The sequence below is a fragment of the Neltuma alba genome, unplaced genomic scaffold (genome assembly GCF_004799145.2).
Source record: "Neltuma alba isolate B1F8T4 unplaced genomic scaffold, ASM479914v2 tig00004747_pilon, whole genome shotgun sequence".
NCBI lineage: Eukaryota > Viridiplantae > Streptophyta > Magnoliopsida > Fabales > Fabaceae > Neltuma > Neltuma alba.
The window spans coordinates 65,581-137,669 of NW_021633845.1; the positions used below are offsets into that span (position 1 = coordinate 65,581).

The 72,089-nt window shown below is 32.2% G+C and overlaps 6 protein-coding genes and 1 long non-coding RNA gene across 7 annotated transcripts; 2 read left to right on the forward strand and 5 right to left on the reverse strand.

Annotated features, from left to right (window-relative positions):
- Window positions 1-6,567: 6,567 nt before the first annotated feature.
- Window positions 6,568-9,421, reverse strand: LOC114745669 (protein DETOXIFICATION 43-like). The gene is made up of 11 exons (XM_028933833.1): window positions 9,339-9,421; window positions 9,044-9,228; window positions 8,751-8,886; window positions 8,560-8,656; window positions 8,369-8,469; window positions 8,116-8,279; window positions 7,632-7,703; window positions 7,394-7,510; window positions 7,017-7,112; window positions 6,770-6,891; window positions 6,568-6,650 (listed from the first exon to the last, which is right to left on the reverse strand). The coding sequence occupies exons 2-11, from the start codon at window positions 9,194-9,196 to the stop codon at window positions 6,608-6,610; spliced, it is 1,101 nt and encodes a 366-aa protein (XP_028789666.1). The 5' UTR covers window positions 9,197-9,228; window positions 9,339-9,421; the 3' UTR covers window positions 6,568-6,607.
- Window positions 9,422-30,754: 21,333 nt separating this feature from the next.
- LOC114745648 (potassium transporter 5-like) lies at window positions 30,755-34,484 on the forward strand. Its single transcript, XM_028933809.1, has 9 exons — window positions 30,755-30,892; window positions 31,006-31,228; window positions 31,373-31,621; window positions 32,004-32,045; window positions 32,157-32,417; window positions 32,513-32,565; window positions 32,868-32,982; window positions 33,085-33,339; window positions 33,438-34,484. The coding sequence occupies exons 1-9, from the start codon at window positions 30,767-30,769 to the stop codon at window positions 34,460-34,462; spliced, it is 2,349 nt and encodes a 782-aa protein (XP_028789642.1). The 5' UTR covers window positions 30,755-30,766; the 3' UTR covers window positions 34,463-34,484.
- Window positions 34,485-35,789: 1,305 nt separating this feature from the next.
- Window positions 35,790-38,421, forward strand: LOC114745668 (transmembrane protein 41B-like). The gene is made up of 2 exons (XM_028933832.1): window positions 35,790-36,186; window positions 37,683-38,421. The coding sequence occupies exons 1-2, from the start codon at window positions 35,873-35,875 to the stop codon at window positions 38,071-38,073; spliced, it is 705 nt and encodes a 234-aa protein (XP_028789665.1). The 5' UTR covers window positions 35,790-35,872; the 3' UTR covers window positions 38,074-38,421.
- Window positions 38,422-40,857: 2,436 nt separating this feature from the next.
- LOC114745667 (uncharacterized) lies at window positions 40,858-41,552 on the reverse strand. The gene is made up of 2 exons (XR_003740222.1): window positions 41,521-41,552; window positions 40,858-41,168 (listed from the first exon to the last, which is right to left on the reverse strand). It is a non-coding gene; the product is annotated as an uncharacterized LOC114745667 (long non-coding RNA).
- Window positions 41,553-46,316: 4,764 nt separating this feature from the next.
- Window positions 46,317-48,207, reverse strand: LOC114745665 (transcription factor MYB83-like). The gene is made up of 2 exons (XM_028933829.1): window positions 47,895-48,207; window positions 46,317-47,154 (listed from the first exon to the last, which is right to left on the reverse strand). Exons 1-2 carry the CDS (start codon window positions 48,173-48,175, stop codon window positions 46,392-46,394), a joined length of 1,044 nt encoding a protein of 347 aa, XP_028789662.1. The 5' UTR covers window positions 48,176-48,207; the 3' UTR covers window positions 46,317-46,391.
- Window positions 48,208-53,120: 4,913 nt separating this feature from the next.
- On the reverse strand, window positions 53,121-58,486 carry LOC114745666 (ATP synthase subunit O, mitochondrial-like). The gene is made up of 6 exons (XM_028933830.1): window positions 58,243-58,486; window positions 57,619-57,669; window positions 57,096-57,339; window positions 54,217-54,329; window positions 53,525-53,611; window positions 53,121-53,414 (listed from the first exon to the last, which is right to left on the reverse strand). Exons 1-6 carry the CDS (start codon window positions 58,369-58,371, stop codon window positions 53,286-53,288), a joined length of 753 nt encoding a protein of 250 aa, XP_028789663.1. The 5' UTR covers window positions 58,372-58,486; the 3' UTR covers window positions 53,121-53,285.
- A 4,424-nt stretch (window positions 58,487-62,910) lies between these two features.
- On the reverse strand, window positions 62,911-64,788 carry LOC114745647 (polyol transporter 5-like). Its single transcript, XM_028933808.1, has 3 exons — window positions 64,650-64,788; window positions 64,214-64,560; window positions 62,911-64,108 (listed from the first exon to the last, which is right to left on the reverse strand). Exons 1-3 carry the CDS (start codon window positions 64,786-64,788, stop codon window positions 63,074-63,076), a joined length of 1,521 nt encoding a protein of 506 aa, XP_028789641.1. The 3' UTR covers window positions 62,911-63,073.
- Between the last annotated feature and the right edge of the window lie 7,301 nt (window positions 64,789-72,089).

The following is a 72,089-nucleotide window of genomic DNA, read 5'->3' on the forward strand; positions in this document are numbered from 1 at the left end:
CTCCTTGACTTGTCAATGACAGTTGCGTGATTCTTGATGCAGGTTTAAATTACTGATGGCGAATACATTTGGAAAGCATCTATTTTGCTTTGTTCACATAGGGAGAAAGTTTATAAATGATAGAGAAGATGATATGAGATATGTGGGAGGTAGTGTAAGAACAACAATATAAAAGAGGGCACAAGTTATGAAGAATTGAAAGAAATTATATCATCAATTGCTGGAAAAGAAAATAACTCATTTCTTTTGAAATTCTCAGTTGTGTATAGCTCAACAGCACCCAACGTAGAAATTAACAACCTGAGTTATCCAAAATAACAAGTAATATAACAGGAGTTAATGACAAGTGATATAACAATGTCATAACAAATGAATGTGTGGATATTAACAATTACTATTCAAAATTTTTACAATTGAAGGTGTCATTTATTTATAATGTTAAGTGATATTTGCATTAAAATATAATTATTAAGAAGAAGGTGTTGCTCAAATTTATGTTCAATTGATAAGAGACAGTGTCTTTATTAACAAGTTATAGTGCTCTATTGGCAAGTCACAGTGCTACCATTAACAACTGATAATCCGCCGTGGCGTTTGACCATATCTGCCGCGGCGCCCCCATCTATCCCTAGGAGCTACCATTCTGTGTAAGGCGTTGCGGCGCCTGATCATATCTGCCGCAACGCCCAACCCTTTCAAGAAATTATTTAGCGAACAACAAGTCACAGTACTACTATTGACAAGTTAGTGTGCCACCATTGACAAGTCACAGTGCTTCAATTAACAAGTCACAGTGCCACCAGTGACAAGTCATAGTGTTACCATTGACACTTCATTAATAATGATTATATATGATAATATAACCAAAATATAATATAACAGAGTAATTAAAAATATCATATGATACTAAAATAGGTTATGTAACTTGAATTCATCTTGTTAACAACTTACATCAGCAAATTAATTGACAAGTCACAGTGCTCCATTGACAAGTTATAACAGGTCTAATAACAATGCAGCGTGCGAGTAATGACAACTGAAATGACAGCAGAATCTAACATGCCAAGTTACACTGAAACCATTAACAAGTGAATATGTTATTCATGACAAGTGATTTTATGACTTCATATCAGTGATTATTGACTTTTAATAACTATTCTATATCACATTATAAAAAAATGAATTAGTTTTGAGGAATTAGTGATATTGTATGACGTTGTATAATATTATGTAACGAAAATCATATTTTTTTTAAAATTTATATCAGCACATTAATTGACAACTGATGGTGCAGTGAGTGACAAGTGATGAAGCATATATTGACAATGAAGAGTGTGAATAATGACAACTAATTACGCATCAGAATGTGATACATAACTAACTTTCATTTACAACTTCATATATATGTAATTACACCAGGGGTAGAGGCGTCTTTTTACAATTCATCAAATTGCACTCAAGTCCCTTTGGGACTTTAGAATCATTACCAGATTTCCTGGGACTTTTTTATAGTATTTTGTGTTGCATGGGACCTTAGTGTTATTTTCCCTTTTTTTTTTGGGTGAATAAAAGTAGGTAGGTGTATATGAGATATATATATATATATATATATATATAAATGAGTTTATACACGGTCACATATATACATTTTTATATATTTCTTTTTTCTTTTTTCCTAAAATATTGAATGCATGAATATTAAAGATGATTCAATTTATATATTTGTGTTTTAGGCGAACTTTCTTATGTTATGTGATTATTATTGTTGTTTTTTTAGAACCTGAGACGTTACTTGGTTTTGACTTTATCTTTTTGGCCCCTTGGCCTTGATTTGAGCTCATACTTGCATATGCATAGAGGCAAAGTTGGCATATTTTCCAGCGTATAAAAAAGAGAGAGAGAGAGGTAAAGTTGGTATTTTTTTTTTTAACACGAAGCAAAAAGGATACATTATAATTTGATTAATTTTTTTTTATTTATGTACATTTGAAAATAAAATTTCGTTCGTGATGTGTGTGTATATTTATATATCTAAGTTATTGGATGCATATTAGGTAGAAAAATTAAAAATAAATGAAAATGTTTATTTTCTTACAATAAAAATTTTGTAAGTATTCAGCTTCAGCAATCAAGAGGAAACTGTTTGGAAAACGCCACCACCAGGTTACTTCAGACTAGACAAGGACGCATCTGTAAACAATGCGCAGGAAGCAACAGGTGGAGGTATAATTCGAGATTCTTATGAACAGTAGACAATTGGATACCAATACAAACCGGGATATGCACACAGCACCACTGTAAAACTTCTTGCATTAATACAAGGTCTTCAATGCTGCCAGCAGTATGGACTAGAGAGAGTAATAGCATGTATAGACTCTATGAAGGTCTTTAATCTAATCATGAGGGATGGAGATCAGAGTCACCCACTAAGGGAAGAAATCAACGTGGCCCGTAGCATGATCTTCTCGGAGTGGGAGTTGCAGCTCAAATATGCACCCAGAGACACAATTAGATGTGCAAACCGACTGGCAAAAACCGCACATGATAGGACGGGCAACCTCGCGATTTGGACGACTCCCCACCCAGAATGTGTGGCCCTTCTGGAGGAGGAGGGGCCTCCGATTAGCTCGTAGAAGTTTTCCTTTTCCAAGCCTGTGCTTGGCCCTTTTGTCAAAAAAATATATATATGGTAAGTATTCAGGAAAAAAAAAAAAAAAAAAAGAGAAATGCATATGATGTATTGTGTATCAAATACTATTACAAATATTCCTTTATTTCTTGAGCCTACAGTGAGTTATCAACAGAATTCGAAAATTTCAAATCTTTGACGGTTTTATGTACATGATTGAGCTGCAAAAACTTCTAGATAAGTATCTTTTATGTGAACTAAATTTTTTCTGATTAAAGAATATTTTTTACTTGCAAGAAATAATTAGGAGATTCTCTAGAAAAATTATGGGATTTCGTTTTTGATCACTGACTTCAAGCAAAAAAGCATAGTGGTAGTGACTTTTGCTAGAGAGATATATACACAAACTTTTTGACTATTAGATAGTAAGTGAGCGTGCGATTTAATTAATTATTTATTGCTCCAACATATTCTTCTGGGAGTAATTTCAGGCATAGCTTTTTATGCACCGCACAGTAATTAACCATTTTTGCACTTGTAAATGTTTAATTTAATGAATTGTCAAATAAAACAACCCTCTAAAATAAATTGATAAACTTATTTTTTTTAGATTAACTTTTAAAAATATCTTTTTATATTCAAATCATGCTGGCAATAGACTCAAATCTATCATAGTCATTTAAACTAACTCACTCTATAATAATACTCTTCTGGTTCTAAATATAAGACCCATTTTGTAGTGTGAATTACACTATAAAATGGGTCTTATATTTAGGATTAGAGGAGTATTATCCATGATAAAAAGAGTGGGATCTAATTATACATACTATCAATAAAAAAAACTTTTCTTAACTCATTCACATTCTAACCATGTTTGAAAGGATCAATCTCATATAACATAGTTATAAGACAACATATTGCAAAGCTCATAAACTAAAATAGTGAGAATTAAATCTCGTCCATATTTTATAATAAATTCATAATAAACAAATCAAATGTAATCCTAAATCTCTGGCTAACTACCAGCATGTATATCATAACAAAACAAATAAAAGAACACAAAAATACTACCTCCGGTATAATGCGTGAATTGATTAAACACAATTTGTTATAAGGTAGCAATTAATATACAGGAAATAACATAACTCATAAATTGAGGAGGCGCTATAGGTCGCTAATGTAGCTTTACTCCTCCTGAGTCTTTCCTGATGTCCTTCCTTTAAAACTTTCATCTGAAAAATATTAAACAACCACGATGAGACAATGTCTCAATAAGTAAATCCCTACCTATTACACAAACTAGCATGGGCTAGTGTGGTATCAAGTGGGATACACAAAATTAATAACAATCAATAAATATTTATTTAACAGTTAAACTCACAATGACTATACAAGTTAGATATTTTTGCTAGCCTCATGCAATTGATAATATCATAAGAGATAATGTATTTTCCATTAATTTGAAGTACACATAAATATCAATAAAGGTTCTATGTCATATGCAATACCTAAACCCAAATCCACTCTTATATCCTCCTTATTTCTATTGACTAGATATATGGGCTAAGTTGTTTTCACTTGACTGGCTACTCTCACAAGCTCACCATACAAGTGATATGGACCAACCAAAGACCACATAGCACTTAGTAGATCATGGGTCCCTCCTCGAAGAACCAGTGGGTGTTGTAGTCTCTTGAAGAACTAGTAGGACAATAACAGTGGCCAACCATAGAGCTCCGTATAAAGACTAATATCACATGGTAAATATATAGATCTTAGTAACTCCAATAATCTCATCCACCACCCATCTCAAATGCACATGATTCAAAACATTTAAGTGGATATACACATATACAGGAACATCAAAACTTTGACTCACGCATCACATTCTTTATATCAATTATTTTCAAACTCACTTTATTCAGTTCCCTTTAAAACAGTATCCCACAAGACAGCTTATGCAAATAAAAACTTCATATAAAAGAATTTGGTTATAAAAACCACTCTCCAACACATACTAGAGCATGCAACAGATAGAAATTCAATTAATTGGTCTCCTAGTTAGCAGTCAAATACAAATGAGACTCAAACTCGAAAATGCCACAATAAAATTTATATCTATGAATGAAATTAAAACATTATCTCTAAGTAGTAAAGGAAACTACTCACAAAGTTCTAACCTCTAGCTCTCCCTCTAAGATTTTTTAACTATTACTCATAATTCTAACTCCAAAGGATTTTTCTAAGATTTGGAATAGGAATATATATATAAAGATTTAGATTGAATTTCTAGGTTTTATTAACTTATATTATCCTTTAATTATTAAATTATATCATTAGAATCACCAAATTCACAACCTAGATTAAAAAAAAAACTCTCAAATTTATAACTTATGTTCTATTCTTGAAAAACTCAGATTTAACATGAGTTAAGTTGTTCATACTAAAGGAGTATAATTATTGATCTCACCATTCAATTTAACATTTTAGATGTCATTAATCAATTCTTCAAATTGTATCTTGATCTAGCAGTAAACAAATTTGAAAATGATAATTTACTATTCAGAGTTTTATTGACAAAATCTAAAAAAACAAATTTAAAGCATACTTAATAACTCGTCCCTCAGATATCAGATTGATGATCCAACCATTAAAATTGATAAGTTTGAAATCACAAATTTGAAATCACAAATATCCTGACTAAATTTTAACCTAATCCATCGATTGACAAACTCGTAAATAACACTTGATTGTCTCAATTTTTTATGAAATTTTTTTGACTTATTCTTAACTCTCTTCTACTACCACAGTACCACCTATATATAGGCTTTTAGAGCTCAATCTCTCCATTTTCAGTTGATATGAGACTTCTTAACATTGTTATTTTATTTATTTATTCATATATACACTTATACATATATATGATCATAATTATTTTAATAGCTTATATATATTTTTAACCTTTGTAAGCTCAATCTTAATAAATATTTGCTTAAATTTTGAGGATAAGAACCAAACAAATAGTTCTGCTTTTTCCTTCCTTTATTTTTCAATTGAAGGTGAGATAAATGCTGGATAAAGATTTATGCATGTTCAATGTATATACATGCATTCCATTAGTTCGCTATTTCCTAATCAGTATAAAATATATCGGACGTAGATCTGCTTGGTATTTAAAAGCTTTCAATTAATTTTTCTTATTTTTTATTTTTTATTTTTCTTTTATTAAAATTTTAAGACTAGCTTCTGTAGATGATAAGAAAATAGTGCAGACGCAGATTAATTAAGGTTTCACATCCTTTAGTGTATATCATATCAAATATATATACATATGCATATTCTAAAAATCTATATAGACCTACCTTGAAATTCAATAATTCTGCAAAGAAAAAATAGCAAGTCACTTTAATTCATAAGAGAGAAAAACGGTAAGGTCTCTAAAGATTGAATCAATCATATAATTAGGTTCTTGACAAAAAAATTTTAAAAATGAGTTGTAAATATTGTTTCAGATATAGTTGTAAATTGGAGAGCCTCAACTGGAGATAAGATATTTTAATTTCAAATGTAATTCTTAGTTTATAACTAGAATTTCGGTTTGCAACTGTTTGAATCGATATTTACAACTCACTTTTTTTTATTAAAAAAAAAGCCCTAATTGTCAATAATTCAATATTTTAAGATTTAAATACTGTTTCCCAATTCATAAAGATGACAACTTTTATTTTCCACAACTCATATACGAGCATCTAAAACATAGATACATAACATACGAAAGGAATGGGAACCCTCTAAAAGCCACAGGATTATTACAAAAATGAAAATGTTTAAATGGTGCCAAAAAAAAAAGCCAATAATCACTAGCTGTAATAATGATAGATTATGTCTTGATATATAGTGATACAACAAAGTTTGTGGATTGGTAATTAGGCTATAATTAACTATAACTATATCCCAAGTTCAAATGCATTATGGCTCTTATTCTTTAAGAAAATGCCATGGTCCTGTTCCTGTTCCCATCCTGCAATAAGGACATTAATTAATTAAATATTTTTGTAAATGGATCTATCATATTTCCCAAAAACAACGTTGTCTGATGATAATGAAGGTATCATAAGTGGGAAAAGAATACATATATACCTCCAAAAACCAGCAAGCATGCGAAGAGCCATATATATTGTCAAAGCAATCCAGATGCCAAGGAACCCTTTCATCTTACACATCACAAATTCTATTCCAATGCTTACAATTGAAACTATTACCTGATGTGCATATATCAACACAACGACAAACAAAATCGTACTTTCATTAATCTTAATACATTGCTTATAGATACATTATAAGTTTGATTTGGTATGACTAAGGTTAAGGGTAAGTAAAAACTTGCCAAAGAAGTTGCAGCATACGTAAAGTCAGATGCTCCATAGTTGACTCCATCAAACACAAAAGCTATTGCATTGATTGGTTGCGTTGCTGCTACAAACTGTTCCATTCAGTTCAACATAACATTTAGTTGCTGACATTTGTACCATGATGGGTCCGCATTCCCTAGTTATCAATTGGATGAGCAGGGAAAGCGGATTCGTCCCCAGTATACTCATACACACACTATCCTGTGTATAAAAATATATATATACACGTAGAAGATATAACATGGGCACGGAGATCATTGAGTAATTATGGTGGAGAGATAAATTGAAAGAGACCAGTGAGATTGGGTTAGAAAATTGCGTTTCATGAGGATTAAGAATAAAAGAAGCATACGGGGAGGCCAATTTTGATAAGGTGGAGAACACTGAGGGTTTGGGAGAAGACGCCTGCTCCAAAGTGCAATCCTATTCCAACGACAAGAGATAGTCCTACTCCCATCACAAAAGACATCTGCACAATATCATATCAAACAACACGATCATTGGATATACCATATATTGAATCAAATTAATTAACTTAAGTGATAAATTAATTCATCAGTTTCTGAGATTCAAAGTTTCATCATTATTACTTGGAGAACCCTCACTGCTGCTGCTTTGGCCTTCTCATAGTCTTTCTCAGCAAAAGAACATGCTAGAATTGCCTGTCGTCCAGCAAAATCAAAGTCATTATCATGCTCCGAATAACTCATTACTACTCTTTCCGGTCTTGAATATAAAAGCTGATGACAAAATTTATTTTGATTCGAAATCTAAAACCTCAATTGACTTTGTTTTCTTTTCTTTTTGGCCAAAAAATTTACTTTGTTTTTGAAATTTATATTTTTTTCCCCAAACTATACATACTGATCACACATGTGAAGATGGTTTGCATCAAAAGGTAGTTCCAAAGCGAATGACTAAAGATGGTATTTTTAGAGAAACCAATACATATTTTAAACAAATAATGACTAATTTAACTAATTTTTTTTAACCTCTGCATTATCTAATTCTTATGTTAGGAACCAAAGCGAGTGTGTATGTATTTACAAGTTGGAAATAATATAACTCATTTACCTGAATTGCAACAGCTAAACCGTCAGAAAGAAGAGAAGAAGTCATCCAAACTTGTTGACAAGTTTGGAAAGCAGCCATTGTAATTGTACCCAATCTTGCTGCTAATGAAGCAGCAAATGTCACACAGAATGTTACTGCTATTACTCTTGCCAACAACAGCCCTCCTGCACGCACAATAATTGTAAATGTCATCAGTTGTTATACTAAAGTCATTCCTTGTATGGTTTCACTTTTAGTGATTTAAGGTTCTCACCGTTTTTAAGGAAGCGAAAGATTTGCAAATCCTTAATACTAGGAGGTAAGAGATCTACTTTTTTCATCAATATCAGCAAGAGAGCCAGTGCCATCAAGTACCTGAAGAAGTAGTGTGATATTAATATTATTCTTACAATTAAAATGGTCAAGATTATTTATTAGGGTAAAAGGATGATTATTAGGACTTACTGTGAGATGACATGTGCCATAGCTGCACCTTTGAGGCCAAACTTGCAGTAAAATATAAGTATTGGATCCAAACCCACGTTTAGAGCATATCCGAGCACTAAACATATATCAAATCAGACAATATAGAAATTATAGTACGTTCGCTTTACTAGTTAATTTAAGCCCAATATTATAAAAGAAATTGAACCTACCAATAACATATAAGGGAGTTTTGGTGTCCTTGAAACCTCGGAAGATTGCCTGCATAGCCAAAGCCAGAAGAACAGCTGGAGCCCCTAATGCCCTTAACTTCAAGTACTTTTCCGCGAGAATCAGCATAGCAGAGCCCTAATTAATTAACCAAATTCAAATCATTCTATTAACCTTACAGAACACATCTTTTGTGTGTTCTAGTCAATATAACAATAAACTTCATGAAAATTCACATTATCCACAAGTTAGAAGTTAAACAACATGATTTATTTCGTTAGATAAAGATACCTACTTGTTTCGCACCCATTGCAAGTAATAGAGGTTTTGCAGCAAATATAAGGATTGACGCTTGAAGGAGGCCAAGGATTGTCCCAAATATTAATGCTGTTGATGCTGTAGCTATTTGCTTCTTCTTTGTCTTCTTATTCTTACTACTTGTAGCCATGGAAGAAGGCTTGGGCGTGTTCGTTTTGATATCTGATAATTCAGCAAATTTAAGTTTTAAGAGTTTAAATTTACAAATAAAGTTAAAGTTATTTTTATGCAAACTTCACTGAATAGATGACACGGTACTAACTAACTCTTACTCTTATCACTATTCTTGTCAACAGTGTCGCTCTCATCATCACCATTATTGTTATTATTATCATTATTCTCTTTGATCGGTAAACCTTTTTCAATGTCTGTAATTTTCTGAAGAGTATCTTCCTCTGCCACAAACGATGTAGTGACACTGACCAGAGGGAAAATGGTGATCCTTGAAGCTTGATTGAACAGGGTTATGGAAATTCCAGCAGCAGCAAGCTCCACAGGTCCTATTTAAGAATCATCAACAAATGAGAAACAATTTTTTGGACAACACTTTTGATTTTAGTTTGATATGTATATATATACTTATCCAGAAGCATATGATTTTGAAGCTTACGTACGTACCTAGGTGACCTATGAAAGCAGTGTCAATGAGAGAAGCAATAGGATCAGCGGCCACAGCCAAAGCAGCTGGAAACGCAATTCCCAGTAATTCTTTACCAATTGAGTCCAGCTTCAACACTTTTCTGCACCCACAAACACATGGTAATAATCATAAGTTGGGAATAAGAACACAGTTTGAGATTAAATTGATCAGTGGACGATGATACAATCTATGACAGGTATGTGCAGATGGTATATACCTTGCATCTTTGAGGAAAACAAGGAGAGGCATCTTCCACTTGTTATTATTATCGGATACATGCACAGTACTGCCATGATTATTGTCTGCCATAAGATTCTAAAAAATAAAAAAAGAGCTAAATTAATGTCCCAAAACACCCAGAATCAATATGTTTGCATTTAATTTTATCAATTCAACCCATAAAGCGGGTTGGTGGGGACTAGCTAGGTAGCTTCATGCCCTTTTATTGCAGGCCAGCACAGTGATTAATTTAATCAGAAACTTTATCCTAAAACTATGGATGAGGTAGGAAGAAACAACTTTAACTAAAGCTATTACCCTGAAACTATGGATGAGGGAGGAGGAAACAACTTTAACTAAAACTATTGGATGCAGTATGAGGAAACGATATATTACAAATACATCAAAAAGTTCGAAGAGCTAGCTGAGAAGTAATGCCATTTTCATGCATGCAAACATGTTGATCATCAATATGAAGAATTAAGAGGGATGAATGTGTATAATAAAGCCTAATAAACAAACTCACACACACACAAATAGAATATACAATTTAAACGAGAAATAATGAAACTTAATTGTCAGCTTTATGCATGCTCATTATGCACATATATAGATGGAACTAGCTAGCTTGCATACCTCTGATCTGTCCGCCTGTGTGTGTCTTTTGATAAATACAATGCTCTCAGAGAGTTTGAAGCTTGAACCCTCTGCTTTGAACCTAAGCTCCCCTGCTTTGCTTTCTAACCTTCCACAAACACACCACACACCACACACCACACACCACAAACAGTATTTATAGAGACGCGTGCACACATAGATAGACCCCTCAAATTCTCTTCCAGATACCACATTCAAATTTAAATATATTAAAGCTTGTACGTTATAAAGAGAGGGGGGAAGGTTCATCTCCCATGCGAGCTAAGTTCAAGATGAGAAGTATATAATTGCAAGTTGATGGAGGACTATAGTATTTATTATGTCTGATATACCTTCACAGATTTAATAATCTAAAGCTTTCTCTGATGATCTGTTATATCGATGTTGGCTTGTAAGCATATAATATATTGTTCTACTTTAGGCTACAAAATAATAGTGCTTAATTTTCTTAGCAGTTAAAATTAAAGTCTGTGGTCTTCTTGTGGGCTTCGTGAGAATTCCAATATAAGCCATCACACCCAGAACTTGGAAACTCATCGGAATCAGTCTGACCTAATTTTTTGTGGTTTTCGAGATATATAAACCTCACTATTCTTTTCTTTTTTGTGTAATAATTTACATTAATCTCACTATTAATGGGCATTATCCTCCTTCCTACACTAGCTAGCACTTGCTCCTTATCTTTCTCCTCTACGCATGGACTTGAGTTTATTTTAGATTCACTTTGTGTATGCGTGCTTTTGTGTCTCTCTTTTTATTAAGATTAAAGGAGTGAAGATACGTGGTCATTATCATCTGACATGTCTTTTATTATAAATAGAAATCACTTTGGAGGACATAATGTCCCATACTGAACGCCTGCTTTTATATATATATATATATATATAGAGAGAGAGAGAGAGAGAGAGAGAGAGAGAGAGACGCACGCACACACTTTCGTGTGGCTGCCACGATCTTGCTTGGTTTTGCCATTTAAATAATCCAAATGTGTTTGTAATCGCTTTGCCTAATACCTAATTTAAAGGAAACACACAAATCTAATTTTTATACAATTGTTTAGGTGGATTTATTTAAAACAATCAAATAAGATGTGATGCTATAGCATCATTATGTTAATAGATAATAAGAATTTATATATAAAAAGGAAGCCTATTAATTAGTTTTTAGATTTTACAAAAGAAAAATTGTGTATGAATGGGAACACTAAAACATCAATAGATGTGTGAATTATGACAAGAAAATATAGGGGAAAAAAACCTTAGAGTGGAAGAAACATGGAAAAATAATCAATCACTTTTTTTAATGAATTTTTTTATATCTTTTTAAGACATATTTTTAATAAGAGCCGTGTTGCCATTGTCATCCGACATTTTTATTCGCATAAAAAGCCAAAGTAGGCTGAATCATTGTGCCAAATTGAGCCATATAATAGAATTTTGTGTGTGTTTGTGTGTGTATTATATTGAAACTTTCGTGTGGATGCCACAAGCCAGCAATATTTAATTATAGAAAAGTAATTAGGTAAAGTTTTTTATATTCATTATATCAAGTTCCTCGATTACAAATGATTATATGTCCTATTTTTAAAATTTTATCAGTTAATTAGAAAGGCACATTAAAAATAGGATACAAATATTTGTGATTAGAGAAGTTAATATAATAAATATGAGAAATAATTTTCTTAATTATAATATATATTGAAAACAAAAATAGGGAAAGGATCTTTTTTGAGAGAGTAAAGGTGAGGTCAGAGGTGACAAATTAAAACAAGCACACACATCAATATTGTCCACATATCCTAAGTACCTCTTTTTTATTTGGGCGCACAGTCAAGAAAAAATAATGTGGGATGATTATGATGCATTTTTTGACAATTAATAATGTGAATGCTGTTTCAGATTAAAAATTATTGGATGCTTATTATCTATATACTACATCTGATTCCTAACATAAGAGCTAAATAATAATGAAAGGATGTTAAAAAAATTAATTAAGTTATTTATTTGTAATAAATATGTGTCAGTTTTCATAAACTATACTTTTTAATCATATCCACCAGTGTTACTCTTTGGTTAAAACCCTTACAATCAATAGAAATAATTAGAAAAAGAATTATTAATTTGGGAGACAAAATAAATTATGGTCTTATATTTATTATCAAATTCTACCATTAATTAGCTTTTATACTAACGATCAATGGTTTTATATTTATTCTCAAATTCTACTATCAACTAGCTCTTGTATTAAATATTAGAGTATAATATAAAACATTAGAAGCCTCATTCATCATAAATATTGACTAAATACTGTTAAAATATCATATATTCACTCTGTTATGATCAAATTAGATCAATTATTTTGGCCAGCCATCTAAGCATGTCATAAAATGGGCCGGTGAATATAGGAATGATGGCTGTGAACACCTTTTGGTGTTTAAAAAGTTCTCTTTAAAAATTTATATAGTTTAGTGCCTTTTTTTCTTGGGGGAAAAAAAAGCCTATTATTGTAACCATTCAGTGAAAAGTTGTTAACAATGGCCTGTGATTGGGGGAAAAAAATTCTTGGTGACAAATATTTTATTTTTCATTTTTAAAAAACAAGATCTTAATAATATATATTATATGTTCTTCGTTACGATGCAAATGTCATTTTCCAAATAGTGCGCCCACAAGCAAAACCTTAACCATGGTGTCACTTCTTTTTCTGTTGGCAATGAAATGGCAATTTATTGTCAAACAATTTCAACTTGGCAAATACATATTAATTATTATGTTAATTAATCTAATATGGTGATAATATGGGTTAAAATATTTCACTAGCTAACATGAAATATAATACTGTTTTGATACTAAATATAAGAAATACACTAAAATAATTTGAATAAATTAAAGCAGATTAAATGTTGGAAAAAAAAAAGAAGTTAAACAAATTACTTAATTGTAATAAATGTAACATCATCTTTCTAAAATAATCTTATATAATATTAGATTATATATCAACTCTGGCCTCGCCCGTTCTATCAATTGCCAGGTCATCCACTCCAGGTTATCTTTTTGCTGCAGATAGGTAACATGCTTAGAGAGGTCAATATACTTGGCAATAAACTCATCTTCATGCATGTTCTCCTGTCGAAGAGCATAAAAGGTTGTTTATTTTTCCTGTCTCATGGCTGGAGGAAAATAGTGATCAAAGAACATCTGTTTGAATTTTATCCAAGTAACCCCCAAGTCATCTATACCGCTTGTCACATCCCAAAAATTTTCATCTGGCGATAAAGGATCAAAAATTGGGATGAGGGTCAATGTAGGAACTATAAGGGAAGATGAAACAACTTTTTATATGAAATCCCGAAAAGGTCTAGACGGGCATTTTCGTAATCATCGGTCTAGGAAGGGCAAAACGGGAAAATTTGAGAAAAATTCCAGAAAATCCCCAAAAAATGGGAAAATTGTAGAGTAAAGGTTTTGAAAACTTGGTTGAGGCCCAAAAGGTAGAATTTCGGTGAAAATGAATTATTACATAATTTCCCGTAAATGGAGGTTTTTCGGGAAATTATTGGAAAAATAAAGGAAAATAATTATTTTAATGAGTTATAGGCCTCAATAAAGTTGGGAGATTGATGGATAATTAATCCAAATATTTATTTGAATTTATAAAATTTATTTTAGGCCTTAGAAGCTCCCCAAGAATTAATTTTAGGGAATTTATTTTCCCTCAGATTTACTAATAAAGGCCTAATCAGAGAAAATTCAAAATAAATACCTAGGGGTGACGAAAAATTCTGAAAATTTTCAGATCATATTTTCATATTAAAAGGAAAATTATCATGGAGAGAAATGAATTTTTGGAGGTCTGAAAAAATTATGAAATGTTACTGTGAATAGTAACCGATTAAGTTTCTAATTGGTTTGAGATAGTAATTTGGTTTGTGAGCCATCTTTTTGGGACAGACCAAACCTTTTGTGAGGCCCACATTGAGCCTAATAAAGATCCAATTTCGTGCACCTTTCAGGTTCCTCCATTTTTATTAAATAAAATGTGAAATTAAGAGATATTTTTGTGGAAAAATCTAGAGAAATGCCACATGATGAGATCTGAAGGTTTGAGACACTTGATGGCTGCCACATACAACCTATTAGGTGTCTAATTTCGTTCAAATTATGGGGCAAGAGGATAGATGGAATTTTTCTATAAATACCCCTTGAAAATACATGAAAAATGCTAGAAAACTGGGGAAAATAAGGGGAAACTCTGTCACTGTTCATCCAGCCATCTTGCACAAAATTCTTGAGGAGTTTTAGGCAAGAAATCATCCAATTTACTTCAAGAAAACACTAAGGTATATCCAAGCATCAATATCTCTAAGTTTTACATTGATTAAACAAGGATTTTTGCTTGGGAAAATGCTGGAAAATTCTGAGAAATTTAGTTGAGATGTGTGATATTTAGGGAAGGATAGAAACCTAAATAACCAAGTGGAATAAGGAAGATTAAGTGGTGTATGTATTGATTTTTGGATGAAATCAAGGTTAGGGTTCGAAGGAAAATTTTTCATCCAGCATTGTTCATGCAGAAGCAATTTGATTTTGTTTGATTTGATGATTTCAATGGCTTTAAAACATGTTTTTGTGTAGGGATATGTTGTTGGAAAATGTTTAAAATCATTAGAATCAAAAATGAAATTTTTGGAAGTTAAGAACCCCCTATTCGGCCAAGTGAACTTTATGGGGAAGGAGTATGAATTTTTAAAATCTGATTTCACCATTGGATTTCTCATGAAAAATTGTGTAAGATTGAGCCATGAGATGATTGATTCTAAAGGAGGAATCATATTGTTAAAAATCAAAGAAAAGGGGGAGAAATTATTGAGTTAATATTAAAGTGTTGTAATCAAGTTGTTTAGCAGTTAATGTGGCCTATGTTTATGCTTGGTTTAATAGGCATTGAGAGGAGGAATTAAGGAGAAGCATTGCTTTTTGGAGGAATTAATTGGACAAACTTTACAAAGGTAGCTTTGAATTATAATTTGATTGTTTATCTTGCTTGTTTAATGTGATTATGTTTGTTGCATGAATTAAGGAACTTGTATTGTGATCCTTGTGGATTGGATGACATTGGTTTATGCTTTGGCCAAATGCATTGAATTGTGTTAATGTGGAAGTATTGATATTCCTCTCTTAGCATGATATTGGATATGAATTTATGTGGCTTGAGGATGTCTTGAAGTTATACAACATGTCATATTTTAACTTGCTTGATTTACATGATCATTATAATTCATATGCTACTAGGATTTGTTTAAGTCTCATTCCCCCTATGTTAAATTATATCTCAAATAGGGAATGATTCATCCGATAGCAAGGGCAAGGAAATGATTTTGGAATAGAGGAGCATTATGGAAGTGATGCTATTATGTTATGTTGTGTAATGTATTAATGAACTTTATGTTGAAAATGTAATGGATTATGAATGATATGTGATGTAAATTATGTTTGTATGACATGCATTTATGCTAAAATTGTGGATGGTGCAATGTTAAAGGAATGTAGGAAAGAGGAAATTGGGAGATAAATTAAAGAAAGTGACATTGGGAGATAGAAATTTCCTAAAAAGTGCTAAACTTGTGGCACATAAAATAATGGGCAATTGTTGAAGTTTTAGCATGAAATTTTACAGGAAAATGGATCTCATTTTTTGCTTTAAAACAAGTGGTAATTCATTAAATTTAGAGTTGTGTGCTAAGAGTTATGTCCTTCCAAAGTTGGATAAAAATACTGGAAATTCAAAAATTTACCAAATGAATAGTACACTTAGACGAATTTCTTGGAATTATTCTGGATGGAATTGGACCTAATGAATATTTTTTTCTCCATAGAACTCTTAACCAGCTTTGAATGAAAATTGGAATCACATTATTTTGATTTTTCTAGATTTAGTTATGAATTTTTAAAATTGACCCATTTTCAGATGAACAGTATATGGACAGGATGAACAGTAAAATCCTAAATTTTAAATTTTTCATTCGAAAATGTTATGAAACAACTTATATTGGTTCTAGTTAATGTATATTGGGATATAAAGAGAGGTGTGATACCGTTTACGCTCCTCCACCACCTCTTAGCTCGGTCCCTCAATAAGACCACCACTGCTTGTATCTTTTGATAAGTATTACAGCCACAAGCTTTGAATATAATTGTTTCCATGTCATCGATCCAAGCCTCAACTTTATTAGGATCCATACTCGCATCAAAAGTTTTCGGGTGGTGCCGCTCTATGTCTTTCCATACACTCTTAAGGTTCATAGTCTCCTCTTTTTCTTGTCGCCCTCGTGAGCTACGCTCTTTTCTGGTTCCCTTAACGGAACCCCCACAGGTTCCAGAATTGCCCACAGACGGCTCAAGAAGCCCACTCTCTTCGAACTCTTCCACAGCTTTCTTACTTCTCAAGTCTTCCTCTAGCTTCCTTACCCTCTCATCTACCTCCGTAGCCACCAATTCCCTTAGCTGTTGCAGTAAGGTTTCTTGGTTAAACTGCAGCAGATTCGGCGGATGATTAGGCGGGTTTGTAAATTCAACCCCACCCTATTGATTTGTCAGGATCGAGTCCGTACCATCCTCCTCACCTAAGGATGGAACCCACCAAAAAAGAACAAAAAATAAGGTCAATGAACTAACAGGGAAGGTTATGTGAGATTATTATATATTGCCATTGAATGCAATGTAATGCAATCCAATTCACAAAAATCTTTAGCTCTAATACCAAAATGTGACGATCGTTCTTTTAAAACCTATTTAGATTAAATCAAATAATTTATTCCAAAGATTAACCATGATAGAAAAGAAGAAGTCTTAAAATTATAAAATCACTATCATGGTTAAAAGAAATAAACTTATATCACGAGCAACATTAATCATTAACTTGGGCCTTAGACTTTTAAAGTCTAGAAATACATTTAACCATTAGCCCAAACCAAACTCATACTTTCAAACATACAAACTGATAAATCATTTTAATTTAAGCTATGGAGTCAATTATTCAAAAGTCAACACTTTAAAAGAGTGTCACATGCAAATTCTTAGAGGTCTCTGTCCTTCTAATGACCCTCTCATATCAAATAGTAGTAATTAAAAGTATTAGTTTACAACATTAGAGTAGATGAGCCCTATGTGACCATATATAATAAATCAGCACATAGAAAAAAAAAAAGCAGAGAGGTTATACAAGTTATAATAGCACATTATGCCTCTAGAGCCTTCCCTGATCGACCACCACTTGAACTATCACCTAAAGATAGTAGAAATCAGGGGGTGAGACAAACGCCTCAGTAACCAGCTTTCCAACTCATCATACATGCTAACATGTACTCGTGAGGTGTCAAGTGGGACAATTGTTAAATCTCAAGAAATATAAATATATCAATGAAAATATAAAATATGTATTTTCAGATAATCTCAATCATTCAAACTCTCATTACGAGGGCTAACACACAAGTCACATAAGTCTATCCCTTACTATTCGGGATCAATCAAACATATAAGCTCATCTCACACTCTAAGGATCGAATAAGAAGTCTCAAAGGTCTATCCCTCACTCTAGGGATAAAAGAAGCCAACCAATATGTATCCATGGCGGCTTTATCATGTGGTAGAATAGAGCTCAATCCAAAATCCAAATAACAACCAATCATTCACAATATAACGAAAAATATCTCAATCTTTTCTCGGTATAATTCATAAAATATAAATAATATATCTTTCCAAACTTCTCAATCACAATTCCAAAAATCTTACAAGATAATTTTCATAGCTCAAAAGGTATAACATATCTACTCAAGTTTCAAATAACACATCATTATTTTAAAATAGCAAAATACTTACAAATAAAATATTAGCACATATAACAAGTGGAAAGTGGTTACCTCTTGTCCAAGCAATAAAAAGGATTACCATAAGGTCAATCCTTTGCTTAACTAATAATTAATCTACATAATTAATATAACCACATATTAATATAAGCTAATTAAGCTTGTTTATATTAGTTAAATTTTTAATTTAATTTAATTTTTATTCTAAATTCATGTAACTCTCATAACCCATAATCAAGTATTTTAGAACCAACTTATAATTTTCTAGCAAGTTAGATTATTTATTTACATCCTCCGGGATTATTTACTTAAAAAAAAAAAGGAATTTTTCAAAATTTCTAAATATGAAATTATTATATTTTAAATTATAAAAATCTCATTTAAAGTTTAAACCTCAAAATTAAACTATAAAAAATTCAATAGTACCCTAAATATTTATAAATAAATAATCTAATCAAAATGTGAATGGTATAACTATCATATATATATATATATATATATATTCCCATAAATAATAAAATTTTTAGCTAAAATAATTATTTTAAAAGCTCCAGTCAATTAATAAATAAAACTAAACTGATTAAAATCTCAATAATATATCAAACAATATAAATAAATTGTTTAACTTAAATTTAATCAGTAAAAATATGACATATGTCATATGTAACAGATTTTTCAACTAAACAAATTAATTTAAATATTAAAAACTAACAAATAGGCAAATCTAAACCTATTAGAATTAACTATTCATTTACCTTTAAATTTCTATAGTCATTTATTATCAAAACTCAATACTTATATCATATATAAGTCTCAAAATTTTCTCTAATTACCATGACAATACTACTATTAAGAAGCCTAAAATATATAGGAAATATTCATGAAGAAAGTTTAATAAAAAGAAGTGATTTTGTGTACTTAAATTATCCCCAAAGCTTATCTTCTGCTCTGCTCCTTACTCTCTCTCCCATGCTCTTTCTTTCACTCTCCCTACTTTCTTTCCCTCTCGTCCTTTTTTCATCCCCGTCTTCTCCAATCACTTTTCTCAATTTTCTTCTTGCATTAAACCCCTTGCCCCAAAATTCTTTCTTCCTCATTACTACCTCAGCTTTCCATCGAATTCGGTGGAAACCTGTTTCTTTTTTTTTTTTAGTAAAATATTATTATGTTCTTTGAAATTTTTTTATATAAATCCTAAAATAAAATTTAGGATATTACAAATGTTCACGATGAGATATCTATAATTATTACATTACTCTTTCATAATATCCACAACTACTTTTAAGCTAAATTATACAAAACCCCTTTGAACTATGTGGCAGTTGCATATAACTACCCTAATATTTAAAGTTTAAATTTAATTGAGCCCCCTAATCTTTTATTATTTTATTATGGACACCTTGCCATTAAGTCATCATTATCTTTTTAACAGAATTTACCACATCAGATCAACATAAGATACTTCACATCTTAGTGGCATCTTAAATAGCATCCTATCTAATTTAATTTTATAAAACTTCCTTGAACTTTAAGCTAGTTGAACATAACTTCTCTGACATTTTAATGCTAAACCCTCTTATGTTACTTTTTTTTCCTATTTAATGCTTATCAAAACCAACTCATTACTTTCATGGTAACATTTTTACAATGTTATGATCTTATTTTGCAATCTTAATAAATTTATTAAGATTTTGAGAATCATTTATTAATTAAAATATCAATGTTTGTGTGGAAAAAATAGAAGAAATTTGTTATCTAAAAATTTATGTTGATAAAAAAAATATAAGAATAAAAAGGAATAAGAGTTTTTTTAAGCGATAAAATGACATTTTAATCCTCATATAAAAGTGATATAATTATTGTAAAATGATTATATTAGATAGGATGCCAGATGCAAAGTGTCTTATGGTAATTTGACATGCCAAAATTCGGTTAAAAAGATAACGACAATTTAACGACAAGGTGTCCATAACAAAATAATAAAAGACCAGAAGATTAAATTTAAACTTTAAAATATTATGGAGGTTATATGCAACGGTTCTAAAATATTTGAGGAGGTTTTGTATGATTGAGCCTTTTTCTTCTTTTTTTTTTTTTTTTGCGTTGGCACCTGGTATCCTGAGCCAGGCCATCTTTCAGGCATAATAACGGACTCAGACTAATCTGAATTGAAGCATGACAGGAACCATTAAGGTTGGTGCCCCTGGCCCCTAAGATGCTGCGTTCTCACGTCTCGAACTAGAAACTCATGGTTAAGCCAGAACAGTTCCAACTAGCTAATCTAATCATCAGGGTCTAAGCCTTGTTTTTATAATATATGTTTATATATATATTGTTTGTAATTAATATTTTATTTTCTCGCGCAAGTTATGATATTTTGCTGTCATATCTGATTTGCTGATAAAAATCATGTGCAGACGGACGATAAAAAAAAGAGAGCCTAAAAATGATTTTTAAAAAAAAAAAAAAAGTGTTACTACGGTTTCTCAATTAAGTGCTGCCATTTCCTAAAAAGATAGTGCTTGTTTTAATAAGGGAAAACATATACGGGAGTCCTTATAATTTTACTTAATTTTGAATTAGATCCTTACAGTTTATTTCCTTTTTATTGGATCCTTAGAGTTTTTTTTACTTTAATTATTAGTGCTTTTGCTCATGTTCTGTCTGTTACTCCAAACGGCGTTTGTTTATGTTTGGAAAGGTAACTGCCATGTGGTCGAGCAAAATAGTTTAATTTCCAATAATTTTCAAAGCCAATTTTCTTTCCGACGGCATGTGATGCTGTGCAAATTTCTTGCTTTTGAAAGTATTCCCAGCTGGTTCTTGCAGAGGGAAACCAACGTTGCCTAGTTTTCTCCACTTTTAACCAGTTTCATCACTATTGACTGTGCCTATGAAAGGGCGTTTTGACCGTACTTTTCTTTTCATCACTGTTGCAGAAAGGGACCAAGCCTCCCATGGGGAGAAAATTCAAGAGAGATGATGCATATCTAAGAAAAATAGGAAATCCTCTTCTTGTCCACCATTATGAGTTACACTTGCACACAAGCCTCACAACTCTTCTTCGTTATTGTTTCCAAAGTGTCCAAAAACAGGGCCAAACAGAGCACAAGCTTCGCAGCATTTTGGACGACCACAGAGCCAAGCTGAGATGATGATGGATTTATTGGCCAAAGCAAAGGCAAAGTCCACCAATAACAGCACTAATAAGAACGTGAATCTTTTAGCGGTCTTCTTTTCTGAAGACAATTTTGCCGTTGCCGACAAACCCAAGCATTTTTCTTCCGTCCAATCACCCGGTTCCTCCTTCAAAAGAAGTTGGGGCTATCTTCCTTGTGCGGGATTTGGCAGAGAGAACTATTAAAAGCAAGGAAGTTGCAGAGCATCAAATATGCGGTCGGAAAGAAAATCGGTTTCGAAGACTATTGAAAACTAAACCCTTCTGCTTGACCACGTGGCAGTCACCTCTCACATAAACAAACGCCGTTTAGAATGGCAAACAGAATATGAGCAGAAGGACAAACAATTAAAGTGAAAAAATTCTAAGGATTTAATAAAAAGAAAAAAACTACAATTACCTAATTCAAAATCAAGTAAAAATATAAGGACTCCCGTATATGTTTTCCTTTTTAATAAAGAAAAACGTTGTCACTGCTTTCCCTTTTTTCACTGTTATTATTTTATGCCAACGCGCTCCTTCCTTAATAGCTCGTACTTTGGAAACGCCATCGCCTAAAAAAATAGTGTTTCTTATACACCACATGAAAAAAGAAAGAAAGAAAAAATGTGTTATTTGTTATGAAGTTAACCCAAAATAAAAGTAGATTGGAGAAAAGAAGTAGAGAAGAAATTAAGAGAATGATATTATATTCCTTTACTTGCTTCACTTTGCATCACAATACAATAGTATGTCCTATTTATAGGCATAATCTTACATATCAATTATACTATTACTTAAATGATAGATAGTGGACAATAAACCACATAAATGTGAAGTGAGGGTGAGTTATAAGATTAAAGACATAGTGGAAGATTAATGCTTAGTGGAAGTAGTGGAAGTTGATGAAGTTGAAGAGAAAGAGGAGATGAACATCCACATGTTATAATATTCATAACACTCCCCATTGGATGTTCATTATATAAGATATGTGCCTCATTAAAAAACTTCAACTAGGAAAAATCCTGTAGGACAAAAATCTAGCAGAAGAAAAAGAATACACATTCATTGATACACTATTCGGTGCTGTCTCATTAAAAACCTTACCAGAAAAACCCATGGGAAAAACCACAAACAAGGAAAAAAGAGGGCAGTGTGTATTTAACTCCTCCTCTTGATAACATTAATTGATATTCCTGAGTCTGTGACATCAGATATCATGAACAAGCTTCTCAAATATTGTAATAGGAAGTGACTTGGTGAACAAATCTCCTAGATTTTTATTTTAACAGATTTGCTAGATATATATTTCACCATCTTTTGAATATTATGAGACAAATACTCCATTTGGAATTACCATCATGTGAATCAAAAAAGAATATAGAATTCTATTCCAATGTCTTTGGTGAAGAACAATATCTTACCAGTAAGTTAACAGTAAATAATATGTCAGGTCATGCGTGACTGATAAGATATGATATGGTACTTCTGGACCTATAATTTAGTACTTTTGGACCAAGTAGTTCTTCATCACCTTCTCGAAATATATAAGGTTCTTTATGCACATCCACAAATCTCACAACCATCAAAATACATAATGGATGTGATTTATCCATATAAAAACACTTTATGACCTTTTTTGTATCAATTATTTGATATACAAAAATCTTCATTTCTCAAGTATTCAATTTACAATTCAAGGCAAAACTTTATTCTTCCCAAATCCTTCATTTCAAATTCTTTCGTGTAAACAATTTATAGCTTTTATGAGTTCTTCAGGAGTTCCGATAATATTTATAGCATCAATATAAACAAAAATTATAACAAACCCTTTTTAAAAAGTTTTTCATAGAAATACATGGGCGAATTAGATTATTTTTATATCATTTCTTCAATCGATATTTACTTATTCGGTCATACCACATATCCTGATGGCTTCTAGCAACTTATTTAATTTAATTATTGTTCTCAAGAACTTAAATTGTATGCTTATGGTAAATAAAATCTTTCAGGGAATTTCATATATTTTGATCCAGAACTATAAAATAGATGATACATACTGAAATTATTTTAATCTTCATAATATTTCATATCCTGAAAGATTTTCTTATATATGCTCCTAGCATATTTTGGATCCTTTAAGGATTATCATGTAAATTTCACTATTTAATGATCCTCATCCATGGGTCATCATAATATTTAGCAGGTGCATTTCATAACTACCAGCCTATTCAAATATGCAAAATTATATCCACCACAAAAGTAATATATCTCATCATAATCATTTGTGAAAATCTTTATTTTCACATAAACATCCATATATTCTATAGAAACTTTATATTTTATGTATTCAGACTGCAGGTCCATTTTCACATATCAAAATAATATTTTCATCACGTCTTTTCTTTTTTACTTTTCTTCTTGGCTAAGTTTATTTCTACTTTGTATGATAGATCTATGTGTAAGATCCTTTTTTTATCACGTAATATTCTTATCAAAATTGTTATCTATAACCTTTATCTTTTCGGTTCTGTTTTTCACTTGTGACATAACTTATTGAGATCTCTTTCTTCCTCTTCAGGTACCTGAACCTCTTCTAGGGTTTTACCATTAGTTATGTTTTGACACTCTTTTAGAGTACATGCCTCATCAATATAACTTCTAAGTTGTATGCTTCTCTCTATTCAATATATTTATATTGGAACCAATTAACCTCTCATGCTTCAGGCATGTCTCATTTTTATTTATACTAATTGGAGCATTTTCAGCTAGAATAAGAGATTAAAAAATTTTCATTCAGGTCAGTAAAATATTTTGTAGCATTTCATGAATGCAATTTTGATGAACTTCTGGTCCATACTGATATATATGAGGATCTGTATTTGATAGTAATAATGCATTCCATGCATTCTCTTTTTCCAGCTACTCAATTTCTCCCCCTCATGTTAGGAAAACTTTGTCAAATAACAATTAACTAAGCGTGCAGTATAAGTCTCTTAAATCCATTTTTTTCTTTTAGAAACATTATTTTGTTCCATTTAGAGACAAATAAGAAGAAGGAGGTTCTTACTCAACATATGTCCGAACTTTCTTTAAATATCCATCTATGTGCATTGTGGTGGATTGGTAGGAATAAATATTGCACATTTCAATCTTTAGACGGAAAATATCTGGCTCCTGACTAAAAGCCAATTTTATTGGGAGAATTTTGTTGCCTTGATGTATATAAGTGCTGCAATATATTAAATTAAATATGCCAACACTAAAATGAAAAAACTTGTTCTCATAAATATTGATCCAGCTATTCACAGAGACATTAACAAATGATTTTACTAGATCATTTTGTTAAGTAGGCTTTTCAACATCAAAAACCTGATATATAAATTCCCTAGTATATTTAAAATCAAGTTTTTAGGATCACATACTCTAGAAATATTTATCTAAACAATCTTGCAAGCTTCAGGTTGCAAACTAATGTCAGTCACACATGTCACCATTTTATATAGATGCATCTATCAAATATTGAATACTTGTATGGCTTATGTGCTTCTAAATGGGCTTATATATATGAGTTTAATATATTTCCAGAAATGTAGTGATCCATTCGAAAACAAAATATAACTAGTGATATTTTATAATCAATTTTCTTTTAGAATAAGCAGCATATACGGATTCTTAAAAATGTTAGCTATTTGGAAGAAGCTTCTGGTTCTTTAATAGATATCAATACATAATCTTTAATAATTAGTTGCATCATATAGTTCAAGATGATCAAACAAGTCATGTCAATAATAAATCTAATTATATCAGTAAACTTCTGGTTTACTGTACCATGTTTTGTTACCAACAATAAATTTTTCAATATAATATATGATTGATGATATTCATTTATGAAATTGATATGAAAAATATATCCAATATCAACTCATACTTGTATTCCAACCATCTACCCCTCAAGTGTGAGTCATTCGAACATGATTTCTTTTTTCATATATTTCATAAATAGTGATGAGTATATAATAGGCTAAGGCCAATAATCTATTTTTTTGCTTGGAAGCTCAAGTACTTCCTAATTCATATATAGTTAGGAACTTTATCCCAATTGTGCTATAACATTTACACTCTTTGGAGAACCAAAGTTACGATGTAGATCTATAGGTCATATTTTTCACTATCAATACTTTATTTATTTATAAAAGAAAATCAGTATTAGTTCTTCTGGAATCATATTAATATTATTACATATAGTTCTTCAAGAACTATATAATTTAAGAGGAATATGAAAGACAACTTTATTTTAATATATATTAACATAATAACAAATAATTATAAGTATCACAGATTCAGCTTGCAATACACATAGAGAAAACACAAAAATGTAGAAGAATATTTAAAATGAACTTTTGCAAATAAAGTACAAATAAAAAATAATGTTTAAAACTTCTCAATATTAATCAAGGTACTATAGACATCTAAAATATTTAAAACTAATATTGAATCAGATCATATTAATAAGATATAAATAAAAAAATATAACTAGTAACTTTTGTTATATGTCTATAGTTATATGTCTTCTATTTTTATATATACTCTGGGCATCTATCTTTCTTTACAACTTATTGCCTTCAGGCATTAGAATTACCTTTGATATTTTCATAATATCACATAGTCTTTCTGATTCCATAACCATTTTCTTTTTTAACATTTATTTTTCAATGAATTGATACATATTTGTCTATATGACTTCTGGTCATATTATAACATTTGTTCATAATTTTATCATATTGATCATAGGGCTATTACTAATTTATCATATTGATCATAGGGCTATTACTAATTCTTCTGTGATGATTTAACAGTCAAGTCCCAAGATTATTGCCTTTTTAGTTGTCAGTTCCACTGATACAATGTGATCATACTCTTTATCACTATTATGGATACATTCCTTACTTTTAATAGCACACCATTAATTTTCTCAAATATTAGTCTTCCGGATTATAACAAAATTTTCAGAACTACGAAGTTCTTTTGTATCATTTAATTTTTTAAAACCATCAATGTTCAAGGCTTTGATATAGATTATCAAATTATGAAAATCTTGCCATGCCATCTGTTACAACCACAAGATGGTCTTTTATCAAATAATCATTAAAACGTGATGTGGCTTCTGGCTATCTAATCACAAAATCAAGAGCACAATGGCTATTAGCCATTCGTTTATATATTTAACATTTTACTTTCTAAGACAACAATTAACTAATATCAAATATGATAATCATATATAGTAATTTTATAGATGAACATAAACCTCATAGCAAATCAAGAAGTATAAGAATAGTAGAATCATGGAAATATAAGAAAAGTAAGAAATAAAAATAAAAATTTTCATATCTCAATATGATAAATAGAATATTCAGTTACCAATGAATCAATAAGGTTAATATACAAAACCATCATTTTCTCTAAGTAAATTGGAGAAATTTTATCAAACTATTCAAATCAAACTATTTTCATTCAATGAACAAAACATCAATGTATATCAACTAGAAGCCATAAACTCAAATGGTAGAGTCTCTTGCTGATAACATGTTATGAAATTAACTAACAATGAAAGTAGATTGGAGAAGAGAGGTAGACAAGAAAATGAGAGAATGATATTGTATTTCTTTACTTGTTTCACTTGGCATCATAATACAATAGTATGTCCTATTTATAGGCATAGTCTTACATACAAGTTACAGTATTACTTAAGTGATAGATAATGGATAATAAACCAAATGCATGGGAAGTGAGGGTGAGTTACAAGATTAAAGACAGTGGGAAATTAATGCTTAATGGAAGTAGTGGGAGTTGATGAAGTTGAAGAGAAAGAAGAGATAGACATCCACGTATTATAATATCCATAACATTATTATATTAAAGCCCATTTTTGTGTTTGTTGTAGTGTTTGGGTAATTTAACATGCGCAGAGAGAGAGGGGGGGAGAGAGAGAGAGAACAGCGAATTAAAGCGAATTAACGAGAGAGAGAGAGAGAGATAAGTATATTGTATGTGTATATAGTGTGTGTGTGTGTGTGTCATTTCATGATTGCATCATGTGAATAATATTTTTTTGGGTCAGAACATCATGTGAATAAGTTTTAATGTGGGCAAAATACATACGGCAAACAAAACCAGTGTTGCACGGAGGCTTGATTTTGAGTTTGAAATTTTTAATAAAAAACACTCCATTCTTGTTCTGACTTTTTGTTAAAAACATCCATATATACACGTAATATTATCCTCTAAATAAATAGTAGTTGCATGAAGCAATGAGTACTTGTAATTCTTTCTGCTTTTCTGTATGAGTGACGTAATTCTGTTTTTTAATGCATTATTTTTTTTCTGATTTTTTTAATGCATTATGAGTTTATGACTATCAGTATCACAATACACTAGAATACGACAAGAGAGATTAGGCTTGGGACTTGGGCGTGCGGGAATAAAAGGTCGCAGGCTGATTCTAAGTGCGTTTCTTACCTGGGAAATAAAAACGAGAAATTTTTTTTAGTAAGTTTAACTTTAAAAATTAAAAAAAATTGATTTAAAAGTTTTTAATTAATTCTTATTATCTTATTATCTTATATCTTTTTTATTAAAATTTTAAAATCTCATTTTTTTAATTTTTTAAATGGGGCTTATTAAAATTTCTCATCCCCTCTCCTTATCGTCATTTCCTTCATACCAAATATAATGTTCGGGTTATTTAAGTGTGTCCCATCCTAATTTCTCATTTGGATCTCAATTATTTTGAGACAAGATAAAATTGTCTCAGAATAGGACAATACATGAGATAATTATGTCTTATCCTAGTATGCTATTTTTTAATTTTATAAATGCATTTTACTTATATTATCAATTGTTATTTTAATTATATTGTTTACAAGTTCTCTTATATAGATGATATATGATTTTTTTAGTAGATATTTTGAGTTTATGTATTTCTGTCTTTCAAGAAACCTTTTTTCAATTTTCAGTTCTTCTAAATTTTCATCTACTTTTTTTTTGTACAGTTTTTATCATGAACTCCTATATTCCATATATAGTTATTTTCAAAAAGTAAAAAAAATAAAAAATAAAAAAACAGAAAGTTTCTGCCCCTTCTCGATAAGAACAGGACACATGAGGAGCGGTCATCCTATCTGGATGACTTGTCCCATAAGCACCCTAACTTTTTATTTTGGTTGACACTCTATCGAACTTTGCGGAAGCAGAGTTTAAGTCAAGATAAAATATAAAAATATATAGACTTTTTTTAATTTAGTAAAACAAGTTTAAATCATATAATTTTTTTATTTTTTAAAACACAGACATTTTCTTGTTGATTATAAATATTTTTAATATTCTCACACTAAAATAATCATTATATATAAAATATGAAAGTTCTATTAAGTCACAATATTGACTGAAAAAATGATAAAAAAAATACTTATTGAATTTGGAAAAGATAAATAGGTAATACTAACTACTCTTGTAATAGTTTGTACTACCTCTGATCCTGATTATAAGAGCCAGTTAACTAATTTGAGGAGATTAATGAAATAAGTTGAGTTAGTTATTTGTTATAAATAGGTGTTGTCTTTCCTAAAATATTCTTACTAATCAAATGTATTGATTAGAACTAGTATTGTTAGAAGGGCTACTTTGAAAAAATGTATAAATATGAGAGACAAAATGGATTGGGGTCTTATATTTAAGACCAAAATAAAAGTCAAACAAAGACATATATTAAGGACCGGAGGTAGTATTATTTAATTTGTCAAAATCTTCCACTTGTCATTTTGAAATTCAATAGATTTTTTTGTCATTTTTCTTATTGAAAAAACATGAATAATATTTCATCAAAATTAATCAATGTAACAGTCACCATCATTCATTTTCAAAATTTTATTGGCAAAATTTTTTTTTCCAAATTTATTATCCATGTAAATAGGAAAGAAATAAATATTATATCCCCTATGTTAGAGAGAAAGAAAGCCCAGGAGCGCCGGAATCATATGATTCCAACAATTATAAATTAAAATTAAAGTAAACGGAGAAACGAATCTCAAGCCCAAGAGTTCCCAAATTCATCTGCATCTAATGTCGTTTTTAATTTATTAAAAAAAACAAAGAGTATAACCGACGTGACGTTTCAACAAAATACTACCTCCAATTTTTAATTTAAAAGTTAGATAATTAATTTATGATATCAAAAAAATTAGTTAAGTTTGTTATTTGTAACAAATATATGTTATCTTTTATATATTCTTATTAATCTTATGTATCAGAATGAAAACATTTTAATATGTGCAATTATTACTTTGAAAAAAAATATAAATATAAGAAACAAAGTAAATTAAGATTTTATATTTAAACTCAAAATAAATCTCAACTAACTTTTTATATTTAGGGCCGGAAGTAGTAAAATCCAGTAATAAAGGAATGTTTTAGTTTTCTATTTTGAAAACAATTTTTGTTTAAAAAAATTAAAAAAAACTTGTTTGGTAATTGATTATTTTAAAAAACAAAAAAAATAGTAATATGTTTTGAAAAAACTAAAAAACCAAAGCAGCTTTTATATGTTTTTTTTTTTGTTCTTGTGTTTTTTATTTTTGTTTTGAAAATTTTAAAAAATCTTCTTCTCCTCTTACCTATTACTCACTAACTATCACTATCAGTGACAAATACAATGTGTCAAAGTTTTTTATATGATTTTTTTCTAAATGTGATTTTTTAAAAATTATTTTCTAAACAAAAATTGTTTTTTCCAAAACTTGTTCTAAAAAATAATTTTAGAAAATTTTTTTTGAGAATAAGAAAAAAATAAAATAAACAGGCCAAAAGTCTTTGGAGATGACGAATCATGCCTCTCCATCATCGAGAGCACCGCAGCAAAAATAAACAAAAGGCCAACAATTGAGCTTCTGCTCACTTTGTTATGGACGCGCAAAATGCTGACCGTAGGAGACGGCGTGTAAGGTATAAAATAAGACAATTATTGAGTGCGATGTCTGACTTTGTTATTAGTTTAAGCTTTTAAAAATGAATAGAGAAGCAAAGTTGTCCAATGTAACCATATACTGGATACTATATATGCACATGTGCGTGAGAGCCTAAAAGCAGATCCGAGGCACAAAGAGAGATGGAGATGGAAACAACGAAGGAAGAAAACAAGCTCAAAGAGCGTAAGGTCTCATGGGCAAAGCTCCGTCGAGTTGACTCTCTCAATCTGGAAGCTGGAAGGGTTTCTGAGACCCAAACCTCAACGGTACACTATTTCACTCTCTCTCTCTCTCTCTCTCTCTCTCTCGGGTTTTGCCTTTTGTCTTTCTCACTTTATTGATTGAATCTTAATTAATTTCACACTTTGCTTGTTCACAGTTTACTTGGAAAGTCACTCTGAGTTTAGCATTTCAAAGCTTGGGGATTGTGTATGGAGATATCGGCACGTCCCCACTTTATGTGTATGCCAGTACTTTCACCAAAGGGATTCAAAACATCGATGACATTCTCGGTGTCTTGTCCCTTATCATCTATACCATCATCCTCGTACCTATGCTTAAGTATGTTTTCATCGTCTTATGGGCTAACGACAATGGAAACGGTAAGATCTCTACTTGTTATTGTGCTTGTATATGTTCTTTCTTTCTTTCTTGGATATAAAGACGTGGGGTCGATCTGTGTACTTATTTTCTTTCTCTGTTTTTTTTTTTTGGGGGTCTGAAATATGAACTTTATTTGTTTGTAGGCGGAGCTTTTGCGCTCTATTCGTTGATATGTCGCCACTTGAAGGTGGGTCTCATTCCAAATCAACAGCCAGAGGACAGGGAGCTTTCAAACTACAGACTGGAAGAACCATCCAGCCAACTTAAACGGGCCGAGAAAATAAAGAACAAGGTAGAAAATAGTAAGCCTGTGAGGATTTTGCTCGTACTTATAACCATTGCGGGAACTGCGATGGTGATTGGAGATGGAGTTCTTACTCCGTCAATTTCAGGTATTTGAATCTCAGTCTAAATGGGTATATCCAGAACCGATTAGAATTATACATATATATATATATATATATATACTACCTCCGGTGCTTAATACAAGACTCTATTTGACTTTTATTTTAATTCTAAATATAAGACTCCAATCCACTTTGTTTCTCGTATTTATACATTTTTTTTTCAAAGTAACCCTTCTACTAATAATAGTTCTAGTCAATACATTTGATTAATAAAGATATTTTAGGAAAAACAACACCTATTGAAGACAAATAACTAACTCAACTTACTTTTTTAATCTCCTCAAATTAGTCAACCGTCTTTTATAATTAGGAACGGAGGTAGTATATTGCTCAGTTTCTGATCCAGTTTTTAACTCTATGCATGCAGTCCTTTCTGCGGTAAGCGGGATCAGTGAATCCATGGGTCAAGGTAGTATACTCTCATATAAGTGTGAATTAATATTTGAAGTTACGAATCAATTCGAGATTAGGTGATCGTATACGTAATTGGAAATTGTTTTTACTATTTGGATCTTTTCAGGCGCTGTTGTGGGAATAACTATAGGGATCCTAGTGGGCCTTTTCTCTGTTCAACGATTTGGGACTGATAAAGTGGGATTTTCATTCGCTCCCATTGTCCTTATATGGTTTTCATTCATCGGCGGAATTGGTCTTTACAATTTATTCAAATACGACGTTGGGGTATTGCGTGCTTTCAATCCAAAGTACATATTTGATTATTTCAAGAGGAATGGTAAGCAAGGATGGATATCACTTGGAGGAGTCTTTTTATGCATTACAGGCACGTAGCTACTTTTGAATCTTTAATTTTTCCTTTGACTTGGATCTCCCTTAAATTCTAATTATTGATTAGTGTTCTATACGTACAAATATCAGGATCAGAAGCCATGTTTGCTGACTTGGGTCACTTTAGCGTACGAGCAGTTCAAGTAAGTCCATGTTTAATCTTCATTTAGCATTATATTCCCAAGGTGGGTATTTAAAAAAAAAAAATCTAAAAGCAAAAGGAGTTCAATTTCATATCGTGGAAATTAAAAAGCTTAAATCTCAGTGTGCTCAAAACATCATTCTTTCAGCTTGGCATACTCTGTTTTGGTTCTGTTTTCTCAAGCTGCGTTATCCCTTAGCTTTTCTCAAGGATTCTCTACTAAGAAAAACACTATTGTCCCAGAAAATTCCTTGGTGAAGCAACAAATTGAATTGACCTACATGATAAATAATAATGTTGCAGATTAGCTTCACTTGTGTCACATTCCCTGCATTACTAGCTGCATATACTGGGCAGGCAGCATATCTACGAAAGTTCCCAGAAAACGTGTCCAATACCTTCTATGATAGCATACCTGGTAAGTTTATTCATTATAAAAGGAGACAGACACAAAAACTTTTGAACTGGAAAGGATTAATCCCTGACATTTAGCCCTTCAATTGTGAATAATAACGTGCAGATCCCTTATATTGGCCAACATTTGTCGTAGCCATAGGCGCTGCCATTATAGCTAGCCAAGCAATGATTTCAGGAGCATTTTCCATCTTATCACAGGCTCTAAATCTGGGTTGTTTTCCAAGGGTGAAGGTTGTTCACACTTCTGTGAAGCACAGCGGCCAAGTCTACATTCCTGAGATCAACTACATGTTCATGATTGCTTGTATTATTATCTGTGCAGCCTTCAAGACCACAGAAAATATCAGTCATGCATATGGTAAATGTGGCTGTTCTTTTTAATAAGTCCTGTTAATCTACCTATTTTGATTTGGTTGAATCATTTCATTTTAATTAACCTTTTTACATGTGATGCAGGGATTGCTGTGGTTTCTGACATGATGATCACGACCTCGCTGGTTACACTTATAATGCTAACTATTTGGAAGACAAGTCTCTGGTGGGTTACTCTCTTCCTTCTGATATTTGGCTCCATAGAGGCACTCTATCTTTCATCTCAATTAACCAAGTTTCCACAAGGAGGCTTTCTTCCAATTGTATCTGCTATCTTCTTTACCATAATCATGGGAATATGGCATTATGTGCACAAAGAAAGATACAATTTTGAGCTTGAGAACAAGATCTCCACAGAACATGTGAATGAATTGATCAATGGTTCGAATGTGAACCGTGTGCCCGGAATCGGACTTTTATATTCTGAGCTAGTTCAGGGTATTCCTCCCATATTCCCTCACTTCATTGCCAATGTACCATCAATCCACTCTGTGGTTGTGTTTGTTTCCATAAAGTCAATTCCTCTTAGCAGAGTCGCATTAGAAGAGAGGTTCCTATTTCGCCAGGTGGGACCAAGAGAGCACAGGATGTTTCGATGTGTTGTGAGGTATGGTTACAATGATAGGATTGAAGAACCAGAGGTGTTTGAAAATCAACTAGTTCAACACTTAGAGGAGTTTATTCGTCATGAAGATCTTATTATGATCCATGAAGAGGCTCAGGGAAGCACAGCACAAGTTGGTGCTTTGGCCTGGAACGAGAAGGAGAGTGATGGTGAGGTGATGAGAGGGAAAAGCTCTAGTTCTCACAGGATAGCACCAGAGCTAAATCTGGGAATTTCACGTGCCTCATCAGATTCTACCCGTGCCCCTCAAGGCCACAATGCTGTTGATGAGGAGGTCAAGTTTGTGGCAAAAGCAAGGGAGAAAGGGGTGGTGTATTTGTTGGGGGAAGCAGACGTGGTGGCTAAGCCTAATTCATCCTTCATCAATAAGATCGTTGTCAATTATATTTACAGATTCTTGAGGCACAACTTTAGGCAAGGGGTCACACATATGGCTGTTTCTCGTAAAAGGCTTCTTAAGGTCGGAATGACCTATGAAATATGACAGCCTCGTGCGAGTATATATAATTATATATTAACGTATCATATATTTTCAACATCACTTTTGTACCTTGGTTTTTGTGTGAATCTGCATATTTATCTTTGTTTCTAGCTCACACCTCTACATAAATGAGAGAGGGAGTGATGTTTTAATTTTAAATGTAAACTTAAAATATGAGGTTTCTTGTTTGCCATGTAGATGATCTATAGGGATTTATGTTAGAGATGTGAAATTCTCCCTCTTCAAGTCTCATCCGTGTAATTAAACCTTCGTCTATGTTAAATAGATGTACTTTTACCCTGTTAGCTGGATAGTAGTAAGTTAGTCGCTTTTCTATATATATCCTTTACTCACAAGAAATAAATCTTCCTCTATATTAACATTGTTATATTGTAACTAAGAGAATAATCTAGAATAATCTTTCCCTTCGCTCTTTGCCTTTCTCGATCAGTAAAATCTTTTCATCCTTACCTCTTTTTTTTTTAATTTCAGAATTAGCAGCAAGCACATAACTAATAAGATAGTGAATATTTGACCAGGTTCAGACAATGTACAACTCCCTTGTTAAGGAATTACTAATTAGCATATCAAATAGATACCTTAATAGAGAAAATCCACGTGTCCAACTTGTCTAGTCTTGTTTCCCTCCTTTACAGTGTCTACGTTGCTTTTGCCTTGTTTGCTTTTCTATGTAAGTGGGGGCAGTGGCGTCTTTAAGACAATATTTGAAAATTTCAAATTGATTCAACTAAGCTGATTCGATATTTTTTATTTCTTTTTTTGCCAACGTTATCTTTCATATTTGAATCACTCACTTGCTATGTAAAAATTTTTAGGGCATATATTTTTTGGGATTTTCCCTTTCTTTAATACTCCATCTAGTTCAAAATATAAGATAAATTTTGTTAAAGATGCTTGATTTTTTTATAAAATAACATTCACTTTTATCTAAGTATTTAATGAGTTTTTTTTTTAATTTTATCATCATACTTTTTTTTTCTTCTTTGATTCATTTATTGTATCTTTTACTTATTTTTTTTATTGATAAGAGCATGTCTGGGAAAAAAATATATGGCTTGCATATTTATTATTTCAAACTAATTTTAACTTTTTTTATAAACATAAATAGATAAAATTTAGTTTATATTTTAAACCGGAGAGAATATTAATTTAGACTTTTTCAAATAACCACAATTTTCTCAAATAGTCAACTGCGCAGGTCATTTTAATTTTTCCAAAAGTCAAATAGTCAAAATTTAGGTATGACCCGGAAACGAAAATCAAACGTCTATAGCCACAATGTGTTTGGGATAGAAGTGCCCCGGACCGATCCAAACGCTCGGCGAACGAAGGGCGGCGATAAGTAGCGAGAAATTTGGGCGCGAGATCTCTGCCCCAGCTGCGTAGGAGAAAATGGGAATGGGAAGATGGTTGAAGATAGCTGTGCTTGTGGGGATCCTGGGGATATTTAGAGGATTGATAAAGAATTATGGATGGGACTGGGACAAAGACGTAGCTATTCAGATATTGAAAGATCAGTATGATAAACTGGGTATTTGGGCCATCCCACTGTACGTCGCTATACATACACTCTCTCTCGCTCTCTGTTTGCCCTCTTCTGTTTTCTTGGAAGCCGCCGCTTCTCTGCTATTTGGCTTTTTCCCGGCCCTGCTCTGCGTCTTCTCGGCTAAGGTGCTCGGTGCTTCTCTTTCGTTCTGGATCGGCAGGTTTGCCTTCTTCTTCTTCTATATCAATTTCGTTGTTTATCGTCAATGGAACAAGACTCTCATATCTTTATTAGGTTTTGGTTGAATTTTGACTGGCTTTCCTTGTTTAATGCTATTTCCATCCTAATTATAAGAGCTAGTTGACTAATTTGAAGAGATTAAAAAAAAATTAAATTAGTTATTTTTAATAAATATGTTGTCTTTTCTAAAATATCATTATTAATCATTAGAATTATTATTATTAGAAGAATTATGTTGAGAAAAAATATAAATATAAAAAATAGAATAGATTGGTATCTTGTATTTATGATAAAAAATAATAATCCTCTGTGACTTATTAGTCACGGACTCAGCTGAGGCTATTCTCTGATCAATCTGTTAAGTTGAATCCAGTCTTCATCAAATTAAGTCGCGGAGAGACTCTGGGTTAATTCATATGAGTTGTAATTGTATACCAGTCAGTTCATCCTTCACTACCCTACTCGTTTCCTGATATTGATCATTGATTTTTTTGTATAAGGTGAATAGCGAAATTCTACCTATATAAGCATATTAACCTATTCATCAGTAGTGAGGTAAAACAAAAAACCTACTCATCGGTAGAGAAAGTACCGATTGAGGGTATGTAAATCTTATTTTAAAACCGTCTTTTTCGATAAATGGTAGTGGGCTGTCATTTGCTCGAGACTAGAGCGTAGAGACTCCTAGAATTACAGGTTGTGACCCTCTTTCTTTTTCCTTTTTAACCCCGTATTGAATAATCACTTCTCGATGGTTTTGATCAACCAATGTCTTCGCTACTGAATCTAAAGAATGCATCAATGCACTCTAATTTCAATATCCATCTGGTTTGAGAACCTGGGAATATCTTGAAAATACTCCTTGATATCTCCTATTATTTAGGATAACAATGGAAAAGGAATTCTTATCAGCTGTTTATCTTGCAAGCTAAATTGCCTGAGAAAAATAATTTTAGTTTCTTTCTGTCTTTCAATAGATATGTGTGCCAGGAACTACAAGAGTCAGAATTAATGCCCTTGTATTTTGTGGTTTTATTGCGTCTATTTAACTTCTCGCACAAGCTCAGGTTATGGCCTTATGTATATATTCAGAAGAAAGAGTCAGATAGTTCTTGTCCCTGAGGGTAGTCATGAATTTATCCTGATATAAGTAGGTTCATAAAGTATATGGTGAGTTTAAACAATATTACATTACCAGAGATTAAGCTCTCATTCTTGGTTCAGTGACATGAAAATCACTACGACAGTTTGCTGAAAACTGCCTGTGTTGTGCTACCCCAATGAGATTAAATTTTGTTGGTGGATAGCATTAGTCAATAAGGTTGTTGCATGAAGGCTACCCTACTCTTGTTAACAAGTTGAGCAACAGTTTCCCTTGCATTAAATGTTATGTTTGCAATTAACACGCATAAGTCCTCCTATGTTTGACGTTATTTGTTTCAATCGAATTCAACTCGATTCCTTTTTTCAATTCAGGTTAATCTTGAGAAGTTCAAGTTCAGCAGTAGGGTGGGCTCAGAAAAACAAATATTTTCATCTCCTTTCTAGAGGAGTTGAGCAAGATGGTTGGAAATTTGTACTTCTTGCTCGCTTCTCTCCTTTGCCCTCCTATGTTGTTAACTATGCACTTGCTGCTACTAAAGTAGGGTTCTTGTTGGATTTTCTGCTTCCCACTGTTATCGGATGCATCCCAATGATCCTGCAGAATACTTCTCTTGGAAGCCTTGCTGGTGCTGCTGTTGCTACGGCCTCTGGCTCTGGGAAATCTCCAATATGGTCTTACCTGTTTCCAGTAGTTGGTATACTATCTAGTGTGCTTATTTCTTTGAGAATCAAGAAGTACTCAAAGTCACGTTTCAATAGCTAAAAGCTTTCTGTTCAAAGATAACCCTTTTGACCTGGGGTAGAACTTATCTGGAAATGAAGTGCCCTGAAAAGAGTTAGTCTTTTGGGTTGATATTCATATTTAGTCTCTGACATGTTCTATTATGCCGACTCCTTATAGGACTTTTTTTTTGTCCTATCCCTTTTCTTCTTAGGACTGTTTTTTGTGATAACACTTGCACCAATGATCTACTTATGAACGTCACACAGCTAAAAGAATCCATGTATTGGTGGTGAGTGGAATTAATTGTTGAGAGTATTTCTTCAGTAGGTCCAAGTACTAGAAAAGTCGTCAGCAAAGGAGTTGGCCATGTGAAGTTCCTTTGCGTCATTTGTCACATTGTACGATCATTATTATATTATACATGAAATATTATTGATATGGTAAAATATAGTGAAAAGATATGTATTTTTTCAACCTCTAATTTCTTCCATGAGCATCTTGCATATTCTATTTTTTTTTTTTTAAAAAAAAAAAACCAGCTGAAGGTAAAATATCATACTACCTCCGGTTTTAATTATAAGAGCTAATTGACTAATTTGAAGAGATTAAAGAAAGAAGTTAAGTTAGCTATTTGTAATAAATATATGTTATCTTTCTTGCTGATCAGGTGTGTTAGTTAGAGTTACTATTGTTAGAAGGACTAACTTGGGAAAAAATACATAAATATGAGAGACAAAGTAGATTGAAGTCTTATATTTAGGATTAAAATAAAAATCAAATGAGGTCTTATATTAAGGATCGGAGGTAGTATAACACTTTCCTGCAAATTAAGGTTGTGATTAATTAGCGGCTCATTAATGACAAGAAATCAATTTGCATGGTGAGGTCATACGTTTTTAATCAAATATCAAATTTTAGTATCACATTTCAGACTTAGGAGGGGTGTTTGGTAACTCCTAAAAACACTTAAAAGATGGTATTTTTATGCAGGTAGAAATCTAACAAAACACTTTTAAAAAGTTAATCAAAACAACATCTTAGTGATGACGACTTCATACTTTTGTCATTATCCATTATCAAACACAAATGTGGAGCATGGTATAAACTGGGTGTGCAAGCTCAGAATTGACAGCAAATATCATAAACGTGTTAATTTAAAGTACATGAGCATAAATGTCAAGACAAAATTGTGCTCCTTCCGGTTTTTTTTTATAAGAGATATTTAGAGATAATAACAAAATTTGTTTGTTAATATCTTATTTTACACTTATTTAATTATTTATATAATTGTATTTAATTTTCACATATTCTCTCTTAATCACACCCACTCTTCCACGTAAATGAGATTATATTTGGCAAAAAAGTTATATTTTTTACATGTCGATCGTTTTCAATTAATTTTAACATTTCAAATAACGTAATTTGATTAATTGTATTTTATTTTAAAAAGACAAAAGGAGTGCAATATAAATGTAAAATATATTCTAAATACATACCAACTGATTAATTAATTTTTTTATAACGTATTCCTTTTTTTTTTTGGACAAATAAGATAGGAGTCATTATTTCAATGTCATGGGGGATTCACCTGGTTCAACATTTATTATTTTATTATTATTTATTAAAATAATATTTACAAATTCATCTATAAATTTAACTTAATAAATCTAAGTAATTTATCTAAATTTTGTCCATAATTAACTTCCCAAATTGGTTCCAAATTAAGATTCTTCCGAGAGGAAAAAAAATACACGACTATGCTTCCTTTTGAATTACTCAGGATCTAGTTGGATTAGCAGTAGAAAAAATAACTTATTTTCAATTTAACTTTTAACTTTTAAAAAAGTGAGATTGGGTAATATAATTTTTGGTTGAATTGGCTTTTATAAAAGTTAATTTGTAAAGTAAAAAAATTATTTAGATTATGATTGGATAAGTAAATTTAGTTGTAAAATAACTAAGAAGGATATAACTCTATTAAATAATAAAAAATGAAAAAAAATCATAAGTTTGCATAATATAATAATTTTAAATTATTATAATGGGAAGATGTTATATTTTATGGATACAATATCTTTAAATTAGAAATTATAGTAATGTGAAAATTTTTGAACCAAATAATATTATATAATTAATTGGATGATACATTTTGTACAATTTATATAAATATAAAATAAAAAATAACATTAAAAATAAAAAATATTATAAAAAATCATGTTAAAAATTAAAAATGCAAGAAAACATTAAAAATAAATAACTATAAATTGATTAGGAAGCATAAAAAAAATGCAAAGAGAAGTATAAAGACAACATAAGAGTAAAAATATCTTTTAATTTCAAAAATATACTTTCCCATAAATTATAAGTAAGTTTCACATAACTTTACAATCTTTCTTAAAAAAAAGCAGCTTTTAGCTTATAAATAAGACTGGCCAAAAGCTACCAAACACCTCACAAAATGCCAAACGGGTTCTTGGCTATCAAAGGTCCAAACAGACCCTTAAATGATGTGGGGGGCGTCGAACAGGGAATACTTTTTGTTTCTATGTCAATAAATACTACTTCCACTCCTAATTATAAAATCTAGTTGACTAATATAAAGAGATTAAAAAAATAAGTTAAGTTAGTTATTTGTAATAAATAAGTATTGTCTTTCTTAAAATATCTTTGATAATCAAGTATATTGGTTAGAACTACCATTATTTGAAAGACTATCTTAGGGAAAAAATGCATAAATATGAGAGACAAAGTGGATTGAGATTTTATATTTAGGACCAAAATAAAAGTCAAATAAAGCCTTATATTAAAAACCGGAAGTAGTACTAAATAATGCATACTAATAATAATTGAAAATTAAAATTTTGCATCGATGTTCAGTCAAACGTGAATTCATCGTGAGATCTTGGCTTTCATCGTTTACTCGCTAAACTAAACAGCGTAGGCGCAGGCCAACTAATAATCAATAGGTGAAGCTGCCTCCAAAATAGGTATCTCCCGTAGATGTGGAGCGCGATCCGCTTCCCCTAACCAAGCACTCAACAACTAGCCCAAAGTTGAACTTCGAACTCCAAATAAATCAAGTCCACGATCTTATCTGCCTCTTCCATTCAAGTTCCGATTCCAACTAACCTAAGCTGCCATAAAGGATAATGTAAAAATTGCAGATTTAATTTCAGTTGTAAAAACCAAGAGTAAAGACCATTCAGGGCCCCAAAAAAAAAAAAAACACATTGATATTTACCTCATTTTTAGTTCTTGAAATTTTGAAACCAATAGTTTAAAGGACAAAAAAATCTTTAGGTGCACCAAAATAAATCAAATTTCAGGATCGTAACCAAAATGAAGTCAAATTTTAATGACCAAAACTACTTGTTCCAAATTTCAGAAACCAAATTCAAAGAATAAATGGTATTAACCCCAAAAAAAAAAAAAGCACTGGGTATGCAAAGAAATTAAAAATACAGGTTACGGTGCAGAGGGGCTTACGATATTATTCCGTGGGTGGCCCCAATAAAATCCTTGCAGGACGATAGGAAATACTACCTTCGATCCTAATTATAAGAGCTAGTTGACTAATTTAAAGAAATTAAAAAGACAAGTTAAGTTAGTTATTTGTAATAAATATGTTGTTTTTCCTAAAATATCTTTATTAATCAAGTGTGTTGATTAAAACTACCATTATTAAAAGAACTACCTTAGAAAAAAATACACAAATATTAGAAACAAAGTGGATTGGTGTCTTATATTAGGACTAAAATAAAAATCAAATAAAATCTTATATTAAGGATCAGAGGTAACACGATGCAAGCGGCAAGGGTATAAATCGCTATACCCATCCATTTCATGACCGTCGTAACGCGACGATATCCACAAACATCAACCCGCATTTTAAAAAAAAAAAAAATTGAAAGGTAGGCACAAAATTGTTAGACACATTTTACAAAATTAACATTATATCGTGTTGAAAAGTAGATAATATAAGAAAACTACTATGAACCGTCAGCTCAGAATAATATGTCCGTATTGCAAGCCAACCAAGCAGGTAACAATAGCCACCACTGAGCTACAAATTCAATGAGATGAGAATTCTGTAAATATTCCATTTCCGAAAAGAAAAAATTCCAAACAACTGCAATTTTTTTGGAGATAGGATGAAATTGCTAATTCAAGATCTGGCATGTAGAAAAAACTTCATTATCGATTCTACCAGTCGTAAAAAAGCCACAAATATAGGAAAGCAAAAACAAGTGCTTCAAATTCAAAGTTATGAAGGCCTAGCAGCGGTTGTTTAGATGTCTTGTTGACCAATGGTAATGTCTCCTGAGTCCTTACCATCAAAAGATGGGAAGCCCGCATAAAGCGTCCTGTCACTAGGGGGTAAGGGACTAATTAAGAAGCCGATGGGTGTCACTACAGGATGCTCAATTACTTCTCAATTTTCCTCAATATATCTAGACAATTAAGACAGTCCATAAATCAGATCTGAAACATTTCAAGTCAATTGCATCTCAATTGAGAGGCAATTGAGTCAACTCATGCATGGCTTGAGCTTGTTTCAATACGGGCAGAGAAATTTACTGACGAATTTTGTCTTTGAATAAAAAACTACAATACTTTTGAATTAAAAGTAAAAGGCAAAAAGAACGAGAGAGAGTTTTCTGGCAGCTTGTTTTCAACCAAAACCCAAAAACTGTGTTCACAGGTCGAGATGGGGCAAGATTGAACCAAATTACAACGCTTGAGCTTGTTTCAATATGGGCGGAGAAATTTACTTACAAACCGAGTTGTCTCTTTTAGGGTGTGTTTGGTATGAGGGATTTGGGTGGGAGGGAGGGAGGGAGGGGAGGGAGGGATTTTAATCATTTTCCCTTGTTTGGCAACACACAACTTTTAGGAGGGAGGGAAAATTTTTTAAAATTTCCCCTCCCCTCCCCTCCCCAACCTCCCCTCCAAAATTGGGAGGATTTAGAGGGAAATGGCAATATTTTGTCATATTATGACCATTATGCCCATATTTTGTCATGTTGTAACTATTATGTCTATATTTTGTCATGTTGTGACTATTATGCCCACACTTTAAATAAAATAAGAGCAAAATTATCCATATTAAAATATTTTTCCCTCCCCTCCCCTCTTTTTTTATAAATCCAAACAAGATAATATTAAAATCCTTCCACTCCCCTCCTCTCCCCTTCCTTCCATTAAAATCCCTCCCCTCCCTTTCCTCTCATTGAGCCAAACATACCCTTAAGGACGGAACTCCAATACTTTTTAATTAAAAAGTAAAAGGGAGTAAAAGAACCAGCGAGAGTTTTCAGGAGGCCTGTTTATATAGGGCTAAAACCATTCCTCTGACTAGTTTATATATATAGGATAACCGACAAAGTATAGTGGGCGAAGGGTGATAGCCTAACCGGAGCAATTTTCTAGAGGCTTCCTCTCTCTGTTTTCCCCACAACTACTTTCGTGTGGAAGCCACAAGCTCCTTCGCTTTTGCCCTTTTTTAACTTTATCGCATATGGCTGCATGATCTCTGTTTTTTTATTCCTCCAATTCTAGATATAAGATTTTTTTATAGTGTAAATTATATTACAAAAAAACTTTATATTTAGGACCAGAGGAATAATATATATAAAAAAAATTTAGATGGGTTGAGTTTCAAAGGCTCCTAGAATTAAAACATATTTTCAAACTCAAAGAGCGTTTGCAAAAGTACTTACAGGTTATTCACCAACAAGATCCTTACATCTGCAATAAAATTTGAATTCACAACTTTATAGACCATATAAACCCACTTTTTATTAGCTAAACCACTCTTATTGGCTTGCATGATCTCGTATTTTGCTTTTGAAAATAATTTAATTTAATGGGCCTATCCAAACATATAATTATGAGAAAATTGCAAACAAAGACTCATAATATGTGAAATTACGATTTGAGACTCTTAATTTAGAAAATGGCAGATAAAGACCTGGTCTCATATTGTAAATATGAAATCTTAGTAAAATCTCTCAAATGCCCCTCAACCAATTGTGATTTGACCTACTGAAATTGTCATTCGTTAAAGTGAACTTATCATTTTCTCATAATTAATTTGCTATTTGGCATATCCTAAACTAAGTTGTAATTTGGTCTACTAAAATTGTCATTTGATCAAGTGAACTTGTCATTTTTCATAGTCAACTTATCATTTGACTAAGGGGCATTTCAAATATTTCATCAAAATTTTATATTTGCAATATGAGACAAGATCTTTATTTGTTATTTTTCAAATTAAGGATCTCAAATTGTAATTTCATATATTGAAGGGTCTTTATTTGCTATTTTTTCTATAATTATTTATTGGAATGGGCCTAATTCCTTGGGCTTAAGAATTAATACCCAATAACTTCTCATTGCTGGCTTTTTTGTACAAAAATTTTAGAAAAGGATTTGGGCTCACTCACAATCTAAAAGCAAGGAAATTAATTCATGATTTACTGGGACCTAACCCCCATAGGCACGAAGGCATGAAAAGTAAACCCTTTTTCATCAGGTCTAATAGATAGGAATCTCCTAGTTTTACTAAACTGCAAATATGCCTCCTCCAACATTTCGACTAACTCTAAGATCAAACCCTCTCCATGTTGTGAGAGTGTCCACTCTCTTCGCTAGTTGAACCCAAGGACGAGAGGGTCCCATTGATTAACTTTTATCCAACAACGGGCTATTATACTATTTCAAAGTTCTTGGTCTAGTTAATATGACTCAAATAATATTACCAAAAACAAAATAACTCACAAGGATTAAATCTAATAGAAGAAGTTAGTCTCTCATAACATAACGAATTAATATTTGAATCCCCACTAGAAAAGAAGCTCACATTTAGTGCCAACAGTATCTCGAATGGGATTGTCCCCAATAGGGAGAGAGGAAGACGCAAAAAAAAAAAAACTAAAAGAAAAAGAAACAAAACGTAGGATGTGTGGAGGATACTACGTAGGAGTCTAGGAGATAATTAGATAATTAATATAAAGATGTTTAGGTCAAATATAATTAAAATCGTAGAAATCTAAGCTATTTATCATGAGCTTCTTTAATAGTCAATGGTAGATTAAACAACACTCCATCGATCCGGTCCCACATACAAGAGAATTTTTTATTTAGAGTTGGCAAAAAAAAAACAGAGAATTTATTTAACGATGACATTTTTCTACTTATAAGATACATTCATAGTTTGTCTGAAATTTTTAATATCATTTTTCATTTTTGTCTCACTAGTTATTGATTATTAGTCTCGCTACATTTGCTTACTTTCTCTCACCATATAAGAATGGTGTTTTTTTTTTCAGAAAATAAGTCACATTTTTTACATATTTATTTACTTTACCCAAACTCTTAATCTTCACAATTCGGTTATTTGTATCGTGTATTAAAAAAAAATAAAAGGATAGAATGGAGTAATTGTTATGAAACTAAGAGTATATGAGAAATATTCAAAGGCACATAACCACATAGGGGGGAAGGAAGTGAACCCCAACCTGATATTGAACCAAATGGAAGAAAATTGATATCCTTAAACCTCATGATTTGATTTTGAATAAAAGCCACACACAAAAAAAGAAAAAATTCGTTGGTCGTTGTAAGAGCCACCTCTTAACTGTTAATTGGAATTGAGGCTAATATGATTTAATAGATGATAATTGCATATAAAGCAAGCCAACATCATGCAAATTTAATTCTCCTCTCAACTTTAAAAACACGTCATAATTTTAGAGGAGTCAAATTCAAGATGTGTGTGTGTGTGTGTGTGTAGAGAGAGAGAGAGAGAGAGCGAGAGAGAAAGAAGGAGAAGGAGGAGATAAGAAATCCAAAGTGGTTCCTAATTCGCAAATGTGATCTGATAGATTGATACATCATACAGAAAATTGTACATTTTTTTATCAGCTACCACGATCTTTCAATAACAATATTATTCCTTAAGCCATACACAAACATAAACTATACATTTAAAATTCAAAAGCACAACTAAACTTGACTACGTTTTTATTCTTCTGCTCTTCTTCACTATCCTTAATCATCACTATTCACATTTCTCCCCTTCATGATTATTTATTATTGCACCAACCCTAGCTATTCCCGCAAATATCATTGCTTCCCATGTAAGCCACCCTAGAGAGACACAGACACTAACAATATCACCTAAGACATTTGGATATATAATCTCAGAGTCGGTCGCTTCCAATGAAGGGGAAAAAGGGTTTGTAAAAGTAATGCCTAAAAAGAGTCCTCTCCGGTTCTCTCTCTCACTCAGAATTTTATTCAAAATATGGTTCTTTTCTCGCTGAAAATTGGTATATATTGGCACTGCTTAATTATTATTCGACTAACTTGGAAAAATCATGGAAGGGAAAAGAAGACATATCTTGCATCAGATCTTCCAAATCCCATTGATCTCCCACTAGGTTTTGATCTCCTAAGTGATGCTCATTAATAATAGTATGATTATTGATGATCTTATTGCTATTTCCTAACCCAAACATGCCCTCTCCCTCTACTCTACTTGAGCTCTGAATCATTTGATGATGATCATTAGTGTAATTGAAGCAACTATTATTGAAGTTGTTGTAGTGGCTTTTCACACTAAGATCATGAAAATTTGGGACCTCGATATTGCCTCCACGACCACCTTCCAGGTTGCAACTAGGCTGTAGTAATGTTGTCCCATAATGTCCATTATTATTATAAAGCCCTTCTTCTATGTCGCCGAGTTCTGCAGATAAAGGAAAATTACCAGCTCCTTCGACATTGTTCGTGTCAAGATGATGATTCAACGTGAAAAAGGTATCGGAAACTAATTGATCTCCGAAGATGATGGGGACTTGCATGGACAAGGAGGATGACGTGGAGGAATTAGAGAAGTTCATGGGCATTAATGGGTCGATCATGCTTGATGAGTTTCCACTGATCAGGACATGATTTTTAGGGTCTGATGATGAGGATGTCGAGGATGATGAGTTGTTTGGTGATGAAGATGAGGAAGTGTTGTTATTTTTGAACCTTTTCTTCAATGTAGAGTTCCAGAAATTCTTAATCTCATTGTCTGTTCTTCCAGGAAGACGCGCAGCAATCTGAGACCATCTGAATATGAGGAAAAAATTAATTATTAATTGGACCAAACCCTATAGAATTTTAAATTACTCATGATTTACAGAGATTCGTGGAAGGCAATAATGTGATTGAAAAATGTGCAGTCTGAAGGCATTAGATCATAGCTCTAAAAGGATAATATATAAGCTGAACGAGTAGAGCAGAACAATATGCTGTTTTATATGTAAAAGACAATCAAAGGGGAAAAAATTGAAAGTTACTTATATTGTAGATATTTGTACAAGAGAATTAAAATTACCAGGTGTCTCTTTTTGGGATATCAGGGAAGGTTTATTTTGGTTGAATGAAGTGTGCAAATATATATATATATATATATATATATGCATATGCATATGCTTCATAACAAGAAATCCCAAATGACAGAAAATTAATATATAGTACTATCTCATTTGGCTTTTTCACGGGAGATGTACTTTTACATGCAGTTGTTCATCTTTCATTCTAATATAATTCTGCTAAACCAAATTCTTTAGCTTGTAATGTATAAATATGCAATAAGTAATCAGAGCTGTGATGAAACTGAGATGGGCTTAGGATAAGATTATCTAGGTTTTTTTTTTTTTAAAGAATATTTCTACTCTCACTTCCTCTTGAGATACCGAACAATTAATAACATATGCATGACCAAAAAAAAAAAACAACTTGAGAGAATTGCAAGGCAAATAAGAACATGGTTCAGAACAATGTCGGAGGAAAAATGAGTTCGTTACCTGTTGCCAAGGAGAGAGTGAAGATGAATGATGAGGTGTTCCTCATGAAGGGAAAAAGCACCACGTTTGAGGTCAGGTCTGAGGTAATTGATCCAACGCAGCCGACAACTTTTGCCACAACGAAGAAGTCCAGCGTTTCTGGCAATGTCGCTCCAACAACCTTGTCCATTCGTCACCATGTACCTCATCAGCTTCTCGTCTTCCTCCGGCGACCACAGCCCTTTCCTCAGCTTGCTCTTAGTATTACTGTTATTGTTCTTCATTTTGTCCTTCGCCATCATCAAATCTAGCTAGTTGCTATTTATTGCTACACACACAAACAAACAAGCATTAATATATAAGGCAAGCTTCTTAAGTGATGGCCTTGTGGTCGATGTAAGAGAAAATTACTATACCTATATATATATATATATATATATATGAGTGTGCGTGTGTAGAGAAGAATATGAGAGAGAGGGGGGGTAGCTTCATGGGGTGGGAATGGTGATGATGATTCTGATGGTTTCGTGGGGTTTGCTTCAAATAGGAATTATATGAATATTATATATGTGTTCATGTATTGAGCCTTTTGAGTTCGTTGGCTGATCCTGGGAAGAGTACAAAACGGACTCAAGGGGGACCTTCCCTTCAAAAATTATAATTTTTTTTACATATGCTGAACAAGAGTTTTTATGTAGGAATAGTTTTCATTGCAAATGATTGAACACGAAACTTTCAGAAACCAACATATATATATATTATAAATAATTAATTTTATTATTTTTTATTTTTATAAATTAGTTATCTAGTTTTTACATTTAAAACTGAAAAATATATATCAATTCAAATTTGTAATCATAGAAGATGCATTTTATAAAATTAAAAAAAAGGTGGAAAAAAAGGTACTACCTCCGATTCTAATTATAAGATCCCATTTATAGTTTACAAATGATGTCTTATAAATAGGACCGGAAGTAGTACATGAGTGTGTGCTTAGAAATACATATGTGTACACAATCTCTTATATCACTTCTTTTAAACATAAGGATGTTCAAATGCAAGACTATATATATACATCATGATCAATTCAATGTATAGAGATGCATGGCAGCTAAATGTAGATTGATACTTATGACTTGTTTGGATTAACATAGTTGAAAGTGATTTTTATCCCAACTAAACTAAAACTGGAATAAAAATTAGTTAGTGTAATTTGATTTATCTTTGTATAAACTATAGAAAAATCAGGTTGAGACAGAAACTTATTTTTATGATAAATTGAAAAATCAATTTTGAAAATGTCAAGTATGAAGAAAACCCAAAAACCGAAAGTTAAAAGCTAAAAAGAATTGCTTCAACTTTAAAATGGCTTTTGGGTAAAAAAAAAAAGTCAATTGCATTAAAAATCAGGTTAAAGTGCGGCCAAGACCCTGAAATTATTTTTCAAGTACATCTAGCACTTTAAAATATTTTGTGATACATCCAGTATCCCAAAGTATTTTTTAAGTGCATCCAGTACTTTGGAGTATTTTTTTTTTAACCTTGGTGCTAGATGCACCAAACAATATTTTTAAGTACTGGACACATCTAGAAAAAAATATTTTAAAGTGTTGGATGCATCAAAAAATATTTCACGGTACTGAACACATCTAAAAAGATATTTCATGGTGCAGGATACATTACAAAATATTTTAAAATATTGAATGCACCTGAAAAAATACTTTAGGATGTTAGATCCACCTTAGCCCTTAAAAATCATTGCAGACCTCATTTTTTTTCATCCAACTAGTTGTTCTTTTGTTTCAACTAACTTGTGAGACTTCCTAATATTATTGCAAACATAGTTAAGTTAATATTGATAATTAAAAGTTAATAAAAATAATGATATGTATAACTCACTTTTTTTTTTGGCCATATGTATAACTCACTTTCAAAATCAACTTATTATAATTAATGAGATTTTGTCATTTGATAAAATGATTGTAATTAAGAAAACTTTTCTCCATTAATAATACATGGAGAAGAAAGTAACGAGAGACAGGAAGAGCGATGGTTGGTGTTCTTGTCTTTGACTCAATTCTTGTCTCTTTCCATATATTTTACTTCACTCACAAGGTAATCATCATTTTTCTTTTTATCAAACGTAAGCCCTTTTGCTTCCAATTCACATAATCCTCTCTCTTTAAGTTTTAGACTTCAAACTCACGTGTGTTCACATATATATATATATATATATATATATATATTTCAATTCAAAAAAAAAATTTTTATGATCTGTTTTGAGCCATCCCTTAACTATTGGCATGCCATAATATTTGATTCAAGCTTCAAAAATAATGTTATTTCATATAATGCAATGAATGACATGACATGGTGATAAACAACAAAATATGAAAGCAAATAATTAAAACCTTGTATTAAAAATCCCTACTCACTATGTTATATGTATATATGTTATGTTTTTTTTCAAGTTGGAATTTTTAAAAAAATAAGGTTAAATTGTTTGATGCTTGACAATTGTTTGTTGATGGGATATGTGTAATTTAAGGTAGTGTATAGCTTACATTATTTGCATGTTTTCCATTAGGGTCTAACTACTTATTTTAACTAAAGCATTTGATGTCCTCTTCCTAACAAAGCAATCTCCTTTTCAATCTTCTTTTTTTTTTTCTTTTCCATATCTTGTCAAAATCTTAATTATATATATGGTTGCCATAAATTAAAGCATTTTGGTTACTATAATTCAATATTCCCGTCAACGTGAAACATACATGACAAAGAATATTTTATTTTAGTTTATTTTATACATATATATATATATATCAAAGTATACAATCTAAAGCTTTCACCTTTTTTTTTTTTATGGACCTAAGACTTTCACTTTAATCTGCCGAATTAGTAAATCAATTGAAGGGCGGCAATAATTTATTGTTATTTGTTATAATAATTAAGTTGAAGTACATTGGAGATTTCATTAGTTGTAACCAATAGGCATCAATCATCAACTATCAATCAATATATTAATCATAAAATAGCATAAATCCTATCTATAATCCCTATTGAATTTTGAGCAGATAACTTTCCTGATTCTTGAAATTTTATAATAAACTCCCCATAAACTTTCAAGTAACATAATATTCGCCATTAATGAATTAATTGGCAGACTTAAAAATTTATGAACAATTTCTTATCAACTTTTAAAAGGTTAAAGAGTTACTTAATTTGCACAAGATTCAAAATTTAGGTAATTTTTGTATAATTCAGCCAATAAAATGTAAGTTACACTATTATCAAGTCATGAACAAGGAAACTCATTCTTTATAAATAAACTTCTCTCTCTTTTTCCCTCTAATTTTGTTGGTTGTTGAATATGAAGATGAAAATATGTGACACATCCATCGATCCTTTTCTTCCTGGCTGTAAAGTGATACCCCTTTGTGTGATTCCCTTTCATTACCTAATCACAATATTTCCTACATGCCATTTTTTTCCGGCAAACAAAATTTCATGAATCCCGGAAAATACTACCGATCGATGAATTCCCATAATCTGAGTCACTTTCCAGTCCAAAATCAAACCCATATATTGGAATGTCTTTGTCATTATACTCCAAGGGCAGTATAGTTATTCTCAACTTCATTATATTCAATCTTTCTAGCTATTCTCTGACAGGGACTTCTTCCATAATTTTCCAAGAAAGAAAATATAAGAAAGTGAGGGAAGGAATATCTGTGAAGCTACTCAAAATGTATCTCTATCTAAAGCATTGTTTCCCCAAACAACATGTGTCAAAGGATAAGGAAGAGGTTTCCATAGCTTCCATAGTAGGGTGTCCCTAGCAACATTCTACTTTGTTATCAAGACAAGAAAATACAACTCACATGTACACATTGTCTGGAAATACTTTGTAAAAATTAAGAAAAACATAAAATTGTATGGCGATGTAAAGTTGATTGCTTGCTTAGACCAGTTGATTTGTGGTTTGAAATAAAACGTTGAAATAAAACATACGTTTAATTATATAAGCAATTAATTAATTGATTGATTCCTTGAAATTAAGGGTGAAATTGAGAAATTTTTTATAGAGTTTTATATCAAACCTGAAAGTGATTAATGTATTTGTACCTTTTTTTTTTTTTTTACACCTTGAATATTTATGTACCTTAGACTGTAGAGAATAAGGAGTATTTAAAACCCGGGTGACATTAACATATTTCAGAACCTATATTCCTAGTTATAAATAATGAAAAATAACTTAGTTATTGTCAAACCTTGTGTCCTTGGTGCTACTATTATGTAATCTTTGAGTGTGAATCTGGTCAAAAAAATCTTTGAGTATGAATAAAATTAATGTTTTATTAAAAAAAAAAAAAGATGCTAAAACCAAGAAACCCCCGAGGTTGTACTTCAAAAGCATCATGAGCGTAAAAAGACGAATACTCTATAATAAGGGAGCACGGGAGTACAAACTGAAGTACACCAATTTTAGTGCTGCAAAACGCCTAGCAAGTAGTTATATGCCACGTTTTTTAGGTTCTTTTTTTAATAAATATATAAAATTACTCTTTTCCATCGTGAAAAAATTATAAATATACAAATAAAAATCCTTTCTACACTTTCTCTTAGGTTTTCTCTATATACAATTATAATATCCATCTATTTAGTTGACCACATCAGAATTGACAAATAATCTTATTAAAAAGAAGAATTGACAAATAATCAACCCTTTTTGTGCCAACGGATTCTAATATTTATTATATTCTTATTATTATAATACTTCTTTTGTTCTCATCCGTGCATAAAAATGACATTTTTATATACAAGTCATATTTTATCTTACGTTATTTTGCGTGTTAAAGGAAAATGTCCAGTCACATCATAGTGAGTCGTCACCCCCACCATGTCAAAGGGTACACAAGGCAAACCACGTTAGGAGTTGTAGGAGAAAACGAAGTCCATCCCTTCATCAAAATTGAGTGCTATGGAAGCATTTTGACTCCAAGAATATGATACAGTGATTAAGAATTTTGTTCCACATATTAACCTCTCTAATCAACTGGTAGCTTGAATAAGCATCCAAATTATGAAACACGCACAGTGAACTAGCAAGAGGGCCATCGTGTATTTATTTGAAAGCTCATGTGCTTAAGACTTGGATGATGTTACAGAAGTAATTTGAGCAAATCAATAACTCAAAAGGCCAAATCAAGATATACTCAATCCCATACAAAGGGCACCGAGGCATCATTTTGGAGGAAGTAGCTTTTATTTGCAAAAAGATTTGCATTGCATCCCACAAATACAGATATGAGAAACACACAAAAAAGCAATAAGATTACTTCATCTCTTTCTTGAACTGTTCAGGGAAATTGTTGCAGACGAAAGCAAATGTCAACAAGAAATTGTTTCCATCTAGATGTCGCCAATATTTATGGGCTCCCGGAGGAACCGCTCCATCTGGCTAGCCCTAGTCTTAATTGAAACATCTAGGACCTTCTGGTTAAATTCTACCACTAAACCACCAAGGATGCTAGGATCAATCTGAAAAAACCAAAAACAAGAATGTTGACAATGACTAAGAAGGCATTTTTGTGCGTGTGTGCGCGTGTGTGATGAGAGAGATATCAGGAAGAAAGATAATGACGCAATACCTTCTGTTCAATGTGAACCTTTTTCCCTGCGCCTATGATCTCCTGAAGGGTCTCTCTCAGTTGCTTCTCTTCTTGAGGAGGAAGTGGCTGGTCCAACACACGAAGGTTAGATAATGCAACTACTGCCCAATTGTTTCATAACATAACCTCAAATCATAAAACGAAACAGTCAAATACAGAGGCTAACTAAGCACTAAAAAAGTTACCACATCTAGACAGCTTATAATACAAGACTATAAATCATGGAGTAGAATTCAAAAGTTTTCCTTCATAAGCAAATATAGAGATGCACCAATGGATGCACCGGAAGAAGATATTCTTATTCAAACTTGATTTAATTAAATACTTTACTTTGAAAGAATATAACAGATTTAATGGGCGTGCAACAATATGGGAGTGGAGGTCATAATTTTACCATATTGAAATTTTAAATTAACAGATAAGCAAGTCACCAAAAGATGTTTGAGGTATTTATAACGCAAAGAAAATTGAAAACTGAAAAATGCCTCTCTTGGTATTTGTTTATAGCTCACATCAGCTGCAAATTTATAAGTCTATTAATGTTCATTTGCATCACTGAATTCCAGCCATCCTTTTAACAACAGAATGGAATTCAAAACAAAGTACAAACATGTTGCAGTAATTTTTCCTCAAGTAAAATTAAAAAAAAAAAAAAGCTAAGTGTTACTTACAATAACAGTGGTCACAATGGCTTTCACTTCTCCCTTGTGCGCCATGGTCACCTCAGAAAACTTCTTTACTATGGTATCTAAGTTTCTTAGCCTCCCATTCTCAGCCACGATAACTTTCAGAGAGACAAACCAATAAATCAATATCAGCAGAAAAATAATGCAAAAATTTACGTTTATAATCTTAAAATAAGTAGTTAGTATCATTCATCTACTATCATATTTACAATACATCATATAAAATTCAGCATACGATATAATTTTCAAACATAAGGAACCATCAACAATTTGGCTTTATTTTTCCCCAGAACATCAACAATTTGGCCGAGATTCATTTTTATTTGATTACCCTAGTTAGGCATTCAAATCAAAATGGTATTCATCTTCATCATATTGGTCAATGTACATCATCCTGTGATGAAATATTTGTCAAATCTTCTACATGTATCAACGGATCCTTCCAACACAGTAAATCACTCATAAAAAACAAAACAGATTTCAAGCTTTCAGCAGAAACAGCACAAGAGCAAACAAAGGCCTGTGATAATTTTATCCCAGGGAGGCGGAGCCTCAAGGGTAAGAGACCAAGCTGCATGGTTGTGCATTACAGATGAGGGGCTGTTCTGGAGTGCTTTCACACTGAAAGAAAAGTTTATGCCCCCAGTAACACATGCTGGCGGTGGATACCAAGGCAAGCTCCATAAAGGCACCTTACTTTGGAGGCTTTAAGATAGATGAGTTCAGACCCCCATGCAATTCCACCATGGAGATCATGGCAGCTACCATGGACAATACACCTTGCGAGGTATGAGAGCCCTTTCCTTAATATTCAAAGGTTTAATGAATAAGGATGATTACCCCAAATGAATGCTTCATTTATAGTAAATGATAGATGGCTGTAAAACAAGCTCAGGATTTTTACCAAGTCAAATCTAAGATGAATAAAATATCTAATTGTAGTTAAGCCACATTTTCTAAAGTGTTAATGAGAGGTGTGTAGAAGGAACATATATTAAGAAAGATTGACATACAAGAAATATTGAAGAATGACAATTTAAGGAACCTTGCTCAAGATTTTGAGACATAAAACTGAACAATTATAATCAAATGTTCAAGCTCATTGGACGATAAAAAGAATGATGATGTGATAAATCACAGGTATATTCTAGATGGCATAGGCATGGGAATTAGGGATAGATACCCCATGAGGATGATTGTGTAACCAAAGATGGACAGATAGAGAATAGAAATGGAGGCTAAAGGAATCAGGGAATCAAAGAAATGATTAAGGTTGTGAAGCAGAATAGGATATTCAGGGAGTTAATTTACAGGGCTGAGGGGCTGAAAGGGTCAGAAGCTGACCATTGAAGGCTGGGTTGCCATGAGGGAGAGTGCTACTCTAGCCTCTCAAACACTCTCTTTGACTTAGTAATCTGGTTTCACTTCATATAGATCGTTTTATATGGAGTTTTGACTGCTACGAGCTGTCTCTTACTCACTGTACGTCTGTACGCTACTTGTGAATGAAAGGAAAATATTCCAGTGCTGCTTTACATCACAATTTATGTTTCATTTTACCAATTTTGAGAAGCAGATAGCAGAAAGCCAATTGCATTAAATGTAATCTGCAGTTAAGTACAGTAAGTGGAAGATAAAGGAATACCACCCACTATGTTTCTAAGGTATAGCTTTCTGGCTAGCAAAGAATCAAACCAAAATAATGCAGTGGTTGACACGCTAAGGCAGGTCGCATCTTGATATTAGCAGTGGATAAAATATTCAAGTAAGCGCAATGAAGTTCCTTGGATGATCAGGTTACGTACCATGAAATAATACAAATATTAGAATGAACTAAAAGAATCGAATATTCAAGCAGGATAGTTTACAAAAATATAAGGGAACTAAGCAAACCAATCTGTCAAGTGACTAGAAAAAATGAGGCAGCATTTGGGATTATCATTCAAGGTAATAAGCAGATTCACTTGCACCAGTTGGCCAAAAAAAAAAAAAGAGGATTCACTTGCGCCATGCACGTAAGTTGATAAAAGATCAAAACTCTACCTTGTTCAACTATACGAGTAGCATATTACATGCATTTTTTAAGATAAGCACCATACTTCTAGGTTCTAGCAAATTTTGCAAAAAAATTAAAAGACAAGTAAGTAATAAAAGCATTCAAGTAATATCCCTAAACAAATGTCAAATAGCACTAGTATTGGTCCATTAACACAATAAATAAATGACAAAACATAGGTACAATTTCAAGTGTTTCTTATCTGGCTCTCCAGAAACTAAATGACACAAGTATAACTTTTACAGCTAGACATCCTATGATTGGGTCTTCCAAAAAAGTCCTTCCACAAGCCTAATTGTTATCTGAGAACCAAATAGTAGACACCTATGGAAATTTACTTAAGTTTTCTGCTCAGATAAAACAGAACAAAGAATTTCGGACCAGCGATAATCTATATAAGACATAAATGGTGACTGAATCAAGCAGGGCTCAAACAAAGTCAGTTTGATTTCAAAAATTATGGTTTAAACATGGCCATTAGATTTCAGTAAGCCTGCGAAAGCAGCAATGCAAGCATAATTTTACTCTATCTTTTTCTAAAAATAATGACCCAGAAAGAAATTTACAAATCCCATAAATCTCAACATTGTGTTGGTTAGGGGAATGGTCTGTATTGACTTATCATCAGAGGATCACTTTTTTCATTGATACGTATGGATTTTGCACTGATGCTATAAAGATCCATAACAAGCTAGGGCATTTAAATTACATGCCATTCAAACCAAGATAAAACATATTTCAATATTCGTTTAAGCATTATAAACACAGCAATAACTTTGCCAATCGAATAAAGGTAAGCTTGTAATACCAAGGAAGTTCTTCGTAATATCTGAAAATTTAGCTTCCTTAGAAATTTCCTCGATGGCCTTAATTCTGATATCTTTAGGCACAGACAAGTCCTTTGTAAACTGTAAAAATTTAGGACTCTTCTTTATTGCCTCAACAAAGTCAAGAACCTCAGACTCAACCTTTTCCAATGCATTAGCTTTTACTGCTGCAATATACAAAGCAGAGGCATAGTTTCCTGAACCTCCAAACAAGGCCAGTGGTACCTACAGAGCAATCAAGAAGCAACAAAACATGAAACAAGTAAATTAACGCAATGAATATCATAACACTGACATGTGAAGGGAAACACAAGATATGTTGCATTACTTGCATTTATTTTCAGTCGATGGGCCAATCCCTTTTTTTTTTTTTAATTTTTTCCCTTGTTCTCCTCGTAATCACAGCATATGCATACTCACAAGAAATTAGATAACTAGATACATAGTCAACAACTCCCATTTCCCTTCACAGTATGCGAGCGTGTCTGAAATATATTCAATTACCTTTACTTTTTCATCCTTTTTCCCTGATGCAGTGGCATAATTCCTAGAGTCCTGCAAGCATAATATGGGAAGCCAATAAGATGCGGTTAAATTATCAATTGGCAGAAGGTTATAGATTATTAAACATTTGAAATATATGGCTATAGCCATTCGTAGAACATAGCAAAACAGTCTCATAAATTCCCTGTCCCAATTTCAAAACACAAGGGAAAAATAAAATTGAAGAGAAAAAGGGTTTGGAGATTAAACAACTCGTCATCAACTATTCACCCATCTTTTTGAGTATGCAAAAAGGAGGAAACATTCCTTAAAAGCTAACGATGCCATTAACAGATCCAAAATCATCAGCTAGTGCCAAAGGAACCAGGGAGGGGGGAAGAAAACCTGTCGCACTGACCCACAAAAATGAGACAAAAACGAAAACTTTTAACTCCAAATCATTCGAATAATTGGAAAAACTTCCGTCAAAATCAAACAAAAACAAAAAAACTTCAATTCCTTAAACAATCTAAGCGTACTCTGCAGAAACCAAACATCGTTTAACTACATCGAAGATATAAATAAGACATCCAATCAAAAACATTGCAAAGAAAATGGTTTCAAAAGTTGTTTGAGCTCAGTTACCAGGGAAGTGAAGGGGGTAATCAGGGATCGAGGAAGTGTGGATCTCTGAGCAGAGATAGAATCGGAAGTAAGATACGTCAATTTGTTGACGAGACAAATGCCTGATCTGATTCGGCCACACAATGCCATCGCCGAGAAACCCTAATTTCAGATGATTCTGCGCTCTGTTGGGGAAACAAGAAACCAGACTAGTCGCTTTGTCTAGGACGAACTATGAAGGCAGAGAATAGGAAGCAAGCGAGGTCCGGAAGCACGGGATTGCCCTAGGCCCCTAACGGCGCATCGTCCTTCCGTCAAACTGAAGCTAAATTTAGACACGTGTAACTTCGCCCTTTTGATTTGATATACTCCTTTTCTCCTTAATATAAGACTTATTTACCTAATTTAATTAAATTAAGAAAGTTAGATAAGTTAGTTAATTATAAAAAAAGTGACACATTTTTCCTAAAATACCATAATCATCGTTCTTAATATCCCCTCTCCCTCTTCTACTTGATTATGGTTGAGGGAGTATCCATAGGGGTAATTTAGAGAAAATTGATAAATATGAGAAATAGGTTTTATATTTAGAACCAAAACCAACTCAAGAATTGGGTCTTATATTAAGGATTGGATGAGTAAATAGAAATCAGGCTAAAGTATACTTTTAACCCTTTAACTTTACACAAGATTTTATTTTGATTATTTAACTTTAAAAAGTAAACTTTTAGTCCTCTAATCTTAAAATTGTTTATAAAAAAAATGATGATATTGAATTCTTAAATGCTGATAAAAAATTACTAAATACTACTCCCTCCGTTCCTTATTATAAGAGACGAATAACCGAATTACGTTGATCAAAAAAACAGTTAAAATTAGTTAAGAACAATTAATATGTAAAAAGTATAATTTTTTTTTCCAAAATACCCTCATTAATAAGAAGAGAGAACAATGTTAATTTATTAAAAGAAAGAGAAGTGGAAAGGAGAGAGAGTGTGAGTTGGAGACAATAAATATGGGTAAAATAGGAAATCAACACAAAAAAGTAGAGACAACTTTTTAAGTGTCTCTTATATATAGGAACATGCTATAAGCACCAAATGTCTCTTATAATAAGGAACGGAGGGAGTAACATGTTAGTTTAATATTCAAAACAACTATGAGTATTTGAAAAAAAATTTATCATTTAAGACTAATAATTTTGGAGTTAAAAGACTAAAAATATAGTTTTTAAAGTTAAAGAACCAAACTGAAATCTCATATAAAGTTAAATGGCCAAATATATACTTTTTTTCCCTGAGAAATGCAATTTGATATGATTATATACTTATAAAAATTATGTTACTTAAAGAAAGCAAATCAGTCCCCTGTGTTTACAATTATGTTTCTTTTTGTTCATATTTTTTTACCACATTAGATGTAACCATGCTTGGTATTATATGATATTGAAATTATATCCAGAGTAGGACATGATAAAAATTTAAACACTATGGCTCCCCACTGTTAGAGTAATAAATAAAAGGTAGGACATAAATAATAAGGAAAAATTAATCTTTTATTTAAAGATTAATTTTTCCTGAAATTTGATCATTGCAACTCAGTCCCTATAATTTTATACATTTTATAATTTAGTCCAACACAAGGACTAAATTATAAAACTGTTAAAAGTATAGGAATCGAGTTGCAGCAAGTCAAATTTCAGGAATTGAGTTATATTGGGTCAAAATATAAAGATTAAATTGCAGATGAGTGAAAACTATAAGAACCAAAAGATTAATTTCCCAAAATAGTAAAAATGTGTTTGGGTTGTTTGGAAACTCAAAAAAATAAGAGTGTTTTTACGTAAACCAATATAAAACAAAATCACTTGTTTAAAACGGTAGTTTAATTTCTATTCAAATGGCTCAAAGTAATGTAACACAATCTTGATAATATTAAAAGGGTGTTTGGCAATACTCAAAAGTGCTTTTTAGAAGCACTTTTCTGCAAAACGAGGCAAATTTCTCTACGTATTTAGTTCGTAAACTGTAAAAACACTTTTGAAACTATAATTCGATTTTCATCCAAACATCCCCTAAAATTGAATTTGACTGTCAAGTGCTTATCAGGACCATGAAGAATGATTTTTTCCCTAGATTAATTGCAAGAGTTCTGTTTCTTACTGTTGAATTTCAGTTCTGTTTCTTCCGATCGATGCTTTAAGCTACTCAAGAACAATCCAAACATTATTGTATAGTTGAAGTTCATAAAAGAACAACTTGTTCAAGAAAGAGGAAACAAGAGAGGTGAAGCATAAGTAAGACATCATGTCATTAATGAATTATATTGCTGTGATACAAGCTCTGAAGAGTTTATTAAGTGAAGCCTACTTGCTAATAGGCATCACACAACTAAACCGTAAAACATATATAAGAGGAGGTCATACCAGGATATATATAACTGCTTCAGATTATATATAAGCCACACATAGACATGCATAGGTAAAACGTCCACCCCCCTAACATGACAAGATGTTGTTCTAAATGACTGTGAATCCTAAGACGACATGTTAGTAATACATAATAACTATAGACTCGTTAGATCGCTCCTCCGGCGGAGATAGCGGTGGTGGCGGAGGAGGATTGGGGCGGCAATGCATCTGAGTCACCGTGTAGGTCTGAATTCCGGAGATAATCAGCCTGTCTCCGATCCCCGGAGTATGAACTAGAGTCAATTTCACCTCCGTTATGTGTCGTGTCCCCGGCATATCTGAAACAACATTAAACAAAAGAACTACATAATTTTCAATATTAAAACTTCAAGTAATGGTTATTCTTATGAGTTTTTTTAGCCAAACTTGATTATTAGTATTCCTTTACAAGTTCAAGTATGAATCCATTCCTAGCTAGCGGTATCATTTCCTCTTCGTCTAATGGCGCAGAAAACCTTCAAGTTCAAAGTGAACACAAATAATGATTTTCAGAAGCAAAACCCACTTTCCTTCGCAGGAGCACCCACCACAAAAAGCCATTATTAGAGTACAGAAACTCACACACACTAAAACGCTAAATTACATTACATGAGTTCGACTAAGATTTTAAGCAGATGATGATAGAAAAAAGATGAAAATAAAATGGATCGAAAGAGAGTGAGAAAAGAAAATTTTGTTACTTTGGTCTTTCACTTTGTGTGTGCGTCTCGGTCTGGGTGGTGCTCTATTTGCAGTGATTTTGGGTGCTTGGAGAAGAAGCTTCCATGGAACTGATGACGACGGTGTTGAAAGTTTTGGGTAATACTTATCCAAAACAAGACTGCTTAATTAATACTACCGGTCATTAATATAAGACATTATTTGATTTTTATTTTAGTCTTAAATATAAGACCACAATCTACTTTGTGTCTTATATTTATATTTTTTTCCAATTTAGTTCTTCTAACAACGGTAGTTTTGGCCAATACACTTGATTAGCAAAAATATTTTAGGAAAGACAATATATATTTATTACAAATAATTAATTTAACTTCTTTCTTTAATCTCCTAAAATTAGTCAACTAGTTCTTATAATTAAGACAGGACGCAGTATTATTACTTGGAGTTGAGTTGTTAATATTATCCAATATTAAAGTGACTTTTTTGTCAAGAAAAGTAGTTGTTTCTGCTATGTTACATTTCTTCGATCATCGACAGTTTCTTCGTGGGAGAATCGGTTTGAAGGAAAATCTGAGGACGCTGATTTTCTTTGATTCTCCCACGGTCCTCACATTTTCCGGTTTGCTCCATTTGGGTATCTGCTTTCTGGTGGACTATTCTTGCTCATCCTCACTCTCCGTCGCCGACGACCTGGTACGGTGGTTCTAGCTAGTTCATTTATTCGATGACTCTCCTCCATTCTTGCTCCAGTGAAGAAATGAAGTGCCATCTTCACCAGCTTGAACCCTCCTCAATAAGCATTATATATCCTGACATGCATGTATGTATGTGTCCAACATTAGAGTTTACTTCGAATCTTTTGTTCAATCCTAACTTTTGAATTGTAATCTGTGTTTTCTCTTTATCAGTGTAATTTGTAGTATTTGGCAGTGAGCAGAGGTATATATAATCATTCCAAATTTTGTTGCTCTATTTCTGGGCTTAATTTTCTGGCTTTAAAAGGGCTGCTAAGTGATATATTGCTGAGTTTAAGTCTGTATTTAATTTCTTGTTTTTGAGTTTTGTGCTGGAAAAGCTTCACTGGTTCAGGGGTTTCTGGAGACACATCCATTGCGATTAAACCACTTGATCTTGACACAAGACCATAATTGATAATGGAACTTTCTTTTTTTAATTAAAACAAACAAACATTAACATTCTGATACTACAAACAAAACCAAACCCGCTATGTTCTATTTACTAGAAAAACTTATATACCGTTAAGGCACAAGGCTAAAACTAAGACAGTTATTTGAGTTTGACATTAGGTTTCCTAAAAGCTACTGTATTTGGGTTTAATTTGTCTTTGAAAACCCACCCGATACTCACTTTGCTTTCCTTCTTTGTCTTCAGCTCCTTTGCTAACTACCAATAAAGATTGAGCCTAGTGGAAAACACTAGTCTTTTATAACCTAACGAATCAATATTTGAATTCCTGTTGGAACAGGTGTTTGTATTTAGTACCTGACAATGCCTCGAATATAATTAAATCCAATAAAAAGATAACTATACTTTAGCGAAAAACAAAAAACTCCTTTGCTAATTTTGGCATTGACTTCTTTTTCTTTTTTTTCAGGAATAGGAAATACATAAAATTCTTAGCGTTGCTCGTGCGCTGATAATTCATCAAATCTTAAGTTCACATCGCATTGATATTGTCCTCATAATTTCAGCGTTGGTGCTTTAGTTTACGTTGGTGTTAGACTTTTCTCTGCATTTACCAAAAGACCCTTCCATTTCCTCGAGGGTTTTGCCCTGTGTTTCTGGGAGCATAGTGTAGAAAAAGATCCATCCAACGACCGCCACGGCCGCATACAGAAAGAAGGCCCCCCCAATAGTCATGGCCTTCGATAAGGATAAAAATGTCATTGAGATGACCCCACTCATGATTCTATTCACCACAACTCCCATAGCCGCACCCTGAGCGCGTAGCCTCAAAGGAAGGATCTCTGTGCTGTAAACCCACGTGATTGGACCCGCTCCAATCGAGAACGTCGCGACGGAGGTCAGCACCGCTGTGATGCTTAATCCAACGGCCCACATCACTTTGGTATCTGAACGGCCAATGATTGTAAGGCACGTGGCTAGAGTAAGAAGGGATATTATGATACCTCCGAAACTAGTCAGCAACAACGGGCGTCGCCCGACCCGATCCAAAAAGAAGGTGGCCACCAAGATGAAGATTGTCTTTGTGAATCCGACGGCTACAGTTGCGACAAGCTTTTGGTTATCGGATGCGATGCCGGCCTTTTGGAATATGGTGGGGCTGTACAAAACGACGGAGTCTAAACCAATGGCTTGTTGAAAGAAGTGGATGCCGAGGGCAGCGACGACGATGTGACGAACGGCCGGTGAAGGATGAATCAACATCTCCTTCCATACGCCCTTGCCCGTGCTTTGCTTGCTCGCTTGAACGACGTCGTTGTCGTCGTCGTCGTAAATCCCCGGGATCCCTGCCGCTGACTTGATGTCGGCCAGTCTTAGCCGAGCTTCTTCTTCGGAATCAGAAGTTTTGTCAAGGACTCGCCGCGCTTCGCCCAGCCGACCCCTCATCACGAGCCATCGGGGGGACTCCGGCATGACCAACACTCCGAATGAGATCAACAATGAAGGAACGACTCCGACTCCGAGCATGAGCCTCCAGCCAAGCCGAAGTGGTAGCTTCGAAAATGCTAAGTTCGAGACGTATCCAAGCAAAATCCCGGTGTTGATGAAAACCTGAAAGATATGATGCATAACACAACAGGCGTTAACTGCTTTATATTCTGTACTTGTTTTTGCTTCTGTGTTTGTGAGGATGAAGGAGATGATCGAGGACGATACCTCAGGAAAGGAAGTGAGCAAGCCACGACAGGATGCGGGGGACACTTCGGCCGTGTAGACGGGGGCGATCATGAGGGCGTAACCGACGCCGATGCCGGCGATGAAACGGCCGAACATGAGGAAGGTGTAGTTTGGGGAGAAGCCCATGAGAATAGCACCGGCGAAGAAGAAAGCTCCGGCAAGTACGATGGTATAACGCCGGCCGATCCAATCAGAGGTTCTTCCGGCGAGGAAGGAGCCTATGAGAGAGTAGAGGTTGATAATTCCGATCAAGATTTCCACTTGCACGTCCGATATGTGTAGGTCTCTCCTTATGTAGATAACTGCTCCACTCATGACTCCAGTATCTGTGATAATGGTCGAAATCATTTTGCAGAAAGAAAACAATAAGAATTTTTTGGTGCAGAGAAAGAAGAAACACAGAAATTAAACCGACCATAACCAAGCAAGATGGAAGTCATGGAGGCCAAAATAGAACAAGCCAGAGCATAAGTGATCCTTTTAGGTTTCTTGGGAGGGTCAAAATCTGCTACGGCATTGTTTATCAGGGCTGTTTGCTCAGATGCCATGTTCATCAGTTTGATGAAGGATTAATTCCTTGTGGAGCTTCCTTGAGGGTGAAGAAGATGGAAGGGGTACGGTTGACCTTTCGTTCCCATTCTTTTTGGATTAATACAATTTTTTAATTGTTTAAGTTCTCCTCATTTTAATTTTAATCCTTCAAATTTCATATTACTACCTTTAATTCTTAATATAAAAACTAGTTAATTAATTACTACATCTGTTTTTATTTTTTTTAGATTGGGATCATATATTTTAAATCAAATTAAAAATCAAACTAATTTTTATATTAAGTATTAGAGGTAGTATATGTTTTAGTTCATCAAATTTTTTTATTTAAAATATTAATTCTTATAATTTAATAAAAACTTGGACATATTTTGTTTCTTAAGGAACTACAGTCTATATCCAATATGAAGGCAAACTTGAAATTATATTAAACCCTTTTTTTTCAGACAAACCTTTTGTTTTCTCCCATGAAAAAAAACAAAAAACGAAGACTTTTCGACTATATGGATTTTTGCTTCCACGCATGTCTAATGTTCGTCACAAGTACTACTGAATTTTAGCGATTTAATTATCACTAAATTCTATAACTTATCCCGCAGGATCTTATGCTTGCTTCATCTTCACGACATTGATAATTATAATCTTTTCTTTTGGGCCAACGATTGGTAATTATAATCATATTACATATAATAAGTCTCCCACGTTTTTTGGGGGTTGAGTTTCAAGCAACTATATTATATCAATAAAAGAGATCTGATATTTTATGAAAGATGATCATTTTTTTATGTAATTGTTTTATGTGGGTTGAATAAAATTTTCTTTCAATAAAAAAATTAAACAAGTTTTCCACCTTTTTGAATTGAGTTATATGATATAAATAAAGATTTAAACAAAAGAGATTTGATTTTTTTTAGATAAAACAAGGGTATTCCCAAGTCATATTAGACTTGAAACTAATTTCTTTCGGGTTTGATGTGGTTAAGAAACAGCCCTCCCAACAAGTACGCTTCTCGGGATTCGAATATATATTCTTCTCTTTATATGGGCAAGGCCGTTACCACCTCAACCAATATATAATCGTTTGAATTTTATAGATAAGAGATATAAAATAATTAAAATCACAAAAAAAAAGAGAGAGCTGAGAGAGAAATGTTACACTTCTTTTTTGAATTAAAATTTACAGAATATTAGGATTTTTTATGTGTAAAAATTTATAATATCCTCATTGTCAGTAAAAATTTTAATGGGAGAAGCCTCCCCTTCCTTTTTTTTTTAATCATTTCAATGTTCTGGACTACCCATAAGCCCATGACTGATAATGCAACTCTGTTATACGATTTGGTCCATAAGTTTGACGTAGGCTTTCTAAATACTATTTGGGCTTGTCTTTGAAAACCCACCCAAACTCATATCTCAAGCCCTTTGCTAACATTAGCCGATAGTATATCAAATAAGAAAATATTTATCTAATGAATTTTTTGTAAATTTTGTTCTTCGTGTGCAGATAATTCAAATTACATTTTAAAAAATTATTGACCATCCCAAAGAATATTAAGACATCACATATGTAATACTCGTCACTTCAATCAAAATATACTCTCTCTTTTTTTGGGAAAACATACTCTCACCTTCTTTCTAAAATTTTCATTGATATATGCATTAATATTTTTTTCAGAAGGTATATATGCATTAATTTTTTTGCTTTATAAAAAATATGCATTAATTGATTAGGTACTCCTCCGTTACTAAATATAAGATCCATTTTGTAATGTAATATACTCATTCCGGTCCTAAATTATATTACAAAATAAATCTTATTTTTGAGACCAGAACGAGTATTATATTTGGGCCGAAATTAATTAGGCATTTAGGTGGACTTGCTTTCGCATGGTGGGTTCTGTGATGACAAGAGACCAAAGTTTACTTTAAAAAAGAAGATGCAAAAGTAATGGGCGTCAAAGGCACATGTCATTCGGTTTCCATTTATTCTATTTTCAATTATTATTATGGTAGTGTATAATAATTTCTCGTCTTTTCTGCCACCAAGTATACAATAATTTCTCTAATTGTATATATAATACATAAATAGCTTAATTATATAAATTAACAAATTAATTAAATTTGGCTAGAAAAGAATATGTCAAAAATATTTTATTTTCCAAAAACACTGAGAGGTTGAATAAGACAGAGAATGAGTAGGAGGAAGATGTGTATAAAAAAATTAATTAATAATATAATATGAATTAATGGGAGTAAAATAAAAAATCTTCAAAATTTTAGACATCCTTTTTAGATGTATTATATAAATAAGACCATATCTTAAGTGACAAAAATTTTAAGTGAAATGAGTCCTAAAAATTTATGTTTCTATGCTCAAAAACTGCTTATAGAGTATGCTTCTAGTTAATTTCTTATCAGTTGGACCAACTCTTGTTGGCTAAATAAGATCATATATATCTATTACGAAAAGTACCTCATTTGATTCAAAATATAAACATCAACTCTTTAAAACGGTTTGATTTGTCTAATAAGCATCACTCGATATTGGTTGGATGATCCAATGCTTCTTTTTTTTTTGGTAATTTCCACTCATTATTCTCTTTCATCTATTTTTTATTAATTCTTTCACACTCATTCTCTCCATGAATAAGAGCTTTTTAAAAAAATAAATTACGTTTTTATATATTTATTATATTTAACCAATTTTAATCGAGTCAGTTAGTTATTTAATGCTTATATTTTGAATCGGATTGAATAAATTTTATGTATAAGTATAAATAATTTATTGTTATAAAGAATAATTTTGATGAAATAGCAAACAAATGCAAAGGAAAGAGCAATATTGGCGGCTCTAAAACACGCAGATTTTAATAGTTTCGTACACGTGTCCTTCTTACAGGCCATAAGCTCTGATTCCACTAGTTGGCTTTCCACGTCGGGTATTTCAGCCTCTCCGCTAGAGTACTCCGCTAGAGTACGTACTTCCCAACCTTTTCCCCAGATATGACATGAAATAATAATGGCCAATCACAATTCTGCTGTTTTATATATTATATTGATAAATATAACTTTTATCTATACATAAGGGAAAATACCAAATAAAGAGCTCCTAATATGTAAAATTACGATTTGGGATGCTTAATTTGAAAAATAGCAAATAAAAGCCCGATCCTATATTGTAAATATGAAATATTGATGAAATGTCTGAAATATCTCTCAGCCAAGTTGTGATTTGATCTATTAAAGTTGTTATTCGCTAAAGTGAACTTATCATTTCCCATAGTCAATTTGTCATTTAGCATACTTTCAACCCAGTTGTGATTTGGTCTGCTAAAGTGATCATTCGCTAAAATGAATTTATCATTTTCCATAGTCAACTTGTCATTTGGTATACTTGGATTGTGATTTCAGATGTCACCAAGATTTCATATTTGCAATCTGAGACAAGGACTTTATTTGCTATTTTTCAAATTGAGAGTCTTAAATTGTAATTTCACATATTGTTGGGTTTTTATTTGCCATTTTCTATATATATAATCTCTTTTTAATTAAGTTTTCTCGCAAAAAAAAATAGTTAAATGATTAAATTTATTTTAAATTGATAGAAGTTACTTACTTATTTTATCCTTACTAAAAAATATGATTAGAAAAAGTCTCTTCTCTTTCATGCTTTTATAGTCTCTTATGTTTTGAACCATTTTTTTCCCCCGAAAACTCGTGTGTGTGTGTGTGTGAAAAAGATAAACACTGTCGATTATTTTATAAAATTGTAGAAGATAGGGGCGAGATGTTACATTTGGTATTTATTTCTCAAAAATTGACATTTTATATCCCGAACATAAATAACAAGTAATGAAAGCTACATACAACGACCATTCCGACTACCTACTTTACTCCCCATAATTTGAAGAAAATGTTTAACGTATCCCATGAATATATATATATATATATATAACTTTCATTCAGCTGTTTAAAAAAAAAACAGAGAGAGAGAAGGAAAAAAACTGCTCAGCCAAAATTCACGAGTTTCACAATCTTGTTTGGGAGAACTGTAATGAGGCCTCAATAATAGGAACTAAATATCCTAAAGTCTATCGACAAGTGAAGAGTAAATAATAACAAGTTTTAAAGGAGGAAATAATAACAGGACCCTCTTCATAGATTCTCAAAGAATTTGAGGGTTTGGTCCAATAACATGTATCCACGTGTCCATGCAGCTTGTAGGTATAAATATGAGAGAATTATAATAAGGCCTAAAAAGGAATAATTACAAAACGAATTTTAAAAATTTTCAAACTTGTTATTATAAATTATTTAGGTAATTATTTGATAATTATTTTTCTTTCTTAAAATTTATTATAATTCTTCCTGCAAAATATGGGAGTAATAAATGATAAGTGTTCGTTCGTGAAAGAGAATTGAAAAAACCAAGGGAAAATTAATGGGAAAATAACATTGAGGTCCCACACAAGGAAATATACTATAAAACGATCCCCTGAAATCTAATAATGAATCACAAGTCCCATAGGGACTCAATTGCAATAATAAGAATGTTAAAAAGACATTATTGCCCAGCAGTGTAGAAGGAAAGAGCGCTCATATTTTCTGCACGATCTGAAGTTGCTGCTAATGGGAGAGAAGAGCTGGAGAAAGAAGGAAATAGCCATTGATAAAGCATCTTTCTCATCACTATTAGTGAACTCCAAAGAGTTTCCATTTCAATCTCTCCAAACTTCCAGGTTTTGAAACTTTCTTCCCCTCCTTTTCTCTGCATTTTGTTTCACAGATTGTGTTTGGATATTGGAATTTAGAAATTTGTTTTTGCCTTTAGGTATTGCAAAGCTTTTGTTTTTTGTCTAATATGAACAAGATAATCAATAAAAAAAGGTTGTGCTTTTGCTTGGTGTGGGTTGGTGATTTAAGTTGGGGTTTCATTGTAGGTGGGTAGAATGATGATGGGTGCTTTGTTTTTTGTTATATTATGGGTGGTTTTGCTTTGTTTTAGTATGGTTGATGCAGGTTTACATTAATGACGGCCAATATGTCTGGGAAGCATCACACCGTCAAACCATGCAAGAACCCAAATACCAACTGAGAATGTATTAAAATCAGTTATTTTTGTATATGGATGTGAAAGGAATATTTTGTAAATGAGTGTAAAGGGATTTTTTTGTAAATGGATACACACCAACAATTAGTTTGGTAATTACATGCAACCCTATGTTTTTTTTTAATGGGTTGTGAAATATGTGTAATTCCATGTATATAAAGATGTAAATGAAAGTTGGCTATAAACTGGTATGTTAGATTCTACTGTCATTTGAGTTGTAATTATTGCACCTTGCATTATCAATAGACCTGTTTTGACTTGTCACTAATTGCAGTATGACTTGTCAATTAATCTGCTGATGGGAGTTATCTAAAATATGAATTCAAGTTACATAATATTGACATATCATATGATATTTTCAATTACCTTGACATATTACGTTTTGGTTATAATGTCGTCTATAATCATTATTAAAAGCCTATTATTACTGATATAAAATTATAAAATGAATTATCAATAACTAGATCATCACTTGTCAACAATGGCAATGTGACTTGTTAACGATGGCATTGTGACTTGTCGATGGTGGCATTGTGACTTGTCAATGAGGGAATCAACAGCATAGAATTTCATCCAGAAAACTTGGTAATGAATTTGAAGTCTCAAAGGAACTAGAGTGCAATTTAGTAAAGTGTAAAAAGACTTCTATGTCTCTAGTGAGATGCACCCAAAGTAAATGAAAGTTGTCCTATTTTTCAGTCTGAGAGTCACCACTCTATGCGCTGAAAATAAAAAAGAAAAAACCCAAACTTCATTCTGTTTTTTCCCTATTCCCATTTGAAAATCTCATCCACTCCACCCATGTCAGCCATTGGCAAAATTCTCTTGTGTTTTTGGTTTGGTGTGTGCTTGGTCATTTAAGTTGGGGTTTTATTATAAGTGGGTAGGGTGATGATGGATGTTCTGTTTTTGGGTATATTGTGAGGGATTGAAGGTGAGCTTGCTCTATCTGGGCATGGTTTGGTGGGAATTGATGAGGAAGACAAAGGTTGATGTGGCTAAAAATTCTTACTACGAAATAGGAAAATATGTTGTCAATATGGGCTGCGATAATTGTCAATATAGCTCCTTAACTTGTCAATGATACCTGTGTTGTGCAGATTTATATTAAATGATATTGTTAAATTTTTGACACAAAATTAATAATCTTCTGTGCCCTTAATTCATTGGTAAAGGTTATAAAAAGGGAAAGAAGAGGCAATGAAGAAGGGTGGGCACCACATGAAGCAAAAGAAGAAACATGATAAAAAGAAAAGCTACTTTAAACCTAGACAAATGATGACAAAAGAATTTTTTGTAAATAAAAGTGACTTTTTTTTTTATAAATATCACAATGCATACAAATAATTAGTTTGATATTAGATATATGCAATTGTATTTTTTTTTAATGTGTTGTGAAATCAATGTAATTATATGTGTATGAAGTTGTAAATGAAAGTTGGTTCTATATTACATTTTGATGCATAATTAGTTGTCATTATCTGCACTTTTTATTATCAATACACCCTTCATCACTTGTTACTCATTGCACTATCAGTTGTTAATTTACGTGCTAATATAAATTTCAAAAAAATATGACTTTACATTACATAATGTTATACAAAATCATACAATATCATCAATTCCTTAAAACTAATCTTTTTTTTTTTGTAATGATGTGGAAATTTTCAAAATTGAAGGTGTTGTTTATTTAAAATATTCAAGTAAGTTATATGTAACCTACAATATAAATATCAATCAGAAGGTACGTTAATTGGATGACAATTTTTCAAAATTTGACAAGTCATAGTGCATTTGTTGACAAGTCTAATAATCCTCAATTCACTGCGATGCCTAGAGCAATCCACCACGGCCTTTGAAGCAAAAATGACAGAGAGGCATTCTGTAATAAGCGCTGTGATGCCTGGATAAATCCGCTGTGATGCTTGGATGAAATTCTATGTTCTTGATTCCACCGTTGACAAGTCACAGTGCCACATTGACAAGTGATGATGTAGTTATTGATAATTCATTTTATAATTTTATATCAGTAATAATAAGCTTTTAATAATGATTATATACGACATTATAACCAAAACGTAATATGTCAAGGTAATTGAAAATATCATATGATATGTCAATATTATGTAACTTGAATTCATATTTTAGATAACTCACATCAGCAGATTAATTTACAAGTCATACTGCAATTAGTGA

Excerpts from the sequence above, each read along its gene's own strand:
- LOC114745669 (XM_028933833.1), bottom strand. The coding sequence starts at position 9,196 with ATGGCTACAAGTAGTAAGAATAAGAAGACAAAGAAGAAGCAAATAGCT. Across the intron at positions 8,887-9,043 it reads TTGCAATGGGTGCGAAACAA|GGCTCTGCTATGCTGATTCT; the intron begins GTAGGTATCTTT and ends TTAATTAATTAG. Across the intron at positions 8,470-8,559 it reads ATGGCACATGTCATCTCACA|GTACTTGATGGCACTGGCTC; the intron begins GTAAGTCCTAAT and ends CTACTTCTTCAG.
- LOC114745648 (XM_028933809.1), top strand. The coding sequence starts at position 30,767 with ATGGAGATGGAAACAACGAAGGAAGAAAACAAGCTCAAAGAGCGTAAG. Across the intron at positions 32,046-32,156 it reads CAGTGAATCCATGGGTCAAG|GCGCTGTTGTGGGAATAACT; the intron begins GTAGTATACTCT and ends GGATCTTTTCAG. Across the intron at positions 32,983-33,084 it reads CTTCTATGATAGCATACCTG|ATCCCTTATATTGGCCAACA; the intron begins GTAAGTTTATTC and ends AATAACGTGCAG.
- LOC114745668 (XM_028933832.1), top strand. The coding sequence starts at position 35,873 with ATGGGAATGGGAAGATGGTTGAAGATAGCTGTGCTTGTGGGGATCCTG. Across the intron at positions 36,187-37,682 it reads CTTTCGTTCTGGATCGGCAG|GTTAATCTTGAGAAGTTCAA; the intron begins GTTTGCCTTCTT and ends TTTTCAATTCAG.
- LOC114745665 (XM_028933829.1), bottom strand. The coding sequence starts at position 48,175 with ATGATGGCGAAGGACAAAATGAAGAACAATAACAGTAATACTAAGAGC. Across the intron at positions 47,155-47,894 it reads CACTCTCTCCTTGGCAACAG|ATGGTCTCAGATTGCTGCGC; the intron begins GTAACGAACTCA and ends CCTCATATTCAG.
- LOC114745666 (XM_028933830.1), bottom strand. The coding sequence starts at position 58,371 with ATGGCATTGTGTGGCCGAATCAGATCAGGCATTTGTCTCGTCAACAAA. Across the intron at positions 54,330-57,095 it reads TATTACGAAGAACTTCCTTG|TTATCGTGGCTGAGAATGGG; the intron begins GTATTACAAGCT and ends TCTCTCTGAAAG. Across the intron at positions 53,612-54,216 it reads CCATTGTGACCACTGTTATT|CCACTTCCTCCTCAAGAAGA; the intron begins GTAAGTAACACT and ends GTGTTGGACCAG.
- LOC114745647 (XM_028933808.1), bottom strand. The coding sequence starts at position 64,788 with ATGAACATGGCATCTGAGCAAACAGCCCTGATAAACAATGCCGTAGCA. Across the intron at positions 64,561-64,649 it reads TTCCATCTTGCTTGGTTATG|ATACTGGAGTCATGAGTGGA; the intron begins GTCGGTTTAATT and ends CCATTATCACAG. Across the intron at positions 64,109-64,213 it reads TGCTCACTTCCTTTCCTGAG|GTTTTCATCAACACCGGGAT; the intron begins GTATCGTCCTCG and ends CATATCTTTCAG.